This window comes from Polyodon spathula, chromosome 19, assembly GCF_017654505.1.
Source record: "Polyodon spathula isolate WHYD16114869_AA chromosome 19, ASM1765450v1, whole genome shotgun sequence".
Lineage (NCBI taxonomy): Eukaryota > Metazoa > Chordata > Actinopteri > Acipenseriformes > Polyodontidae > Polyodon > Polyodon spathula.
This window is the reverse complement of record NC_054552.1, coordinates 30847572-30908519: the sequence shown is the minus strand read 5'-3', so window position 1 is coordinate 30908519 and position 60948 is coordinate 30847572. Positions and strand designations below refer to the sequence as shown.

The following is a 60948-nucleotide window of genomic DNA, read 5'->3' as shown; positions in this document are numbered from 1 at the left end:
AAACAAGTTCAGCATTGGCTTCCCCATCTGAGGGAGGTGCTGCTATAGAGACACTTACCGCTTTAGATATTATTACAGGTACACACAAATTGATAGTGCCCTGTGGATCAAAATGTAATGAATTCCACATTGACGTGACTACATCGTTAAATAACATAAGCGCAATATCGAAATCTTCTACTGAATATTGTGTATCTGGTTATGGTCAGTGCAGCTCATTTGTTCAGTGTGTATTACACTACAGTGCGGTACTGTATATACATGTTGCTGCCCCCATTAGGTCAAAATTAGAACTGCCATAAATATCGACTCTTTTTTTATAACAAAATAAATAAATAAATAATCATTCAGGTAATTATTTGACAAAGGTTAATTAAGCAGCCGAACAGAATATTATTTACACTACCGTTTTGTTATCTTTGGGCATTGTGTTAGTGGTGTAGTTTCGTATGTGTTTGATTTTGCGGGGTGATGAAAACCCCTCCCGTTACAGTGCTTGAGGCGGTTCCAGTTGTAGGAGAGCGCGGTGTGGTTGGAGGCCGCTTCTTTTTATTCTTAAAAATGACCTAATTAAAACGTTACAATAGCTTTGAATTAATCTAGTTAATAAACGCGAATTACTCATTAAAACGCGTTTTTATTTCACCACTCATGAATTCAGCAGCGCTCTACCAAAGAAAACAGTCTCCTCCAATTCATCACGAACACATTCATTCACACTACTGCGCCTGCGTGATGCCCCCACTGATGATTCAATGTGTGTGCATGTGCTACACTACACAGCTTTGAAAACAACACCTTACGGTAAAAAATTAAATCAATATTTTGATCTGGTGCTTTTTGCATTACCTTGAAAAATTTAAGAAGAAAAAAAACGTAGAAATAAGGCTTGTTTGTCACAAACCTTTAAGAAATACCCTCTTGCTTTAAAACCGGTAAATAAATACATACAATACTGTGCTGTCAATTATTCCTTCCAAGTCAATGGACATGCCCTTAGTTTATGCAAAATTGTTACAGGCAAGACTGGGAACTAACTATACATGTGTGTAAGTGTTTCAGCTGGTTTGGTATCTTTGAAATTCAATAATACTAATAGTAGTGGACACTACTTTCCAATATTTTAGAAAACAAGGATTTCCTTGGCGATTTCAGTAAAGCAAATTCATGTCTTTTTTAAGTACTTCTAAACAGCCTGACCGAACAGAAATATAAATTGTGTGTGCTGAATGCATTGCAATCCAGCTGAGATACACAGTTTGATCTACTGTCATTAAGACATTCATTTTTTCAACCCTTATAATATAGTTTCACTGGCTTTTGTGTTCCAGCGTTGCTGCAAAACTGTTGCTAGGTTACTTGGACTATCTCAGTGTACTATTATTGCAACCTTTGGAATTTTAAACACTGCCCATCACCTTTCATGATCACTACATTCCCATATAAACTTCCTGCTCCTGAAGTTAGCTGGTAACACAATATCATACTGAAGGTTCTGATGAGATGAGCTCAGATTCTCTCTCATTGTCTGTGTGCAGGAGCGTCAGTGTTTGTCAATAACAGGAAGCAGAGGTCCTCAGCTTCCCATAGGGAGCTCCTTTGCCATGGAAACCAGTTTTGGAACAGCGTCACTAAGGTGGACTCTCAGCAGCCTCATTCTTATTTTCTGTTGCATTGATTTGAAATTAATTAAATGCATACAGACTGCACCAGCTGGTTTAATTTCACTGAGAGAGCCTGTGCTCAAAAGCAGTGCGACAGACTCTGTAGTAGTATCAGTGTACTATGTTACAAATACTGACATGTTTTGCTTGGCCTTGGCTTTCTTGTTATCCTCGTGTTGTTAAACACACTGTACTGGAGGTCAGAGCTTTAAAAGAATCCAAATCTATATTACTGACAGAGTTTGTGTGGGACTCAATTAGAGGAAATCCTTTCAATCTTTATGAAAACTGGCCAGCCGGATAGCTCTTTTAAAGTTCTATGGATACGTTCAAAACAAGTACAGTTAAGCCACTTTTGCTAAAGGAACTAGAACTAAAATGGAGTTTAATACCAAAGATCAGGACATTTCTGAATTTGATCTAAACTGCTGATACTGTATGGAACGGATTAACATGTCCCTCGCTGCTTATCTCTCTCGTTTCTCTCTTTTCCCTTAACGGCTTCAGTATTACTGTAGAAATCGTAAAGAAACAACAAAACAGAGTTGATAAAAAAAAAGCAGTGTTGAACTGATATTTAAAGCATTCCCCTATTTGTGCTAAAGCCAGGTCTGTCTTAAGTCCTGCAGGGCTGCCGATGTATTGTTTGAAAGTTTTGCATCTGAAGGAGCTGTTAACATGGCTCATTTTTTTGAGGTACAGTACAATCTTCAACAAGTCTTGAAAACATCACTTTAATTAATGTCTAAAAGTTACCGTTGAGAAACTGTAATATATTAATGTATAGTAATATATTACCTTTTGACGATACAGGTTTAAGTATTTCAGTCCTTCAGTACTAAGAGTTTGGTTTGATACCCATTTGAAAAAGTCACCACTGGATTCTTTTGCTAGAGCATTTTACAGCATCAGGGAATCTCCATGGGTTGCATGAACCACTTTGTTGTCACCACAGGATTACCCCAGGACTGTGGTTAATACAGTCCAATGTTGTAAAACACTCCTCCAACCCCAGCTCAGAGAGATACTCCACAATGATAGTTGTTTCTTCTGCAGGCGGTTTGGAGCTCTGGCATTCGTAAAAGTGACCCCAAGATAAAGGACTGTTACTTACTAATGAAGAAGCTGCAGCAAGCTGACGGCACTGAGGACAGAAATACCTTTCACAGGTAAGAGTGTTGCGAGTTTGAGTGGCTGGAGATGGAACTCTGCTTCACGATCAACTTCATAAAATCACGAGAAACATTCACTAAGCTCTGAACCAGCTGTTTTAATATCATGCAGTGCATCTAGCAGGTAACTGCCTGGAATAGTTTTTTGCTTGGTAAGCAGGATTTATATTGATGCTTGTTTGTAATATGCAGAGTGGAATTATATTCAGAGTTTTTTTTTTTTTTTTTTTTGCAATCTAGTTTAAAAGTCACATGCCTTATTATTGCTATTGAAGCATTGTATAAAAGCTAACTTGGTAGATTTAAGGGAGCCACTACAGCAATGGGGGAACATTTTGCAGATTCTGGATGATTAGTTACGTTTCTAGAAGTTCAAAATGGAGCTTGTAACCCATATATTTCTGACTTGTTTCCTAATCCTTGTATTGCCAGGTGTGTGACTGGATTTGTGTCTTTCATACAGACATCAAAACCTGAGGAAAGAGAGCATCAGACGCCACACTTTGTCATTTTTCCTTCAAGAAAACAAAGTGAGTTCTTAACACATGTGGTCATCATTGCTTTGCATACACTTATCAAATGACGGTGTTGGTAGTTTGTTCTCCCTTTTGCAAAGCAACAAAGATAATGTTTTTAAACACTACATACATTATACGCAACTAAAACATCCTTAAGCTTTATGACTAGGGCACAAAAAGAAAGTGTTTTTGTTTAAAGATCTTTGCTACACCTGAGTGCAGTACAGACAGTCTAGAAAAGTTCATTTTTCAATACCAGTAGGACTTTACTGGGTTGTATAGGACTCGTTTATTAAGACATCTATTTATATTAGTGTTTTCCAGAGTTGGTTGATATTGGTGCTGCACTGGACTTAATGCTGCAGGTACTGTATGTACTTCAAGTTGTGTTGCTCAGTACCTTGTTTCCTGTAAATCTCATTACTGGATTTCATCAGAATACATTTTTTCTTTTTTATGACAGGATTTATCCACAGAAGTGATGTGCCAGTGTGGAGCTGCTATGGCTGCCACATTAGCCAATCGGGGGCTTTGTCCTCTGTCAGATGACCAAGTATTGGGTCAATAATCTGGAATGCCTTGACCATGATGCAGGTGGCAGGGATGAATGATTATTCCAGAACTTTCCATTTTAAGGCAAGTTCCCTAAATACAAATTATATGTCTGAAATATTATCTTAATGTAGAACCATCTGATGGTAGACTATTGTACTGTATCTATGTTACCATGTAACGTTTATTGGCATGAAGAAACATTTAAAGACATCAATACCAGCAAAATTTAGCAAAAATGGTCTCCTGCTGGCAGTGGTTCCGGGAGTAATGGGCATCGCCTGCTGGTCTCCAGAGCTGGATGCCTTTGGTAACTCTTGGAAAGGAGTGCACTTTTGTCAGGTGATGCAAAATGATTGTTAAACATGATGTTCAATTCAGTTCAAACAGGCTAAAAAACGTCTTCATGAACAAGGCACGTGTTCATAATATTTTGTTTTCTAGGAACTGGTTTCAGCATTCCAGCTGCACAGCTTTGATATCAGAACCCCATTCCGCCAGGTTGTCACATACAGACAGTGGAAAGCAGAATCTGAGGTATGTATAAATTATAATGTATTTATGTGAAATGTTCACATTTTGTTAAATTTATGTTAGTTCATAATAAAAAATATGTTGGTTTGCAGTAACATACCCTTATCTTGGATTTTTATTACAATGAATTAAACAACTTATACAGGCAGCTTCTCCCAGTAGTTTTCAATACATAAACCTGAAACAGAAAAAGTTATATTCATACCTGAATACTCTTTAAATGTGTACTTGGCTGATCTGAAATGATATGAGTGAGTTCTCTAACCTACCGATGCAATGTTACAAATCAACACATTTTTTACTTGTGAAATACTCAAGTATTATACAGCATCTGCTAATGTAAATCATTAAAAAATAACCTCCAAAAAAGTATTAGAAATGATTTTGGGTCATGCATACGTTTAGTTACATAAACTTTGTTTCTGCTTTAATTGTAAAGGGGTACCAGATAATGAATGTATTGCTGGCAGCTTATAGAGGAGATGTGTGCTCACTGCGAAGGTAAGTCCATATAGCCATGCTATCAGCTAAACAGTGGTGGTGTCAGTGATTGGTAAGGGAACAGTTTAATATGCATATGGTTAACTTACCCTTTAAGGAAAGCTGTTTGCAAAGCTCCAGCTGTTGCTTAATTAGGCTAGTTGTTAGTTCTTATGTCTGAGTGTCACAGGTGTTATTTATAACTTGTATCATAAATCAGCTAAACAGTGGCTAAATATAACATATTCGTTTTCACAGATACTTGCTGTCAGGAGTGGATGTCAATTCTGTTGACTACGATAGCAGGTCTGCCCTGCATGTTGCTGCCTCTGAAGGACATCTTGAAGTTATAAAATTCCTTATAGAAAATGCCGGAGCAGACCACATGGCCATTGACAGGTAACATGTGTTTGAATGCTAGTTACTTAGGTGAAGACAGATGAGGCAGGTACCTCCTTATAGCCAATGACTCTTCTACTCTCACTCACATGTGCTAAAGAACATTCAAAGCCTGGTACTATGTTTACTTGAAATTATTATTGTAAGAGCTACTTAAAAATAAAAGTAACACCTGACCTTTTATTTACAGGTGGGATAATACACAATTGCAGGAAATACCTGAGGTACAACCACATCCATGCAGTTCAGCTGCTCAGGTATAAAGACCACCATGAATCTTCATGAGGATGAAAGCACCAACTCCAAATTCAATCATTCAAAAAATACACGGAAATGTTAAGAACATTTGTGATGTAAAGACAATCAGACATCCTGACAGTAGTTTACACAATGCAATTTTACAACTATTGAAGAATATTGTAATTTGAAAAACTTAACAATATGGTACTGTAACTGCAAATGCTTTTCTTTCTTTTTTAAACAATATTATTGCATTTTAAAGCAATTTTTAAAAAATGTGCCCACCAGCCATTAATGTTGCCTGGTAGGTCATAATCCCTAGTATTGACAAACAGGGACCTAAAGTAAGTAGAGTTAAACAAAATACCACCTCTGGCATCCGTTTACCGATTGTTTCCATAGTGTACATGTGGCTGCTGAACAGGAAACAGACACTGCTGTCAAAGTAGCGCAACAGAAACTAGTGTGGTGCTAAACCACTTTGCTACAGTAAGTATTTCCTCATATTATCTATCTAGCTATCCATCTATCTATCTCCTCTGAAACCCTTGTAACATTCCCTCACAAATGATGTATTACTTACAGTGCACAGAAGGCATTAACTTGGTACATTGCCACCTTGTTTAAAACACCTTGTTTCAATGTTAAGATACACCATTCTTTTTTTCTTAATTAACATTTATTATTTCTGGTCTTTTTAAAACAAAATGATGCGTTCTGCATTAGCACTGGAAGAATAAACATCAGTGGTCATTTCTCTTTTTAAATTTTACACTAATATTTAGCTAAAAGGCATAATCTATGCAGACAATGCTTAACACCCATGAACAGTCAGCATGTACAAAGTTGCACTTACATACAAACACATGTAATAGATAGGAAGTCTTTCTCAGTTTTATAGGAGAGGAGCATGCACAAAACTACTACGGTAAAGACAATGCTCAATAAAGACCAGTAGTGCTTTATAACATGGGTGTTGTTTCACTGCTTCAGGATGCTGACAAACAAAAACACTAACCTCATGTTATGTTAAGGATTCACTGGGCTATAAATAAGGTTAAAAGGCTGATTACGGCTATGTTTATACAAGTAAGAATGCAAAGCTTAAAAAAAAATAATAATAATTTCACTCCAGTTAACATGAATACAGGTTTGTTTCCGTTCTTAAATGTTCAGCAAGCTTGGTTAAATGATACAACTATATGTGTATGAAATCCATACAGCGAGGCAACAAAACGTAGGAATCCCCAGGCCTGAGATGTGTCAGGTTTAAACAGAACCCAGAAAAAAACTGAACAGTTGTCGCAGGCTTTTTCGATGTTCATCAATATATAGCATACTTTTCTTCTTTTGCTGTATAGTTTAAATCAATGCACACCACTTGTGTCCTTCCTCGCTACAGTACTAAGAAAAAAGTGCTACTTTTTGCTTGAAGAAATCTCCAGTTTTGTAAAACGTTGTCACCTGTACTCCATTTCACCATTTTTTATATCCTCTTTGTAATATGTTAAGATGCAACATGCTCCCCTTTATACCGCCAATCAAGATAAGATATTGTATTTCCAAGGTCTATGTGTAGAAGATAATCTCTGGAATCTGTCCATCCTCCACAGAAGTGCCATTGTTATTCCCAGGTGAACTGAAGAAGAAAAAAATGGTCTTGGTTCCTGTCGCAGACTCATGAATCACTTTCTTTAACCCTTTGGTACCATAGTGTGAATCAGGACCCTACAAAAACAAAAATCAGACCTCGTTAGACCTCACTCCTTTTCAAAACTGGTCATAAATCATGGTCCTAAACCCCCCCCCCCCCCCCCCCCAAACCAAAAAAATAAATAAAAATAAAACATGAAATATATATAAAAAACACAAAGCATGACTAATTATATATATAAAGCCACACACACACACGACCAAGCTAACAAATTGCATTACAAAAATCATAATTTGCCATCTGTAAATGTATAACCTAAAAAGTTAACACAATAGGCAAGCTGAATCGTACCTTAAGAGTTGCACATGCCGTATAGCTGACATTCGGTATAATCTCTATAGGCTCCTTAAACATTACTCTGAACGTGTTAGCTGTTCCATCACAACTAAACCCTGTGTCATTTTGTCCTAGTGTCTGGTTTTTGTCACTTTCAATAATCTGGAGAACAAAAGAAAAAAAGAAAGAAATAAACAATCTGTCAATATAAAACAAGTGCAGAAACACACTGGCAATGGAACAGCTGATTTGTAGCTTACAAAGCTCCATGCAATAGAAGAACGGCGTTCATACCTGTATATTGACCTGATAATCAGTTGGTCCATGAATAGATCCATAGAGACCAAAGCCCACTATAGATATTCTTCTACTAACAGTAAACCTACAAAACAATGAAGGTACTCATTATTTACATGCACTTGTGAAAGTATAATCATAAGAATGTAATTGTATTTCAATAAGATCCCTTTCCATGTTAACTTGTTACTCACATGAAAACAGTTCTAGTGAATGACTCTACAGCTTACCTTATTCTGTCACTGGTTCCACTATATCCCCAGCGACTCTCTACTTGCTGGAATCTATTAATGCTGCATTCTTTCCCCCTGAGACAACATCGTGGCCTGTCAATGTAGTCAACCCGGGGTTTGGGGTTTACTGTAAAGTGTAAAAACAGATTTACCACCTCCCGATCGAACAAAATTCCAGACTGGGCAGGCCCTGTGGCACAAGAAAGAATATTAAACTGGTTTCTATGGTTCTTCCTTTTGATGAAAAACACAAGAGAGAGAGAGAGAGAGTTAGTAAACACCTTACATTACATTCCAGATACAAGTAAATATACAATATAATCATGATTTACCATTTCCATGCGACTGTGATTGTAAATGAAATATATATTTTTTTTAATTAATTTTATTGTTACATTTAACAAGATAACTTACTATAAAAAATGTAATAAAAAGATCTTAAAAAAACCAAACATTCACCTGCAGCAAACTCCTCCACTGTCATCAAGGGGAAGCGAATAAGTGTTAACGCTTTCCCCAGCACTTTCTGCTTGTTTTCTGAAGTTAGTGGAAGCTCTTGTCTGTAACATTCTGCTTCAGCCCAGCGCACAACAGCAGCAAAGAGCCTACTCTCCCGAATTCCCAGTGTGTCTCTTTCCAGCACTGCACAGAGTGTATCTAAACAAAGACATCAGTAAAAAAAAAAAATTTAAAAATTAAACATGTAAGCTCTGAGATGTAGTTTGGTGGGCCTGATCAACATATGCACCTTTACAAGACATGCAAATCTATGTGAAATATAAATCTGAAAACATCTGTATTTCCCAGCAGAATACCATATTTTGCCATCACCAAAAGGTTTACTAACTACACACAGGTTAGCAAAAATGTATATGATTTACATACCCAAGTCAATATCTGTGAAGCCTTCTGCACTTATTGCATCTCCTGTACTTTTGTCTATTGTATCCAAGCAAAGGCTGGCAAGCTGCGGTTCATCAAACAACCTAGCCTACAAATGGGAAGTGATTACAAGTAATTAGAGAGTTTATAATAAAACATGTGGAGGATTTGTTATTTATGCAAATCAAATACAGGTTTGTAAATAAATAAATAGGCTCTTTCAACCTATATTGCAAATGCATAAAGAAAGCAGTTTTTTTTTTAATGGGCATGTGGATTACCTGAGTAAGAAGCATAAAAGCATTATCCGCTCGGAGATGTTTGGTGAGAAAATCTACACAGTGGGCTTCCAATGCAGGGACTGCATATTTTTTGGCAGTGTAAAGGGTAGTCATTACTGTCTCTGGACCTATATGAACTTCATCTGAATAAAGAAACCTTAAACAAACAAAAAAGACAAGGCATTATTAAAAACTACAAAATTAAACTAATATACTACAAAAACTGTTACATTTACAAACTTTGTGTTTGCAAATAACCTCCAGCTTATGAAATGCGAGTCTAGACGTGGCTCCAGCGAGGCACCACAGATTGGGTGGCTGTTGCACACGTTTTCCCACAAAGTCCTGTAAACTCACCTTTATCCTTACCACAAGGACCAGTTAAGTACGACTCCATTTGAAACTTTTGAAAACTACTGCTATGATTTTTTTTAAATGAAACTTACTCAAGAGAAACACAATGTTGACTTTCTACCAATGAACTAGACTAGTTTGATCCCATTTCAGAAGATCAGTTACAACTTGCATAGCTCAGATAACAATGTATATGTACAGTTTTACAGCACATTGTATATACACCCATTAAAACAACACAAAACACCACCTATGTATCCCTGCAGACTTTAAATTAGATTAAGCCCCAAGTGGAATGGATGGCTTTCAGCACTATTCACATGCAAACAAAATTAATTTTATTCTTGCTTGAATGACAAAGTACCTCTTGTTCTCTCAATTTAAACTCAAAGGTGCAAATTAGGCAAATATTCTAGCTGGAATGGGTCAAATATGACACAAAACTATTTTATTAAAGCGACTTCGTGGCGTTAACTAAAAAACCGTGTATCACAAGATTAAGTTGGTAAAGATGCATGCCACGTTCAAAACTGACAAAAACAATGAAACCATTAGCAACAACCTCAGGATACTGTATGTCTGGGGGTGTACTGAAATGTAGCCTGTCCTACTAAACTAACTTGGATTGCAGTCAGTCAGTCAAATTAAACGATTCAGACCAGGAAGGAGTTTAATTTGGTTAATTTAGGTGAGAGATGGGTAAAGGTGTTTCAAAGACCAGTAAGCACTCTTCTAAAATGACTATTGAGCACGGGTAATACTCCCATGCTAGTACATAGAAGAATGTGGACTGTCTCTGTCTAATTGCGATGCAATTAATACTGTGCTGGGGTTGGATATTTTTGTTTTTAAAACAACTGTCACAACACTTAGAGAGCCACCATAAGCAGCCAGAATGAAACTGGGTTAAGGATAGCAGTCTGCAATGGTAGACCATTACCGCGCCTCTCTAATTAATCCTTACAGGGAAGTCCGGGAGATCTGCAGCAAGCTGTCACTTTTGAATCAGTAACTTAGAGCAATTAAAGCCTTCCTCGGTCTCAGTCTTTATTATTCAATCATGCCAGGGGCAGCCCGTTTACACAAAAGTGAGCCACATTTGTTTGTTTTGTCCAGACTTTGCGGGAGGTGAGGTGGATGCGAATGAATCAAACGCTAGAAAGGGGCGTGTTCTAGATAGTTTGGTTTTTGATAGGTTACGATTAGATAACTTACGCTCAGGTGCAGTCCTTCCTCACGAATTCAAGTTATTAAAACCCCATAAATGGCGTCATAAATTATTTTCTGTTTTTAGGTGTAGATCTGAATTAATTCAAGTACTACCCACTATGTTACATCGCCGAAATTATCATCGTAGGATGTCTTTTGGGTTTTTAACACAGTGAGCCATTTTGATTTCACTCACCTTAGCAATGCTAGGAAAGCAGCGGCTTCCACATCAGGCAGATCGATCTCAGTAGAGGTAGTTGCCATGCCTCCGTTGAACATGGCGTCAAAGACAGCGCTGCCAGCCGCTAGCACAAACTTGTGAGCAGGGATCCTCTGAGCTAGCCTCCCCTTGCCTACAACGAACCTTACGTCGCTCAGCAGCTCGTTGTTGAACAGAAACGCGAATCGCTCTTTCACGGAGCTCTTCGTGGCTTGCCAGTTGTACATGGGCTCCCTGTGAAGGCCCAGCGACGGAGAGCCCGGGGTGGCTGCAGCAGGCGCTGCCCCTGCATTCCTGCCCGCTCCCGAGTGAGCGAAGTTCGAAGCTCGTCTTTCTACATTTGACGCTGGCCCACCTCCGGTAGCCATGGCCCGCTGATGTTCTCTTAATTTACTGTTTGTGTTTGCAAAAAAAAAAAAAAAAAATGTTGTCGAACCTCTTTGTGAAAAGGAGAAACAGCACTACAGTGTTTTGACACGACAACTGCTTCCCCTCGCTTCTGTTTACTGCTCACACAAATGACGTCTTCAGTACCGACTTCCGCCGCTGAGCTTTGTGCCAAGCAGAGTTAACCCTTGAGATGCAGGCTGTCTTTATGCACATTAGTTTCGTGATGTCTTTCTAGACGTGTCTTACCAGCACATACAGAGAATACGTTAAATACATCATTTTAGCAAACACTTCAAAAAATAAACCATAAATAAAAACATGAATATACAGACGCCCTTGCGTAATTGTAAAAACCCTTCAGTTTCAGTTAAGAGTAATAAAACTTGCACTAGAGGGCAGTAAGAAGCGTGGATTCAAACAGTAGGTTATGTAGAAACTGAGCTATGACTGTTCAAGTGCTATGCAGGGATATATTGTTTTATTAAACTATTGATTAAAATATTTTAATTAATAGCCAATTAATACAAGCATACTAAGACCATACTACCTACACATTTACTGTGCATGTTGACAGTGCTGGACTCAATGTCAAACTGTGAGTAATGCCGTTTGTTAAAGTTTCTTATTAATTACCTATGTTCTGCTACAGCCAGGATGATCTGTAATCGCAGTGACGTTAACACACCTGTTTAGGTAGCAAGTAGCAGATCATGATCATAATTCTTATTCGGGAAGTGACAAATTAAAACGGTCGCCAAATAAATGAAGTGCTTGCTTAATTTTAGGGTTTGGATTTAGCTCTGCCTCGATCAATGCAGCACAGCCGTGTTTGAAAGAAAAGTATTAGCTGAATGAATTCAATGTCCTTCACTGGGGTGCTGAAACAATAGCGCCGTCCTACTTTCCTGTATAAGTGTGCTGAGCAGAGTGGCGTTAGGACCGCAATCACCCCAGTTTCCTGACAGCTTGTGTCACTGCTGCTTTAACAGCATGCGGAGGTTGGATACCACTAGCCTCTTTGCACTGCGAGGGAGAAGACGCTGACCTTTTACTACGCTGCGTTTGATTCTCTTATCGCCACTGGAAGGTGATCCACATGCATGCATTCTTATTGCAAAATTGGCAAATATCGAGCGCTGCAAGCTGTAAAACTGGTTTTATTTCAATAATGCGCTTGTAGATCATAGCAAAGCAACACGGTAGTAGAAAGCGCAATGAATGGCTCAGCTGGGACTGGAGTGTTTGTATTATCAATGCTGTCAATACCCATCACCTACTTGTTTAACTTTTTATTTCACACCAACAGGTGAGTGTTTTTTTGTGAGATTGTGTTTCAAAAATATAGTGTTTTGCTTGCGCATAATGAAAGGAGAGCTGTGCATTATACAATAATAATGGACTGCAAGCGGCTACATAGTTATTACAAACCACAGTAAACGAGGGGTGTGGTGCTGTACTTCCTCTTCAAACATAAGTATAACAAAAAAAAAAGGCTTTCCCAATACTTGAACATAGCAGAGCAAAGTTGCACAATGAAGAAAGACCTAGTTCTGAAATGGTAGTTACTACAGTCGCTTGTATGTGTGTCTGCTAATAGCTTTAAATGTTAATGTCCTCTTCTTATTGTCTAACCCTAATCCCTCAAAGTTATCCCGTGTATTAGTTCATAATGATTTTGTAAGTTGTGTAACTGTAACTGATCTTATTATTTACAAGGAGGGCATGTCTGCTTAGTCTTTGATGTTGCTTATTTGTTTGTTTGTTTTTCCAGTACTGGGGCAGTCCTTGTTGCTGGAGCTTTGGTTTTGCTGGTCATAGCAATTTTGGCACGTCTGTTGCTCAGAAAAAACCCCCCCAAAGATCCGCTGTTTTATGGTAAGTGTTGTCTCCATTGTTTGTGGATGGCATCACACAGAGGCCCCTGTGATCTACTGATTTTGGCTTATCCTGTGGCATCAGGTAACATCTTGTAGAGGGCTGTTGTGGTGCTCAGATATGCGTGTCAGGACCATGTTCAAGGTAGTACTCACCATGAATTGGTCCTTTTAAGCACAGTGGCACGTTAACGACAGTGGGGGGAAAAAATAGACATGTGTTCTTTCGAAATCACAAGAAATTCTCAGGATCTATACATAATACATTATTCTTTTAAAAAAAAAAAAAAAGCCCTTGTCCTTAATGAGCCACTGTCTTTAAGTTCCAGTCAAGTTGACATTAAGTTCCAGTCAAGTCGTGCTCTTGTGGGATTATGACACGGCTGACGAAGACCCGGGAGACGCCCCAGAGGAGGTGAGATCAGAGTAGGGTGGAATTCAATTGCATTGTGACGCTAAATTATGTTTGGTGCAATGCTTCTAAAGTAACCGGTGTAGCTGCAGTGTCCTCTAGTGTAAAACACCAAAACATTTGCCTTGAAACAATTATGAGAGAGCTAATTATAGTTGTGGCACATTTATTGGAACAGATTAATTTGGCTTTTCTGTGCCGCATGCTTGCTGTGTTTTAATCTCCTATTGATGATTTTTTCTTTTTTTTTTTTTTTTTACCAGTCTATTCTGTGTTTGCCTTTCTGAGTGTTGTTGACCTAATACTAGGACTTGAACAGGATGGAATCATTGATGGATACATGGCGTTTTACTTGAAAGAGGTAACTAATATAAAAATATGTACTTCCAAACTGTAATCAACCACTACCTGTTTGCATATAAAAGTCACATCTCACACATAGGGAAATAAGGATCCCATTGCATTGCTGTTTGATACGCTCCTGGTTTTACTTTGTCTAATAAGACACACCTGAGCATGTTACCTACTGTATCCACTGTGGCTAATCAAATGTGTAGCACACTAAGAAATAGGAGTCTTATTTCCATCTGTCACAGTGACACTGCAGGCCAGGAAATGTCCTTTTCAAAATTGGTTTTCAACCACATCGGCTTCACATGTACAGAAGTATAAAATTATGGTTTGGAGTCACGTCAGAAACTATTTAAAGAAAAAAACGTGTTGGTTAAAAATCTCTGTATATGTTGTACGTTTCATTGTTGATTCTGACCCATCATCTGAAAGAGTTTATGTATTTATGTATTACCTTAATGAAGGTGTTGTCTATTGTGTGTGTCTGGTGCACTGGCTGGAATGATGTTCATTCCATTCTTTTAGGGACCGTCTTACCTGAACACAGCCCATGGTCACATGATCTGCTATTGGGATGGCTGCGTGCACTATCTCATGTATTTGCTCATGGTTGCAGCTATTTCCTGGGGGTAAGTAGAGCACCAACACACAGGTAGTTTCAATCTAATTAGGTTGCGCCAATAAACTGCAACCATCTGGTTACAGTATATCCAAGAAAATGTTCCTTGAATCAGCACAGGAGAAATCCTTGAGACTTGCACAGCATTTTTTCAAGACAGATGTAGTGTTTTCTGTTTGCCGTGGAATTTGTGGTAGGTTGTATTTTATTATTATTGTTATTTTTTTTTACATTGTACGACTTTCAAGCATGCCCGGGTTGGATATTTGCATGTTACCACCACCTGACACCTCAGCTGATGCCTGTTTTGCATTGAAAAGGGGTATTTATAATGCTCAATATTCACTTCTCTGATTGATCCTGTAGCATTGTGGATTAATCATTAAACTAAAGAAACTTAAGCTGTAGTGGACAGCTGAACTGTAACTGAACCTAAGTTGCTTACTACAGGCCTAATGAGTAAAGCCCGGTGGCATTAACATCCCTAGATTGTATATTGTATATCTGTGGTGGCAAACAATAAAGGAATGTGAATGTTGGCTTTATTTAACCACAAGCTATATAAAATGGGTCAAATATGCAATGGGCGCTACTTGCTGCAGTTATTATAAATAATCTTGTGGATCTTTTTACCTTGCTGCATTATTTTTTACTTCCATAAATGAAGACTCAATACTGACTTGTGAGATAAGGTTTAGAAGAAAGTCAAGGAGATGGGTTTCTGCCAGTGTCTTTGTCAGCGTTGATGATGATGGTTACTAAGACAGACGTTGATTTGAATATGTAAAGTACAGCAGCTAAACTTGTTTTTTGGTGTCTAATGTACTGCTTGTTCTTGACAGAGAGGGTTACAGAATGATTGGCCAGTACTGGGTAGGATCCGTCCTAATGACTATCATTGTCTACCTTCCTGGAAATGCCGTCGGTAAGACAAGAACGGAGAATGCAGCCTGTCTTCTTTATTTAGTAAATCTGGTCCCAATTGTGCCTCTTTGTGACACAAACAGATGTTTTTTTTTTTCATATTAAAAGCAGCAAGAAAGCCTGTGTTGCTATAGTTTCTTACACTTACCCCTACCAGAGTGTGCATGGGCTTGCTCTGTGGTTCTCGTCTACTTTCTAAAATCTTTTCAAGACAGACCGTATTTAGAAACGGCACTTGAGCCTCAATGCCTAGTATCCATGTCTGAATATGGTCTTTGATTTGGCTGTGTAGCTGGCACTCTAGGGCAATGGATTTTATTCTGGAACTAACAGTTTTTAACAGTGTTGAAAGATGTAGTCCTAAAAGAAGCTGTGCACAGATGCTGCTGTAATTGCTTTTGTTTTTGATGTAGTCTGTTGTGGATTTCATTGCTACTTATAGGGGAATCTTAACTCTTTCCAGGTAAATACGGAGCGAGGCTGTTCCCTGCTTTTCTCCTAGACTTCCTGTATGTCATTCTGACCGTGTGGGCCGCCTTTCGCATCTTCAGTCAGCCGTCAGTAACAGAAGCATCAACACTTAAGGTAAAAAGCACAACACTAAGATCACAGTCTGTAACATTTAAACCAGATACAACTGTTTTCAAATGAAGAGTTTAGGGAACGTTACATGACCTCATGTCTCGGGAGTCAAATTAAGGAATTATTTGCAAAATGCTGGAATTGGATCTTAGGGCTTAAACTTATTTATTAAAAATATTTTCTGAGCAGATTGTAATCATGATCACTCACAATCAACGTTTCAGCCACAGGTAAAGAAGAGATATTCAATATATTCAGTAACTTAAAATGCCCAGATGTGGTTGTTTTTTTTTAAATGCGTAGTGCTTTAAAAAAGGCTGCCACGTTTTAGTGCTCAAAGAGTTAAGTACTTCAGTGGTATCGTTGTTTTCACACAGGAGGCCTCAGATCTGTTTAGTGTCAACCGTAGTACCCTGGGAATCTTGCACAGCTCCCCTTTTGCAGATAAAAATATGATATTTAAAAATAGAATTTTCCAAATGACTTCTGAAGTACTTTCCCAAAAGCTTTTCATACAGAATAGCACTGGGGATGTGTCATATAGTCGCTGCATTGCATCGTTTTATACATGTGATGTGGAGTCTCACAAAACATGCAGATTTTAATTAGTTCATGTAAATTTACATGTTGTGTCGTAATATGATACTGTGTTTCTTGAATTTTATAGTTAGCAGTTCCTTAATGTTTATTGGCTTGTTGGCTTCTTATAGACTGGCCTGTTCCTTGATATCTGAAAAAAAAAAAAAAAAAAAAAAAACGTATATTTTCACTCATTCTTCAGCACTGTATTTTGTAGTGTAAGAGAACAACAGAAAAGGATTCAAATGTAATATACTTGTGTAACGCATTGGCATTTATTGTTCTGTGTAAGACACTAATTAGTAATCCTAGGGCAGTCTTTCTGTGAAGTTGCTTTGTGCTGAAATAGTTTTTTCTGGTGGCAGAATGTTTTGTCCAATAGTAACATTAGACCTGGCAGGAATTTAGGTCAACGATTTAGTTTGAATTGTGCAAAATCACTGCATAATATACTTCATTTTTGATTAAGTGCATTCAAGAATCTCAGAAGAGGAGGCTGGTGCAAAGACCACTTGATCTGCTCTTTGCACTGTACTTCATCCCAGCCATTGGCTTCAGCATCTTCAGGGGACTGGTAAGAGTTCCACTACTACAGTATGGGCTGCCTTCAGAATGTACTGGTTTCAATCGGAACACTAATCACATCACTAGAATGCTCATTAGGAGTGCTAATTAAATGGAACTCCTGCTATTTGGTCTCAGGGGGAAATAAAACTGAAGGAAAGTTCTGACCAGTCTACTAATAATTTCACTTGTAACCTAAGCACGACCCAAGGCTTGGGCAGGTGAAAGTCTGTTTTAGTAATTAAGAAATGCAAAAATTACACCACAAGCTCCATTTGTCATCGTGTGCAAGGGGGAGAAACAAATGTGTTGTGTGAAAGGAATGTAAACATTTAAAATCTATCTGTTGTATTGTGCAATTAGCATCTCTTTAAGTTAGAATATGCATGGACATAGCAAAACTGGGTAAAGTGCACGTCACACAACTGAAAGGGCTTTCACTTGATAAAAGGCCAGAGAGGAGCCGGTGTTGTCGCATTTAGCCTGGAGGTTAAATGGAAGTATTCCATGTGTTCAGGGCATTCGTCAGGATGGGATTAACCTCGGTATTGTTCTAGGTCACATTAGACTGCCGTGCTGAGCTTTGCCACAAGTATGTAGAGAGTCATGAGCCTTACCTCAAGGACCCCACCGCCTACTCTAAAATCCAGGTATGAGGTGTCTAATTGTTTGAGTCATTACCCCAGTGTACGTGCATTTACAGTATCGATATTATATACATACAAACAAAACCAAATCTTTGACGTGAAAGTTTTACTGCTTAGTAGTAGTCGTAATGGGGTTTAAAAACCTATATTCCTATCTAATTCCTCTGGCCATGACTGTGCAGTGTGTTAGTCCTGATATACCCAGCCTTCGATCTCATCCACCTGTAAGGGCTGAAGGTAAAATCCTCTGGAATCATCCATTGCTTAAGATTCCTGGAAGTAGTTTGCAGGGAAAAAGTCTCCTGTTTTTATTTAAGAAAACAGTAAAAATTTCTGGTGATGAGGGGCTGGAAAGACTGGGGCCACTCCCATTAAAATTGGTTTGTAGTCTTCGATGTAAAACTAATGGCAAGCTCAAGAAGGTCTCTCCTAATGCACAGAAATGTGATCCTCAAGTCCTGGGCTTGACCATAATTGGATATTGATGACATGTCCAGTGTAGCATATTTAACATTTTCATGGGAAGGCCCTGCACTGCAGGTTGCTAGATATTAGAATTCTAAAAAGGTACGATACCCAATCAAAAATGACAATGCGTATTTGCTTCTAGTTACAGTGAAAGTAAATGCCTATTCATGGATTTCCAGGAAAACTGTGAGCAATGACTTCTGAACAGCAGCAGCAGCAAACGCGTTGCTTTCGGTAACGCAAGCTCTTGTATTAACACCAGTGCTCTAACTTTCATCTCTTCACACAGATGCTAGTATACATGTTTTACTGCGTTCCGTATTACACAGTCTCCCTGTATGGTCTCTTGGTTCCTGGGTGCAGCTGGATGCCTGACTTGGCACTGATCCACGCCGGGGCACTGGCACAAGTAAGTGAAACATCGCAGTGACCTCATCTGCTAAATAGGGCTTGAGTTAGTGCCCTCCAGTTCTTGTTAAGCCAGTGTGTTCCCCTTACACATTTAAAACATATACTAGCGTTAGAACAATACTTGTGGTCACTATTACATATGTAGAATTTTAGTGTCTATTGTTGAAATAGTAGGACAATGAATATGCTTCATTAGGCAAGCAGTTCATTTCTATTCATGGTAATAACTTGCCCGGCTGTAATGCATGCAGTTAATAAGGACGAGAGATGGATTCACTGGAAGTTAGAGCCATGCAGCGTATTGCTATTTCAAAGAAGTCATCACACATTGTGACGTGCTTTTTGAATCAAATGTGCTGTGTTGCTATTTTTACCCACTTATTGTGGCACTTGATAAGTGAGGCTCAATATCTGATCTGCTGCTCATGAGCTTGTTTGGACTGAGGCAAAGCTAAAGATTGGTGGAATAAACTGACTTTATGACTCCATTTATGGCTCCAGCCAGCATCCCATAAAGTTGCCTTTCTTCTGCTAAAATCGCTGCCTTTTTCCAACTATCAATTTATGATCCGCCTAACGGGCTTCATGAAAATATGCTTTTGAATTTTAAGTGAGATCTGATAGCACCCTCTGTCTGGCATGTTTTTTGGACATGAAAGATCAGCTTGTGCCTTTTTAAAATAAAAGCATTTTTAAAGAAAATGTAAATCTATTACACAGCTAACTTTAAACGTACACTGTTGGTAGATTTTTATTAGGACCCATGCCATGACAACAATTAGTTGCTTTAAATAGAAAACATTTGCGAATAAAAGCCAGCGTCCTAGACTTACTCTGGCAAGAATGATTCTATCTTTAATTGTCAGCTGCCTGTGCTATTAATAAAGCGGCCACTGTGGCCGGTGTGCTGTGGGGTGGAGGATGTGGTGCACTGGAATAATCCCAAACCCTTGGAAACTCTCCTTCTTGTTTTCTTGCAAAACAATTCCTTGGTACAATGTATTCATTTTCATTTGAAACCGGTACGGAGCGTCTCTTCAGTTCACCTAAACAGCAGGCCTGTTTTAATGCTTGTTATTGCCAGTTTAGAAGTGGTTAGCAAAAACATTCTAATCATATGTGCCAAAATGGATTTCTCTTTTTTTCTGAATTGAATAATGTTCCTCTTGTGGAAGGCTTTTTACATTGTTGCAATACAGGAATGGAAATAATCCTCCCACTGGCTGTTAACCATTTACACACTGTACAGCCAGTCCTGCTGGTACAGATGTTCACACCCGGCCACTGTGCAGATGCTTGCTATAGTTTATGTATTTCTATGAAGCACCTGGAGAGGACAGCGTCGGGCACTCTCTGAATTTGGTCATGCTTTGTCTGCTAAATTAACCTGTGGTGACTGGTTATTTGTGGTTGAAGCATGTTTATGGGACAACTTTGCCTTTCCATTTTTAAATAACCCAGTTATTTCCTTCATCCACAGGCTCAGTTTTCCCACATTGGGGCCTCTCTCCACACACGGACTCCCTTCGCATACAGGGTGCCAGAGGAAGCGAAGTCTAGCTTTCTAATAATAAACTTGGTTTATGGAATTGTACCCCAGCTGTTTACCTATAGGTGTGTTACTAACCCTGAGTTCTTCCTCAAAGCCACAGGGGATAAAAAGACTGAGTAATGCCAATGAAACATTTAAGGTCAAACCTGCTATGCAGTACATGTATAATACAGGAGCTTTAAGACAGCTTCATATAGATGATTTATATTTTTTGCTTTAAAAAAAAAAAAAAAAAGTTTTGTGTGTTTCTTTTATATTGCTTGGAGTGTGTATTTATTTTACATTGTTGGACTGTGATATATATTAGTATTATCTGTTGTATTGTTTACTTAGGGATGATTTAGGTTGTGTGTCCCTATGGGAACACAGCAGCACATACAGGAAGATGTGATGTTATAAGAACAATGGTTTAGTCTACTATATTCTATTATTATGGGGCTTCACCCCTATATACTATGTATGTATGTAGGTTAGTAATAAAAAGTAGCATATTAGTTGCCTTAAATTCTGTACTAAGAATGTATAGAAGTGTATGGTGCTTTGAAAATGTATTGGTATTATAAAAAATAAAACCTAGTTGATTATTTTACCTTAACTGCCTGTCGTACAGTATGTACAGTCCATTTCTCTGATTTAATCATTTGGGTCAATGCGTTGTCTTGTTTGTTAGTCAGGTGCACAAAAACCCCCATCAAGCAGGTCATTAACCTTTAAGGTCCTGGAGTGCATGTGACCATCCATCTCAGAATGCTGCCAGCTTCGGATATAGTTTATATAGATTCAGTATTTAAAAAAAACAATTACAATACAAAAAGTTAAATACCATTCCTTTCTCTAAAGATCCCTTTTTTTGTCTAACCTGGTTGAGAAACCATATATTGCAGCACTCATTAATGGCTAAAACACCACACTCAAATGATTTTAACATTTCAAAATGTCTTGGTAGTATTATGGGGGCGAAAATACTTCCCAAAAACCTTTAAACAGAGAACACATGTAACATTCTGCATTACAATAACTTTATTCTGTAAAATTATTTTCCATAAACAGCAAAAACATTTCTTTACATTAAACTACAAACCTTGAATATGTAAAACATGTTTAAATTACAAGCATAACAAAAATCCCAAACAGCAAATTATTTAGTTTATTCCCCCTCAACCTTTTACTTTAATCAAAAAAATAAATATATTCTTTCTAATCGACAAAAAACAACAAAGAAAAAGGTAACTGTCGCAGATTGTTAACAGAATGCTTTCGTTCTGAACCGGTGAAATGTGATCAGGAAAGGGCAGGGTTTTTGTAGCCCACTTTGAGCGGTGTTTTTATGTACAGTCATAATTAAAATAACTTGAAGCTGGTTGCCTGGAACAACAGGTTTCCCAAGAACAATAGCCTGGTTATTGGTCTGCAATTTTAGCCTTTCCAGTACATTCTCTTCCGTTTCAGGTCTCTGTTCCAACCAAGATCTAATTACTTTTAGAGTAGAGAATTATAGTAGATTTGAGCTTGCTTCTGAAGATTAATTTAAAACATAGGACCTGTTTCCAACAAAGTCCTGAAATGGAAGAGCGAGAGCTTGTACAACATCTTAAAAGTAGGCAGCAGATCAAATCACCTGACATTAATCATGCTGTGGGGATCAGACCCCTTCAAGACATGAGCTAAAAACAAGTGTCAGCACTGTATACTTTGACCTTCACAAGGTGACAGGAAAATGAAAATGCTAGTCAGCTGTTTCTTTACCCCACACCATGACCATTTCACATAGATTTGATTTTCCTTCATAAAAAATAACATTTATTATAATTGTAATAAAATAACAAAATCACAATTGTAAACTTTTAATTGAGGGTAAACAAGTACTAATGAGGCCATGGTTTTAGAAACCTTGGGATCTTAAGGGTAGACTATTCACTAGCTTAACTGTTCTGTTTGAATGAAAACAGTTAACTACTATACAAGTTTGATCTGAACATTGTAACACATACTTACATAATGTGTTTTTTCTGGAAATGGGATTTGTAAATATAAAAGAGATCTTGTTGACAGTAACTTCTGTGGTATTGATGTGACAGGACCAGAGTGATCGTGCTTTACTGAATCCAATGGAATGTAATGTGGAAAGACAGACAAGTGTGTGTGTGTGAGCTTCTACTAATGGAAACCTTGTATTGCAGCAGACAATGGAAAAACAATGATAATTTCACAACTCCAGTAACACTTGACAGCCACAATAAATGACTCCCTTAAGGAGGCCTTCACAACATTTAGCATTCTTCTCTGAGTAATTAAGTTTGGAAAAAAAAAGACATACATTACCATTAAAGGCAGACAAGCATACTGCTTGCTATAAAGACTGCTGAAGTTCAAGTGAAAGATTTCAAAGCAGAATTGATGAGCCAGGCTACGAAACCACAACAGTCACACCAGTGGCGAGAGGCACTCGCAATGCAATAGGCGACTCTCCTCTGATTGGCCATTGTTCAGAACCAATTAGTACCAATCCTGTTTTTTAGCATCTAGCATCGGTTGTGTTGCCCCGTCACATCGCAGGCAGTTTGAATTGTTTGTATCAAAACTACATGTTGTATTAATTTTTTGTCATGGCGTTGTGTTTCACACTACACGCTCGCTTGTCGCATCACATCTGGTGTGAACAGGCCTTTAAAGAAAGTTTTTAACTTGCCGCTCAAAGATTTGGCACTACTGCAGTAGGAGCCACAGGCCAGCAATTTCAAAACAGCCTGCCCTCCTGTCAAATGCTTTTAATGCTCCACAACCAGACACAGAACACATCTCATTAAACCTGATTGTCAAACCTGACTTGGAATATTCTTCATTTTATGCCTATAGGTCAGTCTGCATGTCTTTTATATTCATAAAATCCTTCTTTCAAACCTACATGCATGGATTTTTCTTGTTTGGGTATTCTTAAAACGTGTCTCTGTACAGTATGTCACTGGAACACTGCATGCACGGCACCATTTGGTGGGTTGAATATGCCCTTTTCAGAATTCCTAACACACTTTATTTCAGCTTAGTTTCAGGCATGCAGGACTGGGAGATAGGAGCAATGCTATGAAAAGATTATGCCCCATCTCCTACAGGAAAGCATATTGGGTTTGATAGTTTAATACATTGTATCTACTGTATTCGTTAAATAATCATCTTTACCACCATGTGTTGGCAGGATTGCTGCTGAAGTTTTATTTCTTTGAAAAAGGGTGTTGTTCTGGCACTGGCTCTCTATAACAAACACTAACAGGTTTTGTACATTGGTATTATTTACAAGACTTGGTGAAGTTTGCAGACTTTTATTGTAGATGACAGACAGACAGACAGACGGTACGTTTTCCACTTGCAAATGCGTATTAAAAGTTATCACTAAAGAGAAAGATTTAACCAGTAAAACAGTGCTTAATTGCTTAGTACATTTGTCTGAGATTTATTTCCAGGCCACAAAACGTGTGTGATTGGCAAAGTGGGATGTTACAGCCATGAACTGCCAGATCATACCAAACATGGCCATGAAACTGTTCTTCAACGTGAGATTGAAAAACTTCACTTGTCAGCGCTGCTAAAACGAAATGAAAAATGTATGGAATTTGTTTTATTATCACACAGGATTACTTTGCGATGAGTTTAAATACAAAACTTAAATGTGCCGAGAATTTACCCCTTCGCTGGGTTTCTTGGTGTCTGAAGCGTTCCGCGTGTCGTTATCTGGGTCTCTAGCCTCCGAACTGCTCTTGTGATCTTCCTCCTTACTGTCCTTATCACCTTCCTCCTCTCCAGAGGACTTCCTTGACAGCTTAGATGACTTCTTGAAAGAAAAAACAAACGTGAAATCCTTATCTTAACCAATGTATATAGGACAGACACAATGACCACAACTGCTCTGCTAGCACACAGAGGCAGCTGTGTGACAGTCAGTTGAAAACAACAGCTGATCTGAGTCAATGACAGCAGCCCCTGGCTCCTAGACAGCTCTCCCTGCTCTCAGGGGTGCCTGTCATCAGGGTCTGCATGATGGAATTGCAAACACTCCTCCCTTCCTTTGCTGCTAAATCGCCTGCTCATCTCCCGCCCTCATGCAGTACTTGTGATCTCACTTTTTTTTTTTTTTGGGGGGGGGGGGGGTGTTGGGGCTGTTATCCGTGACCTGCTCCTCGAACAGTAAAGAAGTTTCTTGAACTGTATTTGCAGGAATGTGGATGAGATGAACAGGAGCCCCACGCATTGAAGCTCCCTTTCAGAATGTCGTTTTATATATCTGTGCACTGGAGTCTGCGATTTCTAAACAAGACTAATTGAATTGCCCCAGTGGAACTAACAAAAATCTAGTCTAGTATGACATATTCAATCGACAATGGTGACAACGCTGTCTGTAAGTGGAGTATAGATGTCAGAAGTCTTCAGTATCAGTCCCTCGAAATGGTTGAACATAGTGGAGTCAAACCCATGCTCACAGCAGGGATGGGAATAAGACTCCCATTGCGTAGCAGTTTGATCCATTCCTGGGTTTACTGACCTTAATAAGTCACACATGGGCTTGTAACCTTGTATTATCAAGCTTGTATTAAAACCTGGAGTGGACAAAACAGCTATGCAACAGGAGTCTTATCTCCATCGCTGTCACAGGATATTAACCATGAAATATATAACTAGGGCTTCTGTTTTTCGGTTTTAATTCACTTCATTTTTTGGTGCTTATTTTTAACTATTTGAGAGTTTTATGTAAATCGTTTTTTTTTTCAGGGCTGTCGCTTTTTATACAATGTATGAAATTCTTGTTTTCAGTTACTTTCCAAAACGCTGGGTGTTTTTTTATTGTTAAAATATGTATAGTAGTAACTCGACAGTACTTGCACACTTAAATTGTACCTTCTTTACTTTTCTGTTTTCCACAACGAAATCCTTATGGTCACGGGCACATTCTTCTGGGGTTTTTGTATGTAGGCATTTTTTTACATTTTGCCATAATTTGCAATTCTGTTTTAAATCCTCCGTATCTTAACTGTAATACAACTTAAATCCCGGGAACAAGCCTCCATTCTTAATTGTCATCTCGTCTGAAATCTTGCAAGCGGAGTCTCCAATAGAAATGTAGGAATGTGCTGTCACTCAGTAGTTGGGGCGGGTTTAAAGTATCCAGAACGAATCAATGATAGATACGAGTCAAGAAGGAGGGAGCTACACTGGGAATGGTAGTTTGTTGTTTTAAATGGGAAAGGCGTAGTCAACATGAATTGTGAAACCATTTCCTGTTTTTCCGGTGTTTATTGGATATGCACCGATTTCATTTTTTTGTATCAAGGGTGTTTTACAGGTTAAAACCAAAAATCAGAAGCCCTATGTATAACATGCGCCACCTGCTGGATACCTTACCACAGTGAACGAAAAACACCTTAGACAAGATTGTGGTGTGAAGTCTAGTTCCTTTTTCCACCATATTTGTATTTCTCTAATTATGCAAAGGGAAAGATTTGCATTGGCTTGTCGTTACCTTTGTCGACAATGCCTTCTTTCGCTTGGAGCCAGTCTTGTCACTCTTCCTCTTGCCTTTGCCGTCCTCCATTATTGAGTCCCCCTCCTCACCCTCACTGCTGGCGTCGGCTGTGTTCCCCCCTTCTCCCTCAGTCTCTGATGAGCTCTGTTGCTGCATTGCCTGGAAGTGGTACAGGTTAGCAGAGCAGATTAATGTGAGATGAAAACAAAATGTATGTGTGTGCGCTGAAACAGATAAGTACATAAGAGTGGGGCACAGCTGAAACCAGAAAGTAAAAAAGCAACTGTTTACAATACTTTAAAATATAATGTGTCTCATATAAAGCAAATGTCTATATATTATGCATTTGACAATGTATATATTATTGTGCCTAACTGGTTAATCTCAACACTCAAGACAATGGAAATGCATCTGGTCCAACTGCTTTACTGTGTTGAATCACAATAATTCTGTACAAAGGTGCATTTGTGTGACAACACAGATTTATCTGACCTCTACAGGTATAAGGTAAAACATCACCGTCAACTATATATTTGGTTGAAGCATGCTTTGTGGGATTCCACCAAGTTTAAAGAAACGGAATCCTGTTCTGGATGATTCAGGTTGGTTCATGTTTAACACAGGGCTGCACTGTGTTCGGCTTGGTTCATGTTTAACACAGGGCTGCATTGCGTGGTTGCGTCCGTGTACCTGATACCCGGTAAACTTCACCCCGGGGTTGTTCTCAATTTCCCACAAGCCTTCATTGAATCCTTTCCTCTTGTTTGACTTCCCAAACTTATCTTTATATTCCTTGTATGGAAAAAGATCCTTTGGACCCAGAAACGCACTGCAATGGAAAAAGAACAACAACAACAACAACTCGGTAATATAGGTAAAGGTAAACCTGATGTCCCTTTTTAAAAAGGAAGATCTCCATAATACATAAATGAACACTTACTGTATTAAAGAATGACACAAAACAAGAGGATTATTTTATGTGGCTTACATCCAGAAAGAATATAATTTACTTTTGGAAATATATATATGTCACTAATTGCTTTCTGACGGCCCTAATTTTAGGCAATTTTAACCCTTCCAGTCTTGGCAGGACCTCAATCTCTTGTCTTATCTTAGCGCTGTATGTCAACACGTGCCATCTGAAATCACGCTGGAACCTCACGGGACGCCTAGGTCCCAGTCTGAGGTAGAAATACATGTAAAACAAAAACAAAAATGTTCTCCTGTGTACTCAATAAAGGAGTTCCTTCTTCAGCTCGACAAAAATAATTGAGGACTGAAGGTTAGCAGGAGAAATCGGATTATACATACGTTTCATGAGTGCCAAAGAAGAAGATTGGGTATTTGTTTGCTGGAGGTTTCACAGCTCCTTCTGGGAGTTCATCAATCTGTTGATTAAATGATTATACATGAATCTATCATAGTATCGTCAGGTTCATCCATTGAAATGAGACCGTCCGCTTTCACGTCCAGTTTGCTTATACGGATGAAACAATGTGTTCTACATAAAAAAAAAAAAAAAATAATTAAAAAAAAAGATCTACCTGCTAGTAAAACTAAATAAACTTAGTAAAATCAAATGCTTCTGGCTCAGATTTCCTTATACAATTGTCCATCTTTGTTTCCCAACTTTTACAAGACGTTATGTCAGTTTAAATCTGAGTTTCGGAAGTTTGCACAAAACATGTTTTGAATTTATAAAGTGTTCCGTTCAGTTTTAGCATTTTGGTTTGAATTTGCAATGAGTCATCAGTAGTGACATGGTATTCCCCACCCCCCCCCCCCCCCCCCCCCCCCCCACACACACACACACACACAACACTTTCATAACAACTGCACAGTTAAAAATGGCTTCAAGTAAAATCTGCATTCAAAGGAGATGCTGCTGGTTAGGGAGGCAGCTGGCAATAATAATAACCGTAACACAAGAGGTATCAGATTTACTGAAACTGATTTTGACCAGTTTCATCTAGCATTCATGAATGACACCTTTTCATGCACGGCTATGCAAAGCAATTCTGTCATAATCTCACAGACACCAGTATGTGGACAACACCAAATCCTAATTAGATGAAGTCAAGCAAAGCCTCAGTACAGTAAACACGAGGAGCAGCTCTTACTGAATGGGGATGTTATTTTCATCCCTGAATAAATGTTTACGCTACTTGGCTACCACTTGCTTGACTTACAGTACATCCAACCATTTGTTTCAATCTCTCTGGAATTATTTTACTGTGCATTACCTCGCCTTTACCAAAACAAGGTTTTCACACTGAGAGTGATAACCCTTTCCAATACAAGTAAAATATGATCAGATTTGAGTCACCTGCTGTTAATGTTTTAATGGAAAAATGAATCAAGTGGTAAGTGGCAAAACGGTTTGGCTAAAAACAGGAAACTGAATTACACAGCAAGCTGTGCTAGTTAAAAAACATTCCTGAACTTCACAGACCTGACACGACAAAGACCACTGACCACATTTATTCCACATTCATTTATTCCTCCTGAAATTCATTCTCAGTTCATTTGAAAGTTTTTGAACAAAATCCAGAGAATCTACCAGTGTTTACCACAAATACAACTCCTATTGCGTAGCAGTTTCACTCATTCCAGCTTTTAATACAAACTTGTTTAGCCACAGTGCATAGGTAACAAGCTCTGGTGTATCTTATCAGACTCCTAATAAAACCAGGAATGGATCAAACTACAATGCGAGTCTTATTTCCATCCCTGTACTGTATTACTGCTTATTTGTAATTTTACTGTAATAATCTGTGCTGATTCGCTCTGAGCCACACTGTGCACAGGATCAAAGTGTGGCTAATTAAACATACAGTAACACATGAAATGGCTTAAATATCTATGAAATGGGATGCAACCCACAGCCAGTTAAATGGCAAGGACTGTTGAGACACATACAAGTAGATGCAAATACTGTATGAGCAACTGAGACATAGGTAGCTGTGACGGAAAGCAACACATATTGCAACCTACCTCAATGCTAATAAGTCTTTTTATTCTGTGTACAAACAAATCTCTTGCAATGAAACCTGCCAAACAGAACTGAATCAAAAGCTCCCAAAGCATTGAGAAACACCAGGCATCACTTTGTGGTCTGCTCCACTGAAGGATAGAATGACGTGATTACAGTGAAGAATTCTGCAGTAAATATGTTATTTGCATATCGTATGTGCTGGGGACAGTACCGGATGCACACAGCCTTACTAGTTGTTCTGAGATGCTGAAAGGCATTGCTCAGGACTAGCTGTCCTCTTCTTTCATATTTATTCATGTCCTCTATTGTTGGCTAAGTACTGCATTCCCTACACAACCATTGAACAGCAAGTACTCAAATCTAATTACATACACCTTTAGCAAATTACACTATTAGAACTGTGATGTGAGTTTTCAAGATCGTTTTAAAAGAAAGAAGTGCCCAATCACTACTTCTTGTGATAGATTTTTTCTTTTACCAAATCCATACGAGTATCAGAATACAAAAAAACAACAGCACTTCTAACAGGAGTCTACCCTTACAAAAACATTCTGCTCAGATGCTAAGCATTATTTTAGCAGTAGCAAAGTACTATACAAGCAGCTATTCAGTAGCATGTGAATATAGTCTGCAATACTACAAGGGACTACTGCACTAGAATAATTGTACTAATCATGTACTCCTTAGCAACTTAGGCAGGGTATTACCAGCACACTATACTGCACAGTGCTTATGAACCAAAAAAAAGAAAAAAGAAAAACAAAGGGCCAGGAGATAAGCACTGCTGTCTGCTCAGAACTTTCCCTGGGAATAAACAAACTGATGCACCCACATTGTGTTTTCTTTCTTACCCAAGGCAAATACAAAATGTACACTTAACTGTTAATCTAGCCTCTCGACATGCTACCGATAAACCTCAGTATTACACAGTGTGGACTCCACCCTTCACTGTGATTAAACAACATTTATGAATAAAGAATCAATAGAATCACTTGGACAACCAAACAATAAATGTCTAAAACAAAGTCAACAGAATGCTATAGCAGGGATGGAAATGAGACTCCTACTGCATAGCCGTTTCACCCATTCCAGATTTTACTTCGAGCTTGAACAGCCACAGTGTATAGGTAACAACCTCAGGTGTGTCCTTATTAAACTTATTGTAAAACCAGGCATGGTTCAAACTGCGGGAATATTATTTCCACCCCTACTTATCGTTTAATATCTATTATGTGGCCAAATAAATCAATCTTTATTTTATATAACGCTTTTCATAGTGGACCATGAAGCTATGTGATTTTAATTTAGCACACAGTGCTACCAGGTGGTCAAACAGTGTAACTGCAGCCAGGTGGTCTGCAATGAAATCAGAAGGGATGAGCGTATCTCAATTGCGCAAGTTTCTCTTGTACTCCTTTATGTGGTCAGCCAATCTCGATTGGTCACTGAAGGACTTTCGTTTTCCATATTCGCAAGTCGCTACTTGTGTGTGTGCCTTTTCACTTTTCTATATGAATTTATATACTGGCTTTAGAACACATATCTCAAGATGACCAGTTTGAGTCATTCTGGTCCAACAGTGGGTCATCTGGGATTAAATCAATCTTTTTATAGAATAAAATGTCTTAGTTTCGCATTCTATCAACCACCTCATTGGCTAGACTGCTGGTTTCTCTATCTGTATGTTCTGCCCTCATATGACTGGCTGGGAAAGTACATGGATGTGATTCACTAAGTTTGACTGTCCCATTGCAACGAATGCTGTTGTACAAATCTATCTAAAAAGATTATTAAGATGCAAGGTGGGGGAACATATTGACTTCGAGCACTGAAGCCCATCATTGAATCATTGTGCACTGAAGCATGTGCAACTCTAATATGCTTCTCCACATCACTTCCTCAAAATCAGCCTTGAGGAATCTTTTCAGAAGCTGGAACAGTAAGAAAGCTTGGCGAATAACACTCTAAGGAGAAACAACGTTAGAGAACCATACAGAACACAAATAACAGGTAAGAAATGCAATATTAGGAACATGCAGATGATATTAATATGAAGTATATCCCCATAATGCCACAATACAAATGAAAAGTCAATGTAAAAATATTTATCAGCAAGCTACAGCCCCCCTCTATGTCATAGCGACAGTCCGAGAATGGTACTGCTGTTCACCTGTCAGGTTACAGTGCCCTTTAGTGAATGATATTGCAATGCATTCAGGAAGTCTATATATTTTACCTACAGTACCACGCTGATGTTTGTTTGAAATGCACACCCAATAACAGAATGCCAAACTTGGGAGCTACAATTAATCTTCAGATGTTCACAGCCAACTTGTAACCTGCACAACGCAGCTGAAGATAAGGTATACGTGTGTGTGGCTGATCAAATCCATCTTCTGCTTGTGTAAAAGTCACCCAGGAACTTGGAATGTCAGTGGAAACCAATAAAGAAATTTGAACTCGCCCTTACAAACGTGCCAATCCAAATGCATCACCTTTAAAAACAGGGGCATCATTTATAATAATATTAAACTTACAGCAACTGGGCATTTACAATAGCTTCAAAATGAAGCCCAAAAATAATGTTCAGCAATGAGCCAAACACTGTAATATTACATATAGAACACACACACACACACACACACACACACACACACACACACACACACACACACACACACACACACACACACACACACACACACACGCACACACATACACGCTGCTACACTGAGGGCGATGCATTGTAACAATTAGCTAAACATTAGTAGAACACTCTCCTGAAAAAGGATATATTTAGCTTAGATCCTGTAGGATATGGAAATATGACTCCTACTGCATAGCAGTTTCACCCATCCCAGGTTTGAATACTTGCTGGTTAGCCCCAGTGTATAGGTATCAAGCTCAGTTGTGTCTTGTTAAACTTATAGTAAAACCAGGAATGGATCGAACTGCTATGCAATGGGAATCTTATTGCCATGCCTCAGCTTGCTCTTTTCCAGTGGAGAATGCTGATGTTAGTATGGGTTTCTGCTCTAAACTGCAGTCCTTCACTGTCTGATCTGCCTTAGCCGCTCTATAGGTGCCGATAATAGCCCTTTTACAGGTCAGCTGTTGTGCATAAAGGGATCTTGTCATCACCACCATGATAACTGTGAACCTGGCCATCAGTCTTCACAGCGACGTGTTTTCATACTAAGAACGCTGCGTCCGCTTTGCGCACATTTATAAGCACGGGGACTAATATTACCTTCAACCATTAAGTCCACAGTGGCACCAGATAAAAACGTTTTGTTTCACAATATTGATTTTTAGACTGGAGAACTTATAATTCCCCAAACTAATTTAAGATGGAGAACACCGAACTGATGCCCTTAGCGCAGATGTAATGGTGTTTCTGGTGTAGACCAATACTAAATAAACAATAACACTATAAAAGGCAGGTTATAATAAACGACAACATCATATCAAATATCGATTTAGCATAATTCTATACAGACAAAAGCCTTTTTGAAAACGATTCAAGAACAACAGCATCTTCCCCATCCTCCGCCGACTGTACTGTTCTAGACAACCCCGCCTCCCTGCTTCTCAGTCCCGGCTAAATCTAATACTCACCCTCGCTGGCCAGTACGGGTATCCTTTCATTTTGGCAAAAACAAGATCTCCAGCTTTGTACTCCCTGGGCCGAGGGCGAGCCATTGTATTCTGAAATGTATTTACAACCGTTCTAGATGCTAAAATAAACGAAAATGCTTCCAACGTTTTCTTAGCAACACCGTCGTTTAAAAAAAGAAAGGAAATAAATAAAGGGACATGGGCCTTAGATTTCACCCTTTTTCCTTCTTTCTAGCACTAAAATATCAAAATAATAAGAAAAAAACAATACGCAGTCGCAATTAACTCGCTCTTGAAAGCTGTAAACGTGGTCTAGCAGTGCTGTGATGATTTGCTACAGTGTTGTGAACGAGGAAGCAGAAGCGGTCCCTTCATTCTTTTCGAATCGAACGCAGAAGGACTGCTGTACTCCGAAAATATGGATTCTTTTCAGAATTATTAATCGGGCAGGGACAGAAAACATTTCCCTTGCACATCCACTATGTGTCATTCTATTGTTACACAGGCGAATTTCATCAAATAATGCGCAGAAGCAACATATATATTTTATTTAATTAATGTATTTATAGAATAAAAAAATGGCAAGGTAAAAAACTAATACAAAACGTAGTTTGGTATAAAACGTTCAATGTAGTTTGCAGCTTAGCCCTGGTACTTAAACCCACAATAAAACAAAGCATGCCCAATAAAATGGGTTTAAAATGTACATATGAAATATGATTTCAACCATTGTGAAGTGATTATTTGTATTTTAAAATTTTATTTATTTTTACAATGACTTATCCAGTTTGTAAAAAAAAAGAGCAAAAATAATAAATACAGTAAGCTATTTGAAAGCAAGAGAACAAGACTTAAAAACGAACTACTCTTTGCAATAGCATGCAAAGTTTAATCAGAGCAATCCATATGCTTGCACCATGCTGTCAAATTGAAAGTTGTATTCAAACAAACTGCTTTTTGCAAGACAGAAAAAAAAAAAACCAAAACATCAGCATATAAATGGTTATGCAGACTAAAGCATGAACATGCAAGAAGCAGAGGCCTAGTTGGAACCAAGAAGTGCTGATTTGGGAATTTCTTCAAACACACCAATGACATTAAAACAAATTTAAAAAAAAGTTTCTGTCTGAAACACCCTTTGGTAAACAGTGGAAGATGTTTTGTAAGAGAAACAAGATTCAGAAAGGAGTCTTTCAACACTTGTGTCTGACATTAGCCTTAGATTGAAAGTTTTCCGGTATGCGTAAATATTCTTTTGTTGTAATTTGACCACCTCGTCCACACCCTGTGCTGTCTTTGTATATTGGTGTCCCTGAACAGATTATATCACACATGTTATATTTTGTTGCCTTAACTTTGTACATGGTTCAAATGTGACCTACAGCTGCCAGAAAAGGTTGCTTAAAATGGCCATGTCTGTTGTGGCCCTTTCAGGGAGACTATTCTCTATAAAGGACCGCTATGACCCTCCCTGCTAGGATTTAACACTGCAAAACGCTGTTGGTAGGATTTTCATATTGCAGGGCGTCACAAACCCCACACCTCATAAAACAATCTCTTGTTTCCCTGAATTAAATATCAAATTCTAATTCTAATTAAAAAAAATGCTTTATTGGCATGACACAATACAATAGCACAACCCCCCCTGTACATGAGTGCCTGGTCCCCGTGCTCCAGGGTGTCTACACCAGGGTCTGTCTCTCTGTCTCTCTGGGTGTGGCAGGCAGCTACCTACTGGGCAGCTAGCTGCTGTCTGCTGCTCCTCTCCTAACAGAACTGGCAGTTTGTCTATGTCAGAGAGCAGCTGGAAGCTGAATATCTTTTTAAAAAAAAAAAAAAAAAAAACACAAAAAAAACCCAGATATCAAATCTTAAAGATCTTATGATATATTCTTTGTGACAGTTACCATGTTTTTGTCAGTTTCTCTGATGGGTCACTATGCGTACTGGAAGGAGCTACGCTGCCGCCTCCATTACCCTGAGCGTATACCTTCCCCATAGTTTCAAAAGGTCCGTCAGTCTATCGAATGCCATGGCAACCAACCAGAAATGTATTTAACCACAATAACCAGCAGATGGCGGTACTGCTAGTAGTATAAACATTTGTTTCAATTTCTTCTCCTCTCTCTCTCTCTCTCTCTCTCTCTCTCTCTCTCTCTCTCTCTCTCTCTCTCTCTCTCTCTCCTAACAGATACAAGACCAATGCCTTTTAACATGATGAGCAGAATTATGAACTGTGGACAAATACATAGCACCTAATTGTGCAAAACAAAATGGTGTTCAGTGGTTTAAGGAATTGAAGACAGTGTGGATGTACGACACCCACAAACACTAGAGTGCTGTATAGCACTGCGGTATAGTATAGAGCACTGTAGGCTTTTGGACAGTACTATAAATAGCTTCCTTTATTGGCCAGTCATTTCTAGATTTATCGGCGGCTGGCCAGTCACCTAGTACCTTTCAGCGACGATCATTAACTAAACTATAAGGAAAGGAAACAGAGACCATGGAAATCCCACTTCACTTGCCAGAAACCACTCATAATGACAAGCTAAGCCTGCTAACGCAATGCGATGTGTTGAAGCACTGCAGCTTTCATGCAGTTTCACGTTTCACCAGCAGAGGGAACTGCTACTCTATGAATTCAGTTCGATGCAGCTATAGACCAATATTGGTAGTAAATACTTAATTAGAGAAGGCAAAGGAGGATTTAATTTTACTAAGCACTTTAAAAACAACAAAAAAAATTAACTATGCAAGGACATGCAGTGCTGTTTGTGCCAAGATCGGCAACTTTGTGTGGGTTTATGGTTAGGGTTAGGGTTAGGGTTAGGGTTAGGGTTAGGGTATGGGTGACATTTGAACCAGGCAAACATGACTCACCCAGTAAGGTATTCTTTAACCCAGTGTTCCCAAATTTACAATAATTACTTTTAAGAGTGATTATTCAGTAATGTCCTACTGCCTGGTTTGGTGCTGCTCTGTTTTATTAACTATAAAAACCAAACAAAAAATATTGTATTTCAACCCATCTGCACGGAGGATCTCTGTCCTATCAGGACAAGCTATTGTGAGGGACACGTTATCTTGGCAGGTTTGAGCTGTGCAACCTGCACAGGGAGAGTATCAGCCTGGGATGCCTTCCTCCGGGTGCCAGGAGGGAACTCCACTGGATTTTTATCCAGCGTACACTCAAATCTGATATTCTTCAGCAGGGAGAGGCTTGGCTTGTGTCCCTTATTAAAAAGCCCTTTGCTTTGAATGCCAAGGGCTTATCAAGGACTGTTAAACATATTGAGGGCTGTTAATAGTACCATCAGTACCCTATAATCATACCAGCATCAGCCGAGCATACACGACACACAATGTGGATTAGGGTTACGATTTGAATGGACATCAAGATTAGTTTACTTTTAAAATCTTCCTTTTTATACAAATAGGTTCTTCCTACAGTTTACATAATGCATCAGGAACAGGGTCAGATTGCATTTATGTTCATTCTCTCAAAAGTAACAGAATTTTTTTTTTTTTTTTTATCCAGCAGTCAGTCAAACCAAGTTTATCGAATTCATTAGAGCAGCAAAGTCTTTCTCCCAAAAGACTCCATTTGTAGGGTGTGTGAGAGTTACTGTAAGATTTGAGAATAGTTTTCAATTCTAAAGAGATTGCTCACTTCATCCTCTGCATTCACAGCTATGCATGATGTAGAGGTTCTGATCCACAGAGCACAGTTTAAAAGGGACTGAACAGTAACTTCATCTGGGAGGTTTTTAATTGTGTCGCCTGATGTGGATGGGGCCTGCTAACCCCTCCAATTAAGCCTTCGTTTAATCAGCTCAAAATAAAAGCTAATTTACAGAAGACTAAAACGACCCCAATAGCCGACTTTCTTACTTGCATCTTATCCAAGGAAGAATGATTCAGACTGGGAAGGGGGGAAAAAACAACCTTTACATGGCACAGAAATTCACTTAATGAAAAAAATATGAATACATGGAAAACTTGTACACTAGTAGGGATAGCTGGATAGCTGATATCTGTCATTAAACAGACAGCCAGAGAGAAGGACACTATAACCACTTCCATAGAAACATCTGATAAAACTGTAAGTGGATTCCTCATGGCACATACTGCTGAGAGGGAGTCATTTTATTGGGCTGAGTCAATAAATAATGAAACCAAACAGAAACTCATAGGCTTGATTATATTCCAGATAGAAACACATTCTCAGAATGGACACGCACACACACACACACACACACACACACACACACACACACACACACACACACACACACACACACACTATATCTAGCTGTCCACTGGCATTAGTACAGGTCAAGTTTATACATGATATTGCCGCTCCTAAGCAGGCAGTCCTATGCACCCTGTTTGTCACAAGGGCTCAGTAATGCTCTTATTTATTAGGTCCTCAAGCCTCCGTGGATAATCCGTTTTGCTTCTCCTGGCTGCATGTGCTCAGTTATGGGTTTGCAGTGAATGATATCTGATTTCATATCAACAGCTCACAGGCATTCGCACTCATTACAGCTCCAGCACGACAAAAACCTCCGGCCAGAAAAAAATGATTACCAGCTGCATTAGCATCACTTCCATGTATTAGATCTGTGTACACATCCGACAAAAGAACACTGAAATGAAACTATACAGCACCTAGTGGATTTAAACTGAAAGCCAGTGCTTGGATACATGGCGGTTGATGTTGAATTCATGTTCTTGGGAAGGTTTTATTTAAAAAATGAATGCACCATGATGCTTGCTAAATCATCGTTGAATATGTTTATGCTTCCTTACTGCTAGGTATCATACAAACTCGGCAGGAATATGTAATGTAAACATATCTACATTTAAAATTATCAGCAGTGACAACTATAACTTTTTATGTGCAATAATAATTAATAACATTTGTTATTACAATAAAACAAATGCACACACACACACACACAAAAAAACACATCTGCAAGTCATTTTAAACACTTATTACAGCCATTTAATTTGTCTCTGTTTTGTAATGTTGTATAAATCAGCTTTCTTCTACACAGTGTGCTCTTTGTGTATAAAAAAAACAAATATTGAACGCAGCAAAAGCATGCAAACCAAATATGGCTTTTTAAATCAAAAGGGATGAATACTGCTACAACAATATTTAGAAAATGGGTTGACATCTGCCTGCTTCTTTGCTTTTCATTTCTTCTTGTTTTACTACAAAATCTTCAACTTGACAATCATAAAAAAAAAGAGAAATTGAAATGATGCAAAAAGCAGCTTGTCACCTTACAAATTTAGAAAACAGCTTTAAAAGATAAAATGTCAATCTGAGAAATATATATTTTTGGACAGCCTTTGATACAGAGACTAATACACTTCCCTGTACCACAAGACTTTTGTAGTTGAGACATCACATATTAATTAGATTATATATATATTTTAAAAAAAAAATGTAACACAAGATTATTTGGTTTCTTTCAGAGAAACGTGATTGATCTCCTATCACAAAATATACAGTTTGATGAACACTGACCTACCCGATTCTTAGCTGACTGACAAGTTAATTGTAGCCATATTTTGTGACATGGCTTCCAAACACTGGCTTTCCTATCGCCATGGATACAATTTGAAACACATTGGATATGTTTGAAATATCTCAACAGAGCAATTTAATACTGCTTTCCTCACGCATAGAGCTTTTAGTGGTTTCATAAAAGTAATAAAAATCTTTGGTCAACTTTAGCCTCTTTCGTATCATAACAAGAGAATGATTACCCACCAAACAATAACTTATTCATCAAGAATGCTACACAATTTTCTATAAACAAGTGTCTCCTACGATTAAGATACAAAAATGCCACTTAACAGACCTCAATTTTACAGCTTCACTGAGACTACAGCATATTATTAAAAAACATAACAATGCACTGAAAACTCCAGACACTTGTTTGGTAAACTACACACAAACAGACACAGGTAAAGCACCCTGTTTGGCACAGTTACTATTAACATGTGTAGCAATAGAAGAAATTCCAGGTAAAGCTTTTGGAAGCCAAATATGGTACCATTATATGCTTTATGATGAATGAAACTTTGCAGACAGCGTAACGCAAGCAAAGTCTTGATAATCAAATAAGTGCTTAGAAAGGAGAACAGAGATCTCGGATACAAAGCTAAGATTTTCAGTTTGCATGAAGAGGATCTTCTTTCTTCCTTTGCAAAATGAAGGTGACAATAGGTAAAGGATACGGACCACTTCAGGGATTAAGGGAATTTTTTTTCTTTCTTTTCACTTTGTTTTTTGTATTAGGAGTAGCAAGTGCAGGCCTGTTGCACGTGACGGACATTGTTGTACAGTACAGGTCTGTCTGCCCTGATAAAAGCGTACCATGGTTGTTCCCATGGTTATACTGCGCATTTACTATAATTTAACCTAGTTTGCCATGTTTATTAATATGCTTTACCATTCCTCTCTTCTTTACAATGCTTACCTATGCTTTAGCATGCTTTCACTATGCTCTATTACACTTTGCTATGCTTTTACTATGGTAAACTGTTATAGGGGTGCCACTGTTTAGCTTTGTTTCTCTCTCTATATAAAATTCTACACCCAGTGCCATATCGCCGTTACATCTGAACGCAGTCGCAGACTATAGGAGTAGGATACACAGTACAAACTTCAGTCTCGTTTTTCTTTTTTTGTGTCATAACCAGCTGAATTTATCAAAGTGCATTTTTCGTCGTTCCCTACTCATGCAATGACTGGGTTAAAGTTGTGTTAGAATCCATAAAAAAAAAAAAAAAATCAGGAGAAACTAAAACAAAAAGTGGTTGTGCAAGCACCATAATATACAGCACTTATCTATATTCTAATCAAGATAAACATCTAATCCCAAATAATTATAGCACCTGCCCACGAGGCATAATGGCTTTGCCGTTAGCAAGACTGAAATTGATCCCACATTACTGAACATTTTATTAGCGGCTTGCATGAATAAATAAAAAAAATATAATAATAATAATAATAATAATAATAATAATAATAATAAAAAGTGTGTGTTATTTTAGCTTAAAATACTTGAATCCAGATTTTTGATGGGGCATTTAAATACACATACCACATGCTTACAGCTGCTCGTTGGTTGTGCCACTACTCATGTTCCTATGTAAATTAGGGTTCTGGCTGTGTCTGTTTCGACTTCGTACCGATGAGAACATAGTGTTGCAGTCAGGAACTTTACACTTGTGCAGCTGACGGAGGTGCACAGTTTTGTAGTGAGCCCTGAATGTTCCTTTGTTGCTGTACACCTTCTGGCAGATATGGCAAGTTATTGGAGAGCCAGCTGGCAAGTGGTGTGTAAAGCAGTCACTGGTTCTCTCAATCAAAGCCAGGTTTTGATGCAGCTCCTCTTTTGGCGTCAGACTTAACCCTTCGCAGCTTTCATCGCTGTCCTCCACGGGGATGCCGTCCTCGCTCCCCCCGTCAGAGTCCCAGGAGGAGTGGGTGCTGCTTCCTGATTTGAGGATGGAAGTGGTGCTCAGATCCAGCACAGCCTCCTCCTCCATGGGGCTCCCTCCCAGGGGAGAAAAGGAGCTCTCCATGCTCTTACTCATTGGAAAAACCAGACCCATCCTGTTCGCTCCTTTAAAGATCACGGAAGTCTGTGCAACGTGTTCCCTTAAAAGTGTGTCTGGGTGGAAATCTTTAGCTAGGTCTCTGCAAGGAGCCGGGGTGGGGAAGAGTGAGCTTGGGGTTCCGTATTGGTCTTTGGTCAACAGCTTGTGGTGCAGATTCATATTGGCGCTGTGCCTAAAGGTTACAAAAAGGGAAAGTTACAAAAGTCACTTTTTTTTTTATCCATTAGCAATCATAAAGAAGATGTTTGACAGTTTTTATATATGAATTGTTAATTAATGGTGTGTTTATAAATCATGCACCAGTGAAACATACAGGTTTTTTTTGTTGTTGTTTTTATTTGGACTCCTTACCTGTCTCTGCTTCTCCTGGAGGGAAAGGCTGCATTGCAGCCCTCGACAGTGCACATGTGCATTTCTTTCAGATGCACATTCCTGTAATGCATTTTCACACTGTAGGAGTTTTTGAATGTCTTACTGCAGATCTCACAGTGATGAAGGGCTGCTTCTTTGTTTGAGCAAAGCAAATGCGGTGCCATGCAAGGCATGACTGCGGAGTCTGTGGCACTTTCTGCCGTTTCTTTATTAGCAGTTAAAATTCGGAAGAACCCCCCGTTTTGTACTCCATGCTCATTTTCCACATAATCAACGTCACATGGATGAATTTCTGGCTCCTTTTTTGCACAGCTTTCCACATTGGACATGTGTACCAGTTTAAGAAGATCGTTACTTTCCTTTTGGTTTTTTTCAGGGGCACACGAGATTACAGTTCCTTCCAGCACACATTTAACCCCATTTCCCAAGTGGTACAATTGATCTTCTCTCTCTTCAGTGATATTTGAATCCCGATTTGATTTGGGGTCTACGTGGCTGTGGAGTGAAGCTGTTGAAATGTCTCTGTCTGTTGACTGAATGACACTGCTGTTCTCTTGGTGGGCAGTTTGTTTCTCAAACCTTTCACTTGCGGATTCACCTTTGCCTCTTATCTGCAGGGGAATGTCGTCCCCCGAGCTATCGTCTTCGCCGAGCTCGCCGACACTCTCAACAGATTCTTTCTCTATCTTAATAGGCATGCTGGATTTGCGAGATTTTTTCTTTGGTACGGGATCAGAGGACAGTTCTGCCACAGGCTGCTCTGGAAGAGATGAAGAAATCAGAGGTAACGAAGGCAGGGTATCTGGGGTGTTGGCAAGCTCGCCTGGAGTGACTAGACTGCGATAAAAAGGCAGTACAGGCTGGACGGTCTTCAGGTTTGGAAACAGTATCCCACTCTGCCCAACGTTGGGGAAGCTGCTTTGTATATAGCTAGAAATGGACCTGCCGTCTGTCGGCACACTGGCACTGAAATCAAGCTTTTTTTCAACGTCAGGTGTGACATCTGCAGATGAGTGGCCTCTCATGTCTTTGTCCCGGTGGTTTCTATTCATCGGCATGTGGAGTCTGGGGTTGGGGTTGGCGCTGTGCCGGTTGCGGCTACGCAGGGAGCTGAACACCATGTTGCAGCCCTGTATTGTGCACTTGTGTTTGATCTTGAGGTGAACAGCGTTGTAGTGGATCTTGAGCGTTCCTTTATCATAAAAGGTCTTTTCACAGGCGCTGCAGTAAACCCGTCCCTTCCTTGGCCCGCTGCCATTGTTTTTGTCAGGAGATCGCATGCTGGTCTCCGGGGACATCTGTGCCACCTCGGAACTGACAGAGGCATTGCATGGAGTCGAAGGAGCCTCGGAATACTCATCGCTGCCAGGGAATTCCTCTGCTTCCACTTTGGTGGCAGTTTCTTGGTGGGAGTTCCAGTTTCTTTCATTGTCTGATGCAACTGAAGCAGAACTGGAACCCAAGAGGCTGCTCTCAGTCGCAGGAATCTGAACTTCTTGCTTGGTTTTGTGGCTTTGTCTGTGACCCTGCTCGAAAAGGAAAGCATCTGTCGAGGAGCCGATCACAGGAGCCGTTGGGACAGGGCTGAGAAACTGAAACGGCAGCATGAAGGCCATACTGTTTATAAAGTTTTCAAAGTGGTGAATGTTGCTAGAGGTGACTTTTTCAATGTTAGCAGAAAGGCTAGGGCTTCTGTGGGAATTGCTTTCTATAAATGCCCGAATGTCTGAATCGGTTCTGGAGTTTGACACAGCTATTGCTTGTCCTTCCTTATCTTGGATGACCATGAGCTCCACTATTGACTTGGTCTCCCCAAAACGAAGAAATTGTTGCAATGTAGCGACCTCCTCTTCATAGGTCATAATGGCCCAGCGATCCAGTACTTTTCCTGTGGCATCCTAAAAATAAATATATTAAAAAATATATATATAGAGCCATCTTAATGCATAATTGCCTATGTATATAACAACGGGGCCAAAGGTTAGCTCACATCACATCTTTGAAATTAAATTAATTAAAATGATATGTTGTAACTCCAAACAGATTCTGCTTGCTTTAACATATTCAATTGATCTTTATTTAAATAGAATAAATGTAAAAAAAAAAAATGTAATTAGTGTACCACAGTGCGTGTATATATTTTTTATATATCTACTTATATACACACACACACACACACACACACACACACACACACACACACACACACACACACACACACACACAGCTTCATTTTTTCCTCATTTAAATCCTGTAGATTCATTCACTGTGTGTCCAATTATCTCTGAAATACAGCATCTCAGAGGCAGATGATAGAATGATATATAGTCTGGCTTCCCCAGCACAGCTGTACACACACAGAGAAGTGTTGAAGGGTTTTGAAACTCTGGTTTCGGATAACTTTGTGCTAGAGCTATGATAAATATTTCATCACACATCAAGTACTTAACGGCCTGTTGAGATTTTCCTATAAGGAGGGACAAAGGTGAATTAAACGCAAGGTCATGAATATTTCATGTTATCCTAATAGCCTTTGCTCCGCCTACAGCAGTTACTAGTGTTTTCCTGGGTGTCTGTACTGGTTGTGGTAGGGGGAGAAGCTACCACTGCGCCTCCATATCAATAATACCTAGTGTCAAATAACCCTGAGATAGGAAGATAAGAAAATAGGGGTGTCTCATTGAGAAATGCATTGCTATAGTATATGTGGCATGAGGTTTAGTTACCTGAAGGACATATCCTCGAATGTAATCCTGTAGGGTCCAGTCCAAAGCATTGAGGATCTGGACGACCTCCTCCTGTTTCAATACACTGAAGAGGCGGTCAAGGAGAATTTTAAGTCGGACTGGAATAGCTTGGGTTCCATATAGCATCAGACTGCTGATATCGAAGACCACGTTCGACTGGACTATCTCCACCTGACTGCCTTGATACAGGTGATGCACTTTAAGCTTGCTTAAAGCTAGAAAAAAAAAAGATGCAGGATAACATATGCACAAAGTATGCATCAGATTGGAAAAATAAGGGTGCAGCAAAAGTGAAAAACACATACCGTGTGCTACCCATCCATGCTGGCACTGTTCACATTGTCTTATTTTAATCTTTCCTGGTTTAAAGCACTCACAGTTGCAATTTACCAGGGTGCAGCAGATAGCCTGTTTAAAACAAAACAAAAACAAAAAAAAGAGAAAGAAACGTTTTAACTTTGGAGATCCAACATTTTATTCATTAATGTTTAAAGACCAGGCAAAGCGAACATGGATCTGTGCATTTATAGATTTCTAAAACCACGCCTTTAACCATCATTTGCAATGTAATTTTTTTATTGGCTGCATCAGTGATAAAGCAATATCCAAACATTGTATTTGCTTGCAGACCTTAAAATGACAGACTAAACAAGATTTTTAAAACCTGAAGTGCTGAATAATAAAGTATACTGGGACGCATCAGGGCTCTCCTAGAATAATGCTTCAGAGCTGAACAGAAGAAAGGAGTTTGGCAGAAGTATTGCATCCTTTCTCACATCTGTGTGTGAAGTAAGAAAGCCAGCCTATAAAGTGTTGGACATGATGAATCGACACGTTACAGTTACAACAGGGAGCTTCCATTCCATCACCGGCGGTTTTTCATTGATAGAGATAAGTTAAAAAAATGCACCTCAAGGTATCTTTAAATAATGCCCTTAAGAGTAAAGAAATTAGTCAAATGATCTGAAAGAAAAACATGAACCATGTCCACAATGCTATGAATAGCACAGATGCATATTGTAAATCTCACAACCATGTCCACAATGCCATGAATAGCACAGATGCATATTTTAAATCTCACGACTCTGCATAATTCTGCAATACTGGAAGGCCTCACGGTTAATAAAGGGCTGGGCACTGCTTGACACAGAGTTCGAAACCTTTGTCCAGGATGATTTTACTGGGTTTGGCAGGTGAAGAAATTGGAGCCCTAGGCACTGGTGACAGGCATATCACTGAACACAGGAAAGGCTTCCATTATGGCAACAGGCATCTATGATCCCAACGAACATCTGATCACGTATCTTTACCATCCAATTCTGCCGAGATTACTACATCCTCCAGTACTAGAAATCTGACTCAAGGGCAAGGGCTTTGCTAGCTCAGCTTCTTGCTGCGGTAAGGAAACCCCAATTGCTTTTCAGTTCTATAAAATGATGTCAGGAATTGCTCTAACAGCAAAGACCTTGTCAATGTGAGAAAGGAATCTCCTGCTTTACAAGCTTGCCTCTCGTGGGGGATTATCACTGTAACATTACAGCCTGAATATGTCTCGTACTGCTTTTACCTGTATAAATACATTGTTAAGACATTCTACAAGATCTAGCAACAGCCATAAGCTCATTGTTAAAGTTGTTTATTTACTTTCAAATTCATTTTAAAAAATGGCCACAAAAAAACTAAAATTAGAACGCCTTTTCACTTAACTAATAAATTGTCTGCACCGTTTAATTTACAGATGAAAATCACTGTGCGGCTTACTGATAAATTATAGAAACTTCTTCATTTGATGTCGACGTTTCGCTTTTAGCTTGTGTTGTATCGTTTTTCCTTTCAACTCAGTAAGAAATCTTCTTTCCCAGAGAAGGTCTGCTTGCATGGGCCTAAAGAAGTGAGTGACAGGAGGACCTCAGGCAGCTCCGGTGGCAAAGTGCAGCGCAGTCAGGGATCAGATCTGTTTTGCTGGCTTGGTTCAAGGAGACAGCACAGTATGTGATCTGCTGGAATGTAGGGAGGTGTTACCCGGGCCAGGCACATCAAGAGGAACGGGTTGTTTACATCTCGTGGAGAAAGAAGACAAGGAGATGACAGAAAATTCAGAATTTTTTTTTTTATTGGCTTCATAGAATCGTCAATGATTGATGATGGAAGTGCATAATGCTCCAGATTCCAGATGAAATATTAAAATTCTTTCTTGGACCAAGAGGTAGCTTTCTGTTTTGGCAGTTGAGGGGGGGGGGGGGGGGGGGGGGGGGGGGGGTTCTGAGATCTTCTATCTTTATGATACCTATTATTTGAGACCTTTAGTATTCTACCACACCACCCCAGGCTAACAAACACCACTGACCTGTACTCAGTCAAGATCATTGAGAAGGACCCCAAGCAATGCAGGTCCCTGACATAATGTGCCAACTGTATTGTGGGGATTAAACACTGACACACTGCACTGCTATCAAGGGTCATGTTATTGATTCAGCTAGCACCGTCTCCACAAACAGCAACACATGACAGTAATACACTGCTCTGTATGCTACAGTCACGTGGGACCTCACACATCCACAGCCTTACAAAATACAACTCCGCAGCCTTACGAAGGCTTCAGCCAATGGTTCTCCACTGCATCGGCACACAGCAAAATATATTACGCTACAATGTCATCAGACTGATGTTGAGCGATCTGTGCTATGTCTGATTCATTTATTTAAGTTCACTGAAACATGCTTCCGACATGCCCTATACAGAGTCAACCTAAATCTACATACAGTAGCATGGTGCCTTGCCAACTAGGGAAATAACTGCTCCGATTTACTTATGAAATCTATTTAATACTTTAAAACCCTGAAAAAGAAAAGCATTTCTATCAAGCTGTAAGCAATAAAAAACTAAGAAAGTTTTAGAAATATTTTGGTTATTGACTTGCATTATTTAGACAAATAATTTTTAAAAGTGAATTGCAAATATATATATAGACACACACACACACACACTCACACACACACACACACAAACACTAATATATATATATGTGCAGTCCCTTTGACTTTTGAAAACACAGTGACAGTCTTAGCTACACAAATAGGTCGGACACATTATTTACAATAGAATTGGGATACGTATTAAATGGGTGTCAGTAATGGCAGCAGCCTTTGGGGTTTTCCACGTTTCAGTAATAAATAATGCAGGCTCTGAATACCTTAGAATACTTGCGTACAGCCTTGGCAAAGCGGACACTGGGAGTTTACTAATGAAACATGATGTCTGCTTTAATAATGATTTTCCAGTAACAGCAAGGCACCTGATTTTCATTTAAAAGAATAAAGTGATGTGCAAAACCTTGAGTCTTAAAAGCAGCTAAATCCCATAATCATCAGGCACAAAACAAGCACGGTCCAGTCAGTGTAACTGCATTACCCACATAGAGCTCCTCTGCTGTAGCCTGTAATGTACATCTCAATCACTTCCAATGGTCAGATATTCAGCAATACCACTTCTTACTGAATGTGTCATTCCTTTTAATTAGTTGTGCATGCATTATATATATATATATATATATTATATACATACACACACACACACACACACAATTATTTTTTGTCCCCATGTGAAGATGTCATTTTGGAGTGCATATGTAAACAGAACAGATTCAATAATAGCACAAATAAAAATCATACGGGTATTTCAAAACTGGGCTGTTGGCAAACAGTTCCCTATGTTGGGATTTGTTTGACATGTAGTCATATTTTTGGTTCTTAATTGGTTTACTTAACATGTTGTTTTGTTAAAACAGGATTCTTTCTTTATGATCTAAACATTGTCAGTGTCTGTCTCTTGACTATATTAATCTTGGCCGCGCTGCTTTATATTTGTGCTTTATAGATCCCTTTATCATCAGCCCTTTATCATCAATAAGGAGGCCTGGTGGTCCAGTGGTTAAAGAAACGGTCTTGTTACCAGGAGGTTCTAGGTTCAATCGCAGATCAGCCACTGACCCACTGTGTGTGACCCTGAGCAAGTCCTTGTGCTCCGTCCTTCGGATGAGACGTCAAACCAAGGTCCTACTGCAATGACTCTGCAGCAGCAGTTGTGACGCATAGTACACAACTATCCTCTGTAAGTCATTTTGTATAAAGGCATCTGCTAAATTACTAAATAATAAATGCAGTGGAAAGAGATACCGGCTTTGCAACTTTAAGGGTGGCAGTATTTAAACCATGCCAGATCATTTTACAATACAGCATTTTCACATTTCTTGAGTAGTAATAATAAAATCAGTGATTCACCAAAACGAAGCAGGCAGGTCCCTGAGAAGTTTCTGAATGAATCTGCACAGCACGGAGATTCTGACACTTTGCCAAATACAGCACACTTAGTGCTTGGACCAGATCCTGCTATTGTTGCAAGCAGATTGTTTTTCCCTTCAGTGAAAGGTTTGTTCATTGACGGATGGTGACTGATGGAATTAAACAGGTCTGGTTGCTGGTATTCTTTGTTGTATCTGCAGGGAATGACCAGGGTGGAGGGGTTAAGAAACAGACATTTAAATTAACAGCTACTGAAAAAAGAATGCATCTGCAATAATCCAAACAGTACCTTGGTGCAAGTAGAACTTTTACATTGTGAATTCTCCAGACTTATCGACTGAGAGAGAAGGCACACAATTAATACCCTATCCAAGAACTCAAGTAAACGTTGCTTTTACTCTTGTTTCATTTGCGAGAGCTATATACGGCAATGCATTTTCACAGTTTGTTTAGCTGCGGTATAAAAGCCTATAGAAATTGCAGCAAAATTTATCAATGGGAATGAACTGGGATGCCCCCACCCCCACACACAAAATCAACAGAAACTGTTTTTTTTTCCTGTTAATGTTGTCACTCAGCTCTTAGGTATTGTATTGCACAGCCAGAGAAATCTAAAGCAGATGTCTGAAGGGGTATTCATCTCTCTCTGAGGAGTCTAGTTTTCCTTATTTTTGGTTCAAGGCTGGTTTCCCTACAAAACCTTGCAGAGGGATCCAAACAGACTAATTTACCTTAACCATTAGTGAGAACAAACAAAACCAAAACTATTAAGGACGTTAACAAAAAAAAAAAAAAAAGGTTTTCGTTTTATTTAAGCTACATAAAAACACAATATAAAAACTACATGCACACACAACATATTTTTTGTCTGCAGAGCCTGCACATTGATTTTTGCAAGGAATTTGTGTTTCGAGATATTCACATGTATGGATCATTTTCACCTTGAATGCAGCAGTATTGTCAATGGTTAGATGATCACCTCTTTCCACAGCTTCCAGTAGAGCTACAGTATGTATTTCTGCACAGACTCAGTTAGAAATACCTGCTGTTCCAGGAGAGTCCCTTCAAGCCCTCCCTTCCATACTGCCAGCGAGGCAACACCTCTAACCTGGGAATCAGGAGGCTTTAAAGTATAGATTAGAATCTATGCCTCTGCATGTGTATCAAATATATATGTTTGAAAAGAGGTATAACTGCTTCTTGAGCTGTGTAGACAGAAAAGTAACACACAGTGCAGTACACTTGCTATTCATACAAGAATATAAGATCTAAGACTCCAATATGTTTAAAATATAAGAATATGGTAAAGACATATAAATACTTTTTTTTTTAGAACTGCAGTAGTTTTATTGCATGTATTTGATGAATTCAGGGGGCAGGGATTATAATAACTCATATGCATTGTAGTAGAAACTCAACATCGCTGTACCTGCACATTCAAATTCCATGTCCACTCTCAATACAGCCTCACTACACTCTAGAGTTATTTGTCCCATTAAAAATGTACCTTAACTGTGTTTAAAAGTAAGCTGCTGTCATACAGCTGAGGTGTGTGTGTGTGTGATTAGTCAGGCTGGAGGAGTTTCAGAGAGGAGCAGCATGCATCTGTAGGAGGGAAACGCTTCTTGTGCAATTCATCTGCCAGACATGAACATCTAATGGCTTTTAAAAGTACCAAATAACACAATAAATGGGTGTGGCAAAGTGCCCGCCCCTGTGTGTATTTTGTGTATGTTGTGTGTTAATGTTGGTATATAGTCATTGGTAAACGGGATATAAACGGGTCTGTGTAACACGAGTGTTTAAAATGTATATTTGTATTTAGGCACGAGGATTGCACAGCACTTCACATGCAAGTAAAAAGTAATAATATGAGCATGGCGAATTGCACTTTATTAATTCACGTGCAGTTGTATCGCGACTCCAATTGAATGATTGATTAGCAATCGAGTTTCGGTACAGCTGCATAAAAACAACATGTTTTCACTCACTCGGGGTTGTGTGCTCGGTGAGTGGAGAACGGGGTTGGAAAGGAAGGTAATTGTAACAATAGTAATAGTTCAAATCAGCTCACCGTGTTTGTTTAGTGTTAGTCCGTTTTGTTTCATCTCTTTGTTTTGGCTACCAGTGCCACATCCTGTGTTTTGTTTGTCTTGCAACCTTTTATTTTTTGTCTGTCTGTGCATTATTAAATGCTGAGCGAGACCATTCGCTCAGCCTCACCAAACTCCATTTCTGTTGTTTATTTCCTGGTTCCTGGTTTCTGGTCTGACATCACCAACTGCAGCCATCTGTGACAATGGGCAATTATTAATACTGCATAAAATGGCAACAATAAGTATGACCTTCTTGTTTGTAGTGTTATTTATCTAATAAGGGTAGCGGCAGTGACATTTAAATGCAATCCTAGGGGACGGCAGACTTGTTTAATCTCAGTTTCTCAGCATTTTAGCTGAAAAATAAAAAAAATCACAAGCAGAAAAATGTTGGCTAGAAAAGATAGCTTGTGAACCTGGACCAGTGTATTTTAATTTTTTTATTTTATTTATTTATTTTTAATGAACCTGCAAACCTGAGGGATTGCTGTTCTTTTACTTTGCTGGTGCCAGAGCAGATGGTCTGCTTCAATCTTTTTCAGAGTACTAAAGAGAGGTAACATACATTGTGGCAGGTAATTGATTGCAATAGAGTAGGGAGCCCTGTATCCAATCGACAAGGTGAAGCCTGGACCAGAGCGAGAGAAAGAAAGAAAGACTTTGCTTGCAAGGCTACCACACACTTCCTTTAGAGCAAGAACAAAAGAGTACTTCATTCCCCATGTGTTTCCATTCCAGGTCTGCTGTTTGAACTTCGGCTGTCAATTGTGCCAAATTGTGCAGTACTACAAGGTTAGTTTGTGATCATGTGCTGCCTGCTTAGCGCCACAAGGGACAAGGTTGAAAGCCTCAATCTCATGTCACTTGGCATCAAAGCCATAAATACAGAACCTAGGTGAAGGTAAGCTTTAGACCAGACTAATAAAAACAAATCTTAGGTAGAACACACTGCAGGGGTGCTGGAACTAGGGGTGCATGGGCACCCCCTGGCATTGCATGGCTTCCGTCATATATAAGGGTTACAGTTTTGTTCAATGGCTTTCAGCACCCCCACTTTAAAAACTGTTCCAGTGCCACCAACACACTGTATATAAAATCTTACTTTACGGACCCAAACAAACTATATACAGTGTAGCTTTGACTAACCGTCAAATAAACTGACGAAAAATAAAAATAAAATTCTAAAATCAAGATTAATTCTAAATTAAAGATTGCCAATTATGTTTTTTTTTATTCAGACAAAATAACAACATTGGAATAAAAAGCTTTACAAATCTGTCTCCAAGTTAAAAATAAATAAATAAATAAATAAACAGATTGGAAAATTACGAGAAGTGTCTGATGTGCAATACTTGCCATTCAGTTACTGACACACAAGGACGATAGAGGTCTCTGTGTGCTGTGCAACTAGGACGAGTGTGGGAGAGGCAGCTACTTACTAATCCAACAGTCATAACTGTGGTCAAATGATGCACACTTATGAATAAAGCCTGCTGATAAGGGACACAAACAGCTCATTACAGACAAATGCCCCTAATCTGTGAAGCTTACAAAAACACACACAATTACCAAACCATGTCTCATCTGCACACACCTATGAAGCGTTTTCAGAACAAACAAAGCAGTACTTTACATGACCCGGTGCCCCACATATACAAATACAAATACATCGCAATCAAATTCAGTCTGCTGTAAACGCTTTCAAAGATGGCTGCTCGGCTAACTAGCAGCAGGTGTTACTAATTATGTCCTGAACTACAAACACTTTGCAGCTTAAGCGTTACAATGTGTAAGGAACCATGGCTAAACGAAACATGGTTTTATGAAACATGAATTGGAGACAACTGCTTTCACACTCAGTCGTAAACCTCCTTTCAACACAAAAGCATCACAAGATGAAAAACTAAGTGCAACAGCATCTGGAACTTTACAAACATATTTTTCTAATTAAATGACACGTCCAGGTAATAACATAGGGTACTAGAGAACAACCCCTGCGCAATTATCAAGGAAAAAAAAAAAGCCCCATGCTAGATATTGTAAAAATTCATGGATTAGGGATTACAAATTTCCTGGTGCAAAATATTTTGTCATGCTTCTGAAGGCATTTACTGTACATACTTTACAAAACTTGAACTGGTAGTCGATGACAATTATAAATACAAATACCATCAGTGAGATTTGACTCGAGGATTAGGATAGTGAGTTTGTATAATTTTTTTTTCTGTCAATTTTCTATGCTACACCAGCTGCACTGAAGAGAGTTAAGAGATTCTAAATGTCCAGCTGTCTTATAAATTTCAAAATACTTTAATTGAATCTAACCTCACAAACCTTGACTGACAAAGTATGTATCATCATCATCATCATCATCTTCATCTAAATGTGATTTCTTCAGGAGTCGTTTAATATACGCACAGTCCCATCCCTGACACAGAAAGCACCTACCATAGCAAAGCGATAAAGGGTTACCACAATTTAAAAACTCAAGCTCAAATATCCCAGAGACATTTCTTCATAAGTAAATGATTGCAGAGCACATTTTATTGCTACCCATACACTCATTAAGAAACAGCTTTGATTATAATGATATGGTTTTTATTACTCATCGTAATGTATCCATAACAAAATATCCAATTGTTTTCTCTACGGGTTAATAAATAATAATAATAATAAATAATAATAATAATAATAATAATAATAATAATAATAATAATAATAAATGCCTGGAAAACGACTTTGCTTCCATTTAATTTACTATCTTATTAGAAAACATCATAACTAGTCTGGGTTCTTTGCCGTATTCTTCTCTCTCAATATACTTCAGTAACAGTGTACTGTTATTTTCCGTCAAAGCAAGCTTGCTTTTGCTGAATATCACTGAAAGAATATAGGTGTTAAAATTCACAATGATGCTGAAGTACAAAGTATTTTTTTCAGCAATAATCTCAGAGTAAACTTTCAAGTTGAAGACTACAATAGCAAAGAAAAAACAAACACTCGCACAGTAGAAGGCTCACCATCTAAAGATACTTCTGGACAACGACTTCCTTTGAAAACCCGACACTTGTGTTTTCATTGTCGCCGAGTATCAGACCTCCCCTCTTGAATGCAGCTCAATACCATAAACCAACAGGTGCTTAAAAACAACATTTTATCTTCTCGATATACTTTATACAAATATTAGCAAAACTTTTAAAATCAAAACTAAAGTAATGCTATAGTTACCTGAGCCGCCATGAGAAAATAAATTAGACAAGTAAAAAAAAAGCAAAGAAAAAAAAAGCTTCTTTTTTTGTGAGGCTTCTAGTCTCGCAGTCTACAGCAAGACAGTGGCAGCTTTGCGGCCACAAAGAAAAGCAGCAAATGAGAAGAACATGTTAGTACACTGCATTTGAGAAAGTTTGGCTCCCAGCTATGCGCTGATTAATATCAGATCTCCCTCTTTGCTTGCCTCTTGACAATCTTGTCACATCTGGCTGACAAATCCTTGCAAGCTTATCCGAACCAAAGCAGAGCAGATCATGCTCAGAGAGTAGCTGGAAGGCGTTTGTAGCCCCAGTCAGGCACTGATGTACTATCATGAAACTAATGAAGCAGACTACGCTGGTAGGCTGCAGGAGCACGAAGCAGCACAACATGCCCAAGGGCCTGTGCTACATAACACAGAGTTAGCACACAGGAAGACAAGCCCAACGATCACATCTCACGCTTCAAGGAGCTAGGTTCCAGAAGAACGAAAAAAGTAAACGTACACATCGCACTGAAACCATTAAAAAAAAGACTTATTGCAAAGATGAAATATATCACCTTATTTTAGAATTGCAACAGTGACTTTCTCCTTAGTGTGTGCGTGTTATCCAGTATCTCCCATCTAATATACTCATATATAAAAACTTTGTTTTTTAATATATATATATATATATATATATATATATATATATATATATATATATATATATATATATATATATGCATTATTAGTACCATTGCGTATAATATTATATACAATAAGTGACACACGGTTTTACAGTGTCAACTAAAATGAAAAAGAAAAATCGTATATAAGATGATTGCACTAAGAACCCAGTAACAGTGTTTTCTGTACAGATTTTACAGGGATGAATGAGGAATTACAAAGTCTCTTAGGACAGATCTAAATGCATTTTATTGAATAAGAAAAATATGAAGTTAGTGTTTGGAGGGACACCAAGATAAACTAAATGTATACACAAACCGGGGGGAAAAGTTTTGAGAACTATAAATCATTCCAGTATATGTTAAATAAATATAGTAAAATCACATGAGGAGGAAAATAAATCTAGATAGTAAAAATGAATAAAATAGTTCCCTAAATTAGTTCCCTAATTTTAAAAACAGCAGGGGCTAGTTCAGTAGCAGTCTGCTAAATCCAAAAAGAAAAAAAAAACAAAAAACACATGCATCCTTTAATCATATTGACTTGCTGAGCAGATTTCTACTAAACTTTATCGTTCTATCTTAAAAAGAAAATACAAATAAGCTTGCCAGCTATCTGCTTGCTAAGTGCTGGCAGAACTTTGTGAAACTGGCCCCCAGAATGTCACAGATTGAGTGTGATGTTTCTCTAAAGTTGATCCTATGGGCTTTGTCGTAGCCTTTGTTTCACATTGTCTTGATTGTATTCATAAGACACAACTGTGACATTCAAAGTAAAAAAGCAAACTGAAAATCGACAAAAAAAAAAAAACACACACACAAGGAAGAGAACTGGAGACAAGCACGCCAGCAGTAAAACTATTCCATTAATGAAACATTCCAGCTAGAAACTACAGATCTGTTTTCTACTCTGGGGACATCAGACACAAAAATACCTCTCTGAGCAAAGCCCCTGTCTTACCACTCAAGAGACATGAATGCAAACTGGAACCAACTACAGCTTTAATCTTCCTGTAAAAGATTCCCTCAGTGTAAATTATACATTCCAAAATTAAACAACTGAGAGGTGCCCAAATCAAGTGCACGAGAACCTTTTTGATAGTTACACCATGGCTCTGGAAACTACAGTCACAACTTAAAACCGATGTTAGCTACAGATTAGAGAAACAGAAACAGTAAATATCTCTAAGCAGTCCTATTAAAAAAAAAAAAAAAAAAAAAAAAAAAAAAACTATTTTCTTTTATTATTATTATTTTTTCATAATACTGGACCTGTAAATAGGAAAACAGTAAACAGCAACAATAAGTAACACACTATGTGCATACAGTAATACAATTTGTGTGAAGATTTTGCTTTCTCAAACTTTTCTTGTTCATTCAGGGGAGTTGCCCATTAGCTGTCTGTGACATGCAGGGACACTCAGAAATAGTATGTGTGTGTACATGTTTCAGGGCTGGACTCATATTTATAGGAAATACCTTAAAAGCACAAAGCATGCTCACAACCATGCCACGCAAACACACTGCACAGTAAACACACACTTCACTGAAACACGTTACACAAAATGAGAGAAAAATAAGCCAAAAGCAATTTATAAAAAAAATAAACAAACAGCTTGCTACTGCTGTTTAGATTAACAAAACATTAAATAAAAAAATAACTACAGACAAGGTAGCTTTCTTACCTCAGACATTTTCATTAAATCGATGTTTCCAGGGAAACCACACAGTTTGCCATTCTCTAAGAGTTCTACCAAAGCAATGCTTCCAGCTCTCCTGCCTGTACAAGTACTAAAGCTGAAGAAGAACCATCACAGTCACACAGTCCGTCAGCTAGTCAGTCAGTCACACACACGCACACACAGACCCCTCTTTTACTCTCCCCTGGATCTAAACTACTCAACATGTGCAGTGTGTTCAAACTGCACAGGGGAGTGGAATGAGATCCTCCCACTCAGTGCTCTCCCGTGCTGGGGGAGGCTGCGTCTGCTTCTCACCTCTGGTACAGCCTCTCCCCTCAGCGTGGTGTGTTTGAGCATTCTCCCCAGAGTCACAGGGCAGTCCCCCCACACAGCTGGCTGGAAGAGGGCATGACACTCATCTTTCACAGAGACGTGATCAAAAGGCATCAGAAAGGCTCGAGGCACTCCGACTGCAGTCTGGAGAGAGTGTACCTCTGTGCTCCGGCTGCCCGAGTAATGCATTCAATCAATGCAGCGATTCTCTGCTGGGCTCAGGCTCTCACTCGGGAGTGCTGCTGGATGTGTTTTTATCTCTAATACCACTCTGTGAACAGCCCCGCTAACATGTTGTACCTTGTGCCAGGACTGGAAGGTGTGCCATTTACTCACAGCGCTTTTTTTTTTTTTTCTTTTTAAGAAAAGGGATTTATCTTTAAAAGCTAGGAGTGTGTTTCAGAAAGTGTTCACACTAATAGAAAACTAAAAACTACAGCAGATATTTAAATAAATAAAAAAGTGGACTTTGGAAAGGTTAATTTAAATTTTAGCAGTACTACTACTACTACAACTGACAATAAAATGATTAACATTCACTTATATTCATATTTCAGAAAAACAGCTGACAAGCCCCTGAACAATTCCACCACTTGACTTCCTCATTTATTGGTGTTTCCAGTGACGGGCATTTACAAGCAGTTAATTGTTTTTTAGAGTGAAGGCCCCCTTTTCATAAAGCATTAGCCTTTCAGGGGTAGACTTTGCACCCCATTTAAACACTAGTCTAATAACTGCAACATAAACATCCGAATATGGTATGGAATGTATTTTAGGTGTAAATTAGCTGAGCCCTTAATCTTTAAAAGTAGAAGCCAACTGCTCAGATCCTAATGCCTGCCAGCATACTTTGGCAAACTCTTTCAAAGTGTATCCTACAGGGTTGCTTAGCCTAAGCCGATATTTCTTTCAAAATGTTGTGACAACTTTTTTTTTTTTCTCACAGAATCACATGTCACAAGTAGAGTCCAAAAAAGGGTCAAGGGGCAAAGTACAGTGGTTAGTGCCAAATAATGAAATCCACTGCTAATAGAAAGACTTCTTCAAAGTGGGGTTACGAAAAAAAAGGTGTGCCTGCCACTAGAACAAAACTGTTTAAACAGGACGTTCCCCCCGGGGTGCGGCGCCTAATCCACAAATTACAACGCAAGTTTTAACAGGCATGTTCCATCTATCACTAGGAGCTCAGTAACTAACAAAAGGAAAACTAACCTGAAGATATTTTCAGTAGTTCTTAGTTACCATGTTTATAAACTACATACCTGCACGCTGAACATCACAAACTCTAAGTGAGTATGAGTCACATGCTTCTGAAAGTTTATTTCTCAAACAGGACAAAACAAGAAGAAAAAACTGAACATTTCCCAGCCTGGCCCGATTTATTATAGAATGGTCCCACAGTCGTGGTAATAAACATAATTTAGGGACCCATCATCCAAAACGCAGAGAATTCACGTATTATAGCACGCAGTATGGGTTTATCCAAGTTAGAAATCTATACAATTAAAATATGTTGTAAAATAAAGGAGTTCTTTTTTTTCATTCAGGAACCCCCCCCCCCCCCCCCCCCCCCCCCCTTTGCTTTTTTAACAACTAACAATTTGTAATATAGAGAAACTCACCTGTATGCTTATATTTTCCCATCTTATATTAAACTGAGCCCCATTCAATTTGAATTCTTTCACAGTCGGGTCAAGACCACCACTGGCGAAGCAAAGCAGGTTCCATGTGGTGGCTGTTGGAGGGGGCGTTGGTGGGGGGTGTGTGTTGGAGGACAGTGCGAAATACCATACATGGTGAGCAATGACAAGACAGCAGTAATCGTACTACAGTAGCAGTAGTACCTACACCAACTTAAAATCATATAACACATAAATAATAATAATTAAAAAAACATATCTAAAAAGTACAAAAAAAGAATACAAACTCAATACACAGTAACCACCCCCCCTCTACTCTTTGTTTAAGTCATGGGACTAGGTAGCTTTTTTTTACTTTCTACGTCTTCCCTCACTCAGGAAGCCCCTAGCTGTGAAAAAGTCAATATAAATGAACTGCATGCTGGGCAACTGATCCAGGTGTTGTTGAGCTCAAAGTTGTGACACAGGGGAAGGAGCATGGGCTCAATTAGCAGAGGGCTTGGATGTTTTTGGAACAGCAGCGGAACCCTGCCCAGACATCTGCAGTCAGCATTAGTGTAGCTCTACAGATTATAAAAGCCATCCCTGTCTGCCTTCACTTGAACTGACAAAGAAAAAAAATGGAAAGGCCAAGGGGATTCATCTGAGCCCATTCTTTCCACACAACTGCTTCAAGTGCCAGCTTCCCTCAAAACGGTTTGATTAACTTGGAATTGTAGTCAATAACCTGACCCCAGTTCAGAGAGGGCAGCTTTAATAGACAGTTTGATTGCATGGAGGGGCAAAGAGTACCAGCCACTTACAACTGCAGGGGAGCAGAGTTAAACATTGTTGCAAAGATCAGCCTTGTTTCTTTTCCAGAGAATAAACTGTGCATGTTGAGTCCCTTTCTCTGCAAGGCTCCGTAGTCAATTGATTTAACAATATTCCCTCCATTATTTTTTATTAAGAAAATAAAAGTTTCTGGGTGTCAGTAAAACACAACGATTATTAAAATAAAATTTAGTGATTCATTGAACCTGCTGCGTTGCTCGAACCAACTTTATAGTGAAACTGGAAGATATCATAGTGGAAAGAGAACAAGATCATTTGGTTCATGAAGTTCTCTCTTGAGTAAAACACATTCAATCAATGGCCTTCATTTCTGACAGCACCTCGTGGGACCACAGGAAAAATCAAGGGTATTGACTGCACCAGGACAGACTGAAGAAACATAAAATCCAGGCATAGCGATCTGTGATTAAACTGATTCTAGTAACTCCTGTCGTCTTTTATTCTGCGGCAGTGCAAGGCTGTGCAATAGAATATTCATGACTAAAAGCCTTGGATGACAGCTTAGCTAATATCATAGCTGATTCATATCAAAGCCACCTGGACGTCTGCCTTCACAAAATGCATTTTAAGTAGAACATTCTCAGATTTACATTAGTTTCATGAAAGATATCTGCAACATGCATGTCAGCGGACTTTCTATAATTACTGCAGACATCACCAAAAAAAAAAAAGAAAAAGTTTGTGAAGTGTATCATTTATTTGAATTCCCTTGTGCTGGTTTTTATATGCCTACAGACTCTTCAGGTCGATAGAATTTTCCACAGGGACATACCATTTTAAACAGAGCTCACCTGGGTGGATACATATTTAAAAAGCATGCTATCTCTCGAACTTCTAACGAAAAGGCAACATATAGAGCGAACACTGAAATGTGTCTGGAAGGAGATTAATCTTGTGCTAGCTACTTGGCAAACTTTCTAGGGTCAAGATAAAGCCTGACAATTCAGACACAAGTTATCTTTTATGCAAATCGTCCAAAAACGCCAAGAGGTAGGACAGTTTTAGAATAAAGATCACTTTGGCTCAACGCAGTTATTTCCTTGTGCTCTAGCACTCAAACGTGTGTGACAGAGTACAGTTAAAACTGGCTCACTGGTTTACAACATTAAAGGGTTGAAATACTCTCTCTGTGTCTGGATGAACTCAAGACCTCAGATTTGGAAATGCAGGTCTCCACTGAGGTGTTTAAAATTAAAATGGGACCTGCTTTAACGAGACAAAAAAACACAGACAAAAAAAAAACCACACACACACAGATACACAAACACGCAGTGTAGATAAATAATCTAGCTTCAAGCTAGATCGGCAAGAATAAACTTTGTACAACTTTCATGAGGAAATATTTTTATAATCTAACTGCAATTAAACCTTTACAAAGTTATCCCTGGAAATGCAATGAAATAACATTCACCAGACAGGTCTAGAATACACTACAGCCTTGTTGGTCCACAGACTGCATTATTAGAGTGATCCAAGACAGTGACACAGACCCGGCTGCACTCCGCCAGCTGCAGACTATAGATCCCTTTTAACGCATTTACCCCAGAGGACTCTGGTGGCTTGGTAAGTCAATTTGTCTTGGCCAGGTCACTGCCACTCAGATCATTAAGTCACACAAGAGAAAAGGAAATGGTTGTGATTAATAAAGGAGGCTTCTAGCTTGCTGCTGCATTTTTGTTGTCTGGTATTGACCAGAAATGTCCACATCAGACGAGAAATGCTTTTACAATAATCTGCTCTCACATCATGCTATATAATGGGTGCATTAGCAATGCATGTCTCTTTATAGCCAACACCTTGCTCTGTCTCTTACGAATTACTGTTTGCGTTATTTTGGGTTTGGCTGAGTGGTCTTTTTCAGAAGTAAAAAGTTTAGCATCCTTCATTCAAAAGACTAATAGTTGTGTGACTTAAGAGCTGCAGAGCAAAGCAGAACGCCTGCACAGAACTGTTCATGAAGAGACTTTTTGTTCTTGGACATGTACGTTTGCTCTGGCACTGAGGGACAGAGAGGCAGAAAGCATTTAAATTAACATTCTTTAGGGATACTGGGGTCACTTCAGTCCATGCCACTCCCCAGGAGACTCCCTCCCTGTGTCCCCAGGCTACAATCCTCTTCTTGGGCTTAGGGATCCAGGGAAACATCAGACCTAAAAATACCGTGTCAAGACAGAAACAGTGACCTTGTGAAATGCTAGGAGGAACCAAGCAAACAAATCAATGCTAACATGCATTTCAATCCATGCACTGGGATTCTCTGCAGTGCTTTCAAAACCTCTAAAAAGTTAAGACCTTGAAAACAACTTTTGCACTGGCATGGTATGAGAAAAAAAAAAAAAAAAAGCTTTTTATATTAGTTACAGTTAAAGGACTAATCATTTATATCTTTGCATTCTTTCTTAGCAGGTCCAAAGGGTAGCTTAGCAATCCCTGGTTGCTTCATAACAGACTACTGAAAAAAAGGCCACCTGGATAACATCAGTCTTGCCCAAGGTAAACACCACGGACATGTGGCCTGGCCTGCTGGCTAGCGCAGGTTAGGGGTCATGATGACAGACGAGTGACCCAAGCACCCTGAAAGGTAAAGATGTCTCTGGAATCTTTCACCAGTGGACAACACTCAGTGTTAAAGAAGGATCGTGCTGAGGAATGACATTCTGCGTTGCTGGCCTGTGGCATCTTTAACTGGGATCATCCAGCTGTCAGTGGTGTTAGCTGGCGCTACTATTAATTCCTGCATACTAATAATGTTTAAAATCATAGTCTTTTGTTAATAAAAATAATTACATATATTTTCACTATATTTGTTTGAAACATGATATAAAATATCAATATAAAAATTGACTTTGAAGTTA

The 60948-nt window shown here is 38.9% G+C and overlaps 4 protein-coding genes across 13 annotated transcripts; 1 reads left to right on the top strand and 3 right to left on the bottom strand.

The window, feature by feature from the left end:
- Positions 1-7048: 7048 nt before the first annotated feature.
- LOC121294799 (BTB/POZ domain-containing protein 1-like) lies at positions 7049-11529 on the bottom strand. Of its 2 annotated transcripts, none has more exons than XM_041218891.1 (8): positions 11002-11529; positions 9243-9399; positions 8965-9070; positions 8539-8736; positions 8077-8269; positions 7844-7931; positions 7565-7711; positions 7049-7287 (listed from the first exon to the last, which is right to left on the bottom strand). In XM_041218891.1, exons 1-8 carry the CDS (start codon positions 11391-11393, stop codon positions 7129-7131), a joined length of 1440 nt encoding a protein of 479 aa, XP_041074825.1. In that variant the 5' UTR covers positions 11394-11529; the 3' UTR covers positions 7049-7128. The 2 variants fall into 2 exon arrangements, with proteins under 2 accessions (XP_041074825.1, XP_041074826.1); XM_041218892.1 differs by having other exon boundaries at positions 8077-8206.
- A 390-nt stretch (positions 11530-11919) lies between these two features.
- Positions 11920-20987, top strand: LOC121294801 (transmembrane 6 superfamily member 1-like). 4 transcript variants are annotated; one of them, XM_041218896.1, is made up of 11 exons: positions 11920-12010; positions 13187-13290; positions 13613-13704; positions 13965-14062; positions 14578-14681; positions 15514-15596; positions 16059-16180; positions 17226-17330; positions 17878-17970; positions 18725-18844; positions 20327-20987. In XM_041218896.1, exons 4-11 carry the CDS (start codon positions 14042-14044, stop codon positions 20516-20518), a joined length of 840 nt encoding a protein of 279 aa, XP_041074830.1. In that variant the 5' UTR covers positions 11920-12010; positions 13187-13290; positions 13613-13704; positions 13965-14041; the 3' UTR covers positions 20519-20987. The 4 variants fall into 4 exon arrangements, with proteins under 4 accessions (XP_041074830.1, XP_041074831.1, XP_041074829.1 ...); XM_041218895.1 differs by lacking the exon at positions 11920-12010 and adding an exon at positions 12379-12502; XM_041218894.1 differs by lacking the exons at positions 11920-12010; positions 13613-13704 and adding an exon at positions 12380-12721.
- Positions 16190-32951, bottom strand: LOC121294805 (hepatoma-derived growth factor-related protein 3-like). 4 transcript variants are annotated; one of them, XM_041218902.1, is made up of 6 exons: positions 32524-32951; positions 27222-27298; positions 26601-26739; positions 25908-26069; positions 24078-24221; positions 16190-16907 (listed from the first exon to the last, which is right to left on the bottom strand). In XM_041218902.1, the coding sequence occupies exons 1-6, from the start codon at positions 32605-32607 to the stop codon at positions 16863-16865; spliced, it is 651 nt and encodes a 216-aa protein (XP_041074836.1). In that variant the 5' UTR covers positions 32608-32951; the 3' UTR covers positions 16190-16862. The 4 variants fall into 4 exon arrangements, with proteins under 4 accessions (XP_041074836.1, XP_041074835.1, XP_041074837.1 ...); XM_041218901.1 differs by having other exon boundaries at positions 16193-16907; positions 24078-24224; XM_041218903.1 differs by lacking the exon at positions 16190-16907 and adding an exon at positions 21593-23978 and having other exon boundaries at positions 24078-24224.
- Positions 32952-37511: 4560 nt separating this feature from the next.
- LOC121294795 (zinc finger protein basonuclin-1-like) lies at positions 37512-55852 on the bottom strand. 3 transcript variants are annotated; one of them, XM_041218883.1, is made up of 6 exons: positions 53018-53095; positions 44129-44143; positions 43595-43697; positions 43269-43504; positions 40522-42440; positions 37512-40342 (listed from the first exon to the last, which is right to left on the bottom strand). In XM_041218883.1, exons 1-6 carry the CDS (start codon positions 53078-53080, stop codon positions 39658-39660), a joined length of 3021 nt encoding a protein of 1006 aa, XP_041074817.1. In that variant the 5' UTR covers positions 53081-53095; the 3' UTR covers positions 37512-39657. The 3 variants fall into 3 exon arrangements, with proteins under 3 accessions (XP_041074817.1, XP_041074815.1, XP_041074816.1); XM_041218881.1 differs by lacking the exons at positions 44129-44143; positions 53018-53095 and adding an exon at positions 55602-55852; XM_041218882.1 differs by lacking the exons at positions 44129-44143; positions 53018-53095 and adding an exon at positions 55290-55530.
- Between the last annotated feature and the right edge of the window lie 5096 nt (positions 55853-60948).

Bases quoted from the DNA above. Each gene is read 5' to 3' on its own strand.
- LOC121294805 (XM_041218901.1), bottom strand. From the start codon at position 32,607: ATGGCTCGCCCTCGGCCCAGGGAGTACAAAGCTGGAGATCTTGTTTTT. The intron at 26,740-27,221 runs GTATGTATAATC...TTTCCATTGCAG, and splicing joins TTCTTTGGCACTCATGAAAC to TGCGTTTCTGGGTCCAAAGG. The intron at 16,908-24,077 runs GTAAATTCTCGG...TTTTTTTTTCAG, and splicing joins CCAAGAAACCCAGCGAAGGG to ATATCAAGGAACAGGCCAGT.
- LOC121294801 (XM_041218894.1), top strand. From the start codon at position 12,630: ATGAATGGCTCAGCTGGGACTGGAGTGTTTGTATTATCAATGCTGTCA. The intron at 14,682-15,513 runs GTAAGTAGAGCA...TGTTCTTGACAG, and splicing joins GTTGCAGCTATTTCCTGGGG to AGAGGGTTACAGAATGATTG. The intron at 15,597-16,058 runs GTAAGACAAGAA...AACTCTTTCCAG, and splicing joins CCTTCCTGGAAATGCCGTCG to GTAAATACGGAGCGAGGCTG.
- LOC121294799 (XM_041218891.1), bottom strand. From the start codon at position 11,393: ATGGCTACCGGAGGTGGGCCAGCGTCAAATGTAGAAAGACGAGCTTCG. The intron at 9,400-11,001 runs GTGAGTGAAATC...TGTTTGTTTAAG, and splicing joins GCTTTCCTAGCATTGCTAAG to GTTTCTTTATTCAGATGAAG. The intron at 7,932-8,076 runs GTAAGCTGTAGA...ATTGTTTTGTAG, and splicing joins GGAACCAGTGACAGAATAAG to GTTTACTGTTAGTAGAAGAA.
- LOC121294795 (XM_041218881.1), bottom strand. From the start codon at position 55,808: ATGCATTACTCGGGCAGCCGGAGCACAGAGGTACACTCTCTCCAGACT. The intron at 43,698-55,601 runs GTGAGAAGCAGA...TGTTTTAAACAG, and splicing joins GGGGAGAGGCTGTACCAGAG to GCTATCTGCTGCACCCTGGT. The intron at 40,343-40,521 runs GTAAGGAGTCCA...TGTAACCTTTAG, and splicing joins TCCAGGAGAAGCAGAGACAG to GCACAGCGCCAATATGAATC.